The sequence below is a fragment of the Cupressus sempervirens genome, chromosome 10 (assembly GCF_028749045.1).
Source record: "Cupressus sempervirens isolate cs-2001-9-10 chromosome 10, ASM2874904v1, whole genome shotgun sequence".
Classification (NCBI taxonomy): domain Eukaryota; kingdom Viridiplantae; phylum Streptophyta; class Pinopsida; order Cupressales; family Cupressaceae; genus Cupressus; species Cupressus sempervirens.
The window spans coordinates 227,592,671-227,664,759 of NC_143127.1; the positions used below are offsets into that span (position 1 = coordinate 227,592,671).

A 72,089-nucleotide genomic window follows, 5' to 3' on the forward strand; every position below is an offset into this window, starting at 1 on the left:
CTGTGCTGACCCATTTCAAGGTCTACATCCCTGGGTTGACAATTCAAACGTAGTTCATGATGGAAAAGATAATTCTCAAAATAGACATAGTATCCTTGAGAGGAATAACAACATGATTATCTTTATCTATTGTGGAAACCCTGCAAGGGGGTGAATCAATATCTCTTGAAACTTTTACACCTTCTTTTACCCTCTACATTATTGAACTTGGTTTGCATGTGTTATCATAATAACATTAAGCAATATAAGAACTAAAACAATAATAACATCTCATGCGATCATCACACATTTAACACATTTGACACTCAGATTTGGTCATGTAGAAACCCTTGGTTAGAGGGAAAATTGTTGTGGGGATGACACCCACATATCCTTCACTATGGCAATAATAAGGTTGCATGTTAGGGCACACTAAAATATCACTTTTGTTGACTTACTCTACTAGGAGTAATACAATAGGATTTGTTAAAATCCACTTTGTTAAAGGATTTAGCAACACTCTTCAAGTGTGTACTCGGTCAGGAGATTTTACACAAAGATTGTTATATTTGCCCTGTTAAGAGATTTTCTGCTACAATGGTAAGAAAGTAATAGTAAAGTGATCTAACAATGTGCAACTTACTTTGCCTCATTTAGATATGATCTATGGTGTACTGATATCACCTTCTAGTGACTGATTTCAACTAATATGCCATTAATCATTGCTCAATAGCTCTATTCTACTACAATATTATCAGGTTGCCATTCTCTTAGCATAACTTCCTCTCTCATCAATTTTTATTTTGATTTCAATCCCTCTTTATGTAGAAAATATTTGGCTTCCATAATATGTGACCTAATTAGGGGTTATAAACTTTTGGAATACACGATTGATTAGATCGATGATCTACATTCATCCTTACCATCAAGAACATTTTGCCTCTTTATTTCATTGGTCAATACTTGCGTCTAGTGATCTAGTCATATTTCAATTCCAACAAATCTTACCTAATCTTTGCCTCGATTTGTGTAAACCATTTCCCATCTCGGTAGGATTCAACTACATGAAATTTTGTGCATTTGCAAATATTCATATGCTTCCTATGTTACTCGGTATATATAGGTTCAACCGCTTGGTAAACTTGTTGACTTTTAGTAATATCCATGCTCAGTCCTAACTGTACTCAATTACCATACAACGTGGTTATCACTGCGCTTGGTACTCATTCTGCTTGCTGACTTAAACTTCATTCGGTGTCCATAACTATTTGATGCTAGGATTTATCAGCCTCTCCATTGTCCATTAACCGACCTTCTTCTTCATCATAGATTTGCACTAATGACAACACACAAATGTAAATAAGAGTAATACATATTTCTATTATCCCATTACCATTTTGTTTTGACAATCAAAAACTTGTATAATTGGTCCAATACTTTTTTACAAATACCTTAATAGCCATACACTATTAGTACTAATAAACTTATTCAATTACTTAAATTACCTTTTTCCTTAAAAAAAAAACTAACTATTATAATATTAATATAACATATAATTTTTAATTAAATTCATTGAGCTATAATTCATAAATATGATAACTGTATATGATTTTCTGGTGAAAGCATAGACAGTATCCACTGCTCTTTTACCCGTAATATGCCGATGTAAATTTCTTCCTTCTAATTTGTTGGGAAATATTCCTGAAAACTCTAGGCTTTCTGGCTTTCAACATTTGCAGGCCTAGAATAGTTTGTACACTCCAATTTGAAGTCACCAGGTAAGAATTTCCCTCCTCTCGACGAATGTTCTTCAAACTATCTCCTGATCAATTTTACGCATTCTATTTACTATGTGTTTCTGCAACTAGGATGTATACATGGTTATCCCATTATTTTGGTTCGAGTTATTCGCTGTTGGTTAGGGTTAGGTGTGATTTTCTTGGGTTAGAGTCTAATGGAGATTGAACTGGTTCTTTGGTACTGCTTATAGTCAATAGGGAGCCCTGCTTACGCATTGGTTCAATTTATATTACAAATTCTACGGTGCTTGAACGTTTGATTAAATTCAGCCATGTTTTTTGTTGAATCAAGTGGAAACTTTCAGTAATTTTGGGTTGATTCACCATGAGGGAAGCGCGACCTTGGAATGCTATGGATCCTATCTCTTCCTTGTCCAGTGACGATTCTTCGAGTTCGGATTCAGAGGAGGATGAACAGACGTTGAAGAAGCACATTGATAAAAATACAAGCAAAAGATCAGCTCAAGGTGGAGATTGTACTGCTGGTATATTTCGTGCCATTTAGCACATCTCTGTAGACGTGAACAGATAATTAGATGGTAATTCTACTGTAATTGCCAGTCAATGACGAGTTATTAAATCAATAATGATTTTTTTCGAAATTTAGATTTCCTTTTCCCTGCATTTTAGATCTTTTAAGTGATCAAGCTCTCCTCAATACCTTCAGACTTGTAGAGATGTGTCATGGGGGAATGTACTCAGTTATCGGTACACGACAGCCTTGCACACTTTTAAGACAATTATGTGTGGTTTTATAGCATGAGGATATTTTGAACCTGGAACACTACACCCCATCTCTGTGGACCAAACAGTTAAAAAAATCACCTTGTGCTTGCTTTCTTGTCTTTTTTGCATCCCCTCTTTCCCCGATTTTGTCATACTAAGGCAATCTACTATCAGCATTGTTTTCCTGAGACCTTTCTTAATTGGCAGCTTTTGAAGCCTTGCTAACTGAATATCATTTACTACTTATGCAATATTCTGATGGAGGTGTAAGATTTCATTTATTTGGGGCAACTTAGTTGCTGCAGGAGATTCTCTTAAACATAAAGTTGGAATGAGTTAATGTGATTTGACATCAATCATATAAATCAACGAACTGATGCAAGTCCCTTCTGCAACTTATATGCAAGTTTGTCAGATTTGGGGGTATGCAAATTCAGAAAGCAGGCATTCATAATGTTTTTGAAGAACTTCTTGGAAATGACTATCCACAAAGCTGAAATGTAATAGAAGAGTCTTTTATCTTTCTATTGCCTCATTAGTTGCAAAAAGTTTGATTGCATTTAGGCAATAAATGCAGTAGCATAATCATATTTGTTGTTGAAGGCTATTGTGAGAATGTGTTAAATAAGTGTATCCAAATTTTGGTATTGTTAGTTTTTGAGTTGTCTGAAACTAGGAAGAATATTGTTTGACTTTTCAGGAAAAATTGAAGAAGAGAGAAGAAAACCAATAATAGATTATGAAGCTTTGAGCAGGCATGGATACAACGGGGGACCTTCAGTTCTTAAAGTTCCTCCTCCGAGGTCAAATGAACCTGTGGAACAAGACTGGTCTTGGTCTGGAGGAAAACGAAAGCTTGACAATGAAAAGTCCCAAGAAGATGAATCCTATGAAGAGCGGGAGCGAACAAGGCATGCTGTTACAGAAGGTGCAGCAATGGTATGTTCTATAGTTCTTTATTTTTTATAAAATTAATGAATTTGATGCGCAGATTTACCAAGGAGTTTCTATCCTTGTTTCCTTAGCTTATTTATATATCTTACTCATAAGTTAAAATGCACCTGGATATCTAAAAGAAGAGCACCGGCCTCTTAAAGAAGTACTCCTAAATTTGTTGGCCATTCAATATCTTCAACTGATCATTTTCTGCAGGTACCTTACCAACTTACTTGTTTTATGTTTTCACTCTAAGTTACCATATTTTACCATATTTGCTCCCAGACCCCTCCAAGTTGGGTTCGTATCTGGACAAATTCAGGTCCCTGTCAAATTTGTTACTAGCTCTGCCACAGTTGCCAAAATTTGCTGCAAATTCTGACAGAAGGACCCTGGAGGAATTTGGAAGAGTTTGCAGCGAATTTGATTTCCAGTGGATGAGCCTGGGCGGAATTTTTTGTTTTTGACTTTTTAATAACGTTTTTTATTGCCTAATTTGGTCTATTCAACCCTCCAACCCTAAAAAGGCCAAAAAGGTTGTTTTCTATGCAATTTGTGCATTTGTGAATGAAATAGAAAACTTCTTACCTCCATTGCTAGACTTTCTTGTTTGTTTGCCATTGCTCAAGGAGTGCTAATATTAGCATAGTGGTGTATTAACTTATTTGCTGCATACATGTTAAAAAAACATACATTTCTTTTGTAATTATATTTTTGCACAGACAAACCCAAAATGAATCCAAACCCAACCGAAAACGTTTTTGAACGAATTTCAAACCCGAATCTAGAACTTGAATTCGAACTGGCAACTTAGGTTTCACTCTATCATTGTGTTCTTGGTATTTTTAAACAAGTCTTGCATGTTTCAGTCTGTTTTCTGCTACAAATATTTCCCATGAATCTTCTAAAATAATTCACAAGAAGGGTAATCAGCATTATTTGTGTTGGTATTCAACACCTTTTGTAATGAAGCAGAGTATGTCACACCAATTGTTTGCAAGCCTTTGAAGAGTCTGGAACACCCACGTTGGCACTAGGAAGCACAGTGTCACTCGATCCCATAGAAGATCTGCAGCCTTACTTGTATAACATCCAAGCCAAGTGACAACTAAATCATAAGATGTATCAGAATTATATCCAGAACCACCAAAGCTGAAGAGAAAAGGACAGGAGGAAAGAGAGGCATGGGACTCTTGTTGTTGAGACATACCCAAATATGATATTGCGGAGTATGTCCCCATTTTGACAGAGTGGTCTGTCAGCATAGACGTAGCATTGATGGGTGTTGTAGCTTCTGTTAGATAGGTAGGAGTCAGGATTGAGGTGAGATTGGTGTGTTGTCACATTGGTAGGTCTGCAGTGGACTAGGATAAAGTGGTCAGTTAACTGTTTTGTTTCTACAGTGAGTGAGAATTGACTTTATCAGTTGACTGCCTAGAAACTACCATCAATTGGAGAAAACTGCTCAGTTGTATTGTGAAATCAAGTAAACAACTGCTCAATTAAGCACTGAAATTGAGGAAAGGATTGCTCTATTAAGCATGGGCTGACTTCTCGTGAATGAAGATCATTGAGAGATGGGTTCATAACACAGAGCACAAGGCAGAAGAGAAGTCACCTTTGCAAATTCAAGAAACATTTTAACTCTCACTTCAGTGTTTGTGACATTATTACAGCAGCTGGGTGTTTCGTGGATGAAACCCTTTAGGTGTGTAACTACCATCATGGGGATAGAAACCCTCAAGAGCAGTACATATCAATTAGCATGTAGTTTATTAGATGGGAATACCCAACAAGTTGTATAACTTGGTAGACTTCCATTTGAATGATTGTTGTTAGCAAGATATTATAAAAATGTAAAAAGAATAAAATTGTTGCTGCAGGGTTTTTTTTCCTGTTATTTGTGCAATTAGTACGGGCTTCTATAGTGGTATCGGAGCTAACAATCTGCCCGCCTGTGGAAAATGGAGAGAAGTAGAAGATCCATGGCAAACGGGGAAAGATCAATTTCTATCCAAGACAAAAGAATATGTTGCTATTAAGCATGGCAGTTGCCAAGAAAATGATCAAGTTGTTGGAAAGGGCTGCAATTCTGGAGTAGCATTGCAGAATTCAGTTCAAGCTAGAACATCACAAAGGGGAGAAAACTCAAACTTTTATTCCAAAACTTGTTAGGTCCATGTTTTTTTGGAAGGAAGAAAGATGAGACCTAGAACTACAATAAACTACAGGAACAGATCATCAATCATGAGGCAAAGAAATCAGCAGATGAGGGTGCAGACACTAGTAGCAGTTATCTTGCAACTTGTTTAAGAATAGAATTGGAACTTCAGAACTGAGCTTGAACCTATGCATTTGGTAAAGCATAATAGGTTGTATTTTTCTTCATCCAAAACATGTGGTAGACTTTATTTATGTGGAAATGAAGTCACATTAGCCACATCAGACGATTGTAAGGTTTTGCTTAATCACTTCAAGGAGCAAGAATGTATTGATTGTATATGTGAAATGCGGGCCTTAGATCCTCACACACACTTCAACATGGTCTTTACCTGTGGAATCATCCTGGAATAAACATGGAGTCGTTTATCCAAGACGCCCGACAGAGCGACCTGTTATCTTCTAACTAGGAGGATTTCGCCTATGTGCTCTCAGATTGAGAAGCAGGCAACTAGACCATCTAGTATGAAGGGTTTATGCAAAGTATGTAGTTATGCAGTTAATCTAAATGATATGCAATTTATTCTACTAAGCAATAAGAGAAATTAAGCTAAATGTATGCATTTTAATCTAAATGATGCTAAAATATCAAGTATGAAAGCTAAAATGAGTAATTAATTCAACAACAATTCTATATGGTTCCAATTTCCAGCCTTTGTAATGAGGGATTAGAAGTCTTTTAAATAGAGTTCCCAAAATCCATCAATGGTCAAGATTAATTGGGATGAACGGTCGAGATTAGAAATGACATTCAGTTAAAATGGAAAGTTTCCTTAAGAAAAGGAAGTTAACTGATTTCTTTTTAGTGGAATAAGGAATTAACTAATTTGTTTCCTTTTTCGATTTTAGTTAACTAAGAGTTTCTATTTTTGAACTGAAGAGAGAATATTGGAGAAGATATCTGATTTAAAGCAATTAAATATGACCTCATAATTGAGTATTATAAATTGAATAATTAAATTCAATAATTAGAATTGTAAGAATTTGGCTTAGGCCAGAATTCACCCAAGACCAAGAAACTCAAACACAAGCACATAGTAGACCAAAATAGAGTATGATTAGAATGATGATATTCATTCAATATGCCAGCTTGAGAGTACACTAGGAGTGCCTGTTTATAAAGGCCTCAAGAGAGCTTTTAGAATGCATAGAAGTCAGCAACATGATAAGTCATACAACCAGGCACATGTCCACTAGATATGGGTTATCCTCCATTAAACACGAAATTAAGTGCGATGATGTGAGGATAAGCCTACAATGGTGTAGCACGCAAATCAGTGGTGTAGACAACATGTGCCAAATGAGGAGTGCAGATAACTGTGTTGTCATTAGGACAACTCAGTGAATGATGCAAACTCTTGTGTTGTAGACACCATGTGTATAATTAGAGTTGCATATATCAATGAGAGTACACAAACTCCTAAGTGTCTCACCTAAATAAATAATAAAATAATGCAAAATAATTAAATAATGCATTAACCTAAGTAAACTTAAGTAAGTGTAATAAGTAAATACTTATTTACACCAACACCCCCTTTTAAGTGCAACTTAGGGGAATGCCCTTAAGCTTACGAAATCTAGGATGGAATGCAGAATGGGTTTCGACTATTAGGCCATGTTAGGTACCCATGTAATTAATAATATGCAATCTCTCATAAAGCAGAGAAAGAGGGAAAACCTCATGGGAAAAACCCTCCCCCAAAAAGAGAGATAAATAGAGATGCATGGATGGATGGAGTAATCAAGATCCCCCATTACGACATACATCCAGTATATACATAAGAGAATGATGAGAAGAGGAAGAGAGACAGGATAGCCACCCCCCCCCCCCCCCCCAAGAAGAATGCCAAATAGTGATTGCTTCGATGAAGAAGCTGATCCAAGCCAACAAAATGGTGTTTCTCCCCTTAGGAAGAAACAATGCCAAGGGTACAAATGAGACGCTTGCACTATGCATGGAAAGAATCCCATGGATAGATGATGTCTCTAAAACCTGCTCAACTGGCTGAAGAACCTGTCTCAAAGAACTATCTGTCTCTGCAACTGATGAAGAACCCTGTTGCAACTACTGATCGTAAGTATCCACAATCACTTCAACCTGTGAGGATCAATCATGTAGAGAATGAACAAGAGAGTCGGATGGAACCCTCATGACAACTAAAGAAGGTGTTTATGCGTCAAGAAGAAGAGGCAGATCATTAATATTGTCCCCCAAATCTGTCACTGAAGTTGTATCTGGAAGACTGGATGTACCCTACTGTTCTGAACCTATCACTGTGGCTATGTATGCATGCGGACTGAACTGATGTAGTGACCTCTTGCTGCAACTGTCGATAGAACCCCACGTGTTTAAATCTGTTGAAGCACTGTCGCTGGTGTCACTATCAGTTTCCACACGGAATGATGTGCGAAGAGGATGAGAGGACAAGCTTGGTGAACTTTCCTCAAGGTATACATCCTTCTCCACAAAAAGCTGATGTGTCGCTGGATCTAGAAGTTTGTATGCCTTCACACTGTCTTCATAACCAATGAAAGTACAAGGCCGAGATGACTGTGCCTTGCATCCCCTGGATGATCTGTTTGCCCATGCAGGACAACCGAAGACTCTGAAATGTGTCACAATAGGTTTTCTGCCGCACCATGCCTCAAAAGGAGTCTTGCCATCCAAAGTTGGATGAGGAGAACGATTAAGAATGTGAGTGGCACTAGAGATTGCTTCAACTTCTAATGGTGGATCTAGAGACTTGGCATTTATCATGCAACTTGCCATAGACTTAAGAGTTCGGATCCTCAAAGCTGCAACATCTGTCTTATGGGAACTGAATGCTGCCGGAGTCTGAAGATCAATGCCCTCATGTTTGCAAAAGTCCATAAGTCTTATGTTCACATGCATGCTTCCATTGTCCATTCGGAGTATTTTGATGGCTTTCGTGGATTTCCGTTCTACATGAGTCTTGAAGGCTAGAAACTTGTCCAACACTTCATTCTTATTATGAAGAAAATAGACCCAAGTGTATCTTGAAAAGTCATCTACAAAGGTCAGTATGTAGCGACCTTAGCTGACTGCAAAAGGACCTGTTAATACCATGTGAAACATCTGTAGAACACCTGGTGCTCTTGAAGACTTCCCTCTCTGTAGCTTTCCCTTTGGATGCATATCCACTAAATCTGTTGAACATTCACCCTTAGAAAAGTTGGTTTGAGGTAGACCTTTGACCATTCTGTATGTGCAAAGTTGCTGAAGGTAGCGGAAGTCAAGATGACCATACCGCTCATGCCATAATTGCATGTTTGAATTTGATTGTGATAAAAAGGCCTCTGAAAGAGACTTGGGTACAAAATGAGAGAAAGAGTACAACCTTTTGTTACGATTCATTTTCCCCACTGCAACCAAGGAATCATCTTTGAGACTGTGTACTTTTACTGAGTCAGGAAGGAACTCAACTCTATGTCCATCTCCGAGGTGAGTGATTTGGTAGATTGAAAGGAGATTTGAACTTAGGTTTGGAACATAGAGAACATCTTGAAACTCTTCATTTTCCATTTCCACGTTTCCTTTCCCTTCAACTTCTATTTTGCTATCATCTCCCATGAAGATGTGCGGTACCTTGGACTACTTCATTGAAGAAAAATCCTCCTTTGAAGAACCCATATGATATGAGGCACCTAAGTCAAATATCCATTCCTTTGAAGAGTTTGAATTTGCCATGAGTGCTTGCCCTTTGCCCTTTGAATCTGAAGAAGACCCTTTCTCCTTATAAGCATTAGACAATGGAACATTATGTTTCTTCATGATGTTGGTCAACTCATCAATCTTTTTAAGATAACACTAATGCTCTTCATGACTCGATTTCTTGCAATAAGCGCACTTCTTCTTCTCCTTATTGTTGTCCCCCTTCTTGTTCGAATTCGAGGACTTGCCTTGTTGATTGGATTGTGGTGTTGTCTTTTCTGCATCCTCAGATTTATTCTTCCACTTCTTCTTACCCTTTCCTTTATTTTAAGACTGTCCAGTTGAATTTTGAGAACCCTCATTGTTGGCCACCAATGCTTTAGACTAAGGTGATTCGAGAATGCTCATTGATTTCAACTTTTTTTCTTCATCATCCAACAATTTAGCATATTCATCAAAAGTGACTTTCTTGTAGGTAGACCCTAAGGTAGTCTTAGAGGTGTTAAAAGAAGATACAAATGTGGAATATTTCGATGGCAGCTTGTTATGTATGAGATAGATAAATCTGTCATCTTTGATAGAACTCCCACAATCAGTAAGCTTCGTCCTCAGTTCATTCACCTTGATGATGAAATCCTGTATTGAGTCATATGACTTAGGATCTAAGGAGACAAGCTCATTCTTCAATTTTGAAAACATCCTCTTCAGACACTTTACCATAAAGGTTTTCGAGGGTATCCCAAGCTTCCTTGGATGTAGAACACTTCTTGATTTGATACATGATCTTATCATCTACCCCCAAACATACATCACCTAGGGCTTTCCTATACATTGCTACCCAATCTGAAATATCACTTGCTGAAACATTATCACCTACTGGTTTAGGAAGAGTACCATCTACATATTGTGAAACTCCATTATGCATTAAGTGATACCACATTTTGATTGACCATGTAGCATAGTTATGAGGAGTTAATTTAGGAAACTTAAAGTTGCCCATAATGCAGAAAATGAAAGAAAAGTGCAGAAAAGGGAGAACACAACACCAAGAACACCCCTTCTTTTCACTAAATCAAGAAACCCCCCCAAAATAGATGCTTTGGGCACTTTATTAGTAGTGCGATTACAATGGCCACTTGCCAATTTTGGCCTTCGTGGACTTCTGATTTTGCTTGTTACAACCTCTTAATGGATTACAAATCTAAAACTTTACAATGTGCTACAATTCTGAAGCATTACAAAGCAAAGAAAGACCCTATTGCTGAAAGTTACACTTTTGTCCACACAACCTTATAATCTGATAGTAGATTTGGAAAGTAGACGAAAAATAATACACATTAAAAAAAAAGGGAACTTGTTTTCGACTCCAGATGTGCCCGTACGGAGCGTTTGAAGTTGCAAAATGTAGGATTATGTAGGTACAATTGCTAAAAAATGCAATTTCTGAACAATCCGTGCACCAAAACTAGAAAAGAACAGCACCACTGAAAAATTTAGGAAATTCTACCCAATTTCAAAAAAAATTGCACTTGATTTGGAGTTCGGATGTTCGAGTTATGGCCTCTCGAAGTCGGACTGCAAAATCCAAAATCAATCTGGAGAGGGGTTGCATCAGTGAATGACTGGGTTAAATTTGACGGTCATACGACCATTGCAACAGTTCAATTTTGCCTTGAAATGACATCCAAACGGCTGTCAAATTTAGACTAGTGATTTTGATGACGTCGACAACCTTATGGCCATTGATGACGTCGACGATGATGTCACAACCTTATGGCTAGTGATGACGTCAACTGTACGGAATTGTACGGATGCGTGATGTGGTAAAATCCATACTGTACAGTCAATGACTTGGCAAGAAATGTACGCGTACTGTGTAGGTGACTGGGATGTTGTACTGCTAATGTGTCGCTGACTTGGTGTACGGTCTGGTGACGCAGATGATGATGCAGGACCACGTGGAGAGCTGACCGAATGCAAGGTCTAGCGAATAAATAATCACTGCGTGTCCTCTGCTGTAGGTCACCTCGTGGCACAATTTTTGAGTGCCATGTGGCTTGTAACTGCGCAATATGGGTGGGAAATAGCGTTCACGTCGACGCAGTATTGGTCACTTGAAAATTGCGCCAGAATTGGATGCTGTCTCGCTGGGACGGAATCTACAAATTGCTTCTGGGATTCTCTTTTCGTGGCTGGTATATTCTAGCTCAGGTGCCGGTATTTACTGCTCATGCCGGATTTGCAATGTTAAATCCCACATTTGTGGGAAAACATTTGATGGAAGCTTTTAAATACAAAAGCCCACGACTTATGCAACGAAGAAGCCCGCTGCGTATGGATGGGTGCCGGTGAGGGGCTAGAATTGTCGAGTTTTTCAAGGAATATTCGCCGGTGAGTGTATTGTGCCGCTACTCGGATTTGATGCGTAGTACGACCAGTTGATTTAGGGTCAAGATAATATAGACTTGCCCACTTAGAAATATTCTTGCGAAATAACAATAAAATATTTTGCCAAATTTGCAGAGCCGGGATCTGACAGCCCGGTTCTGCAAAAAAATTCTCTGCCTTCCCGACTGGAAAAATAATTCCAAAAATAACAGAGAAATTGTAGAGATAAAAATAATTCAAATCCAAAAATCCAATTAAATAGATCCAAAAAAGATCATACCCGATCTGTAAATCGGGGCCTCTGGGTTTCGATTTGCAAAAAATTTTTGCCTCACGATCAACTTTCACCCAACATAGGCAAATTTATAGTTGATCTTTACCGAATCGACACTCCGGACGCAATGGTGAGATTTGGCTCTAGACGCTCCCAATTTTTGCAGATCCTCCGGATTCGTGTCGAGGTGTTGAAGCATGAACGTTCTCGAATAGCTATGTGATGAGAATCTCCTTCAGCTCTGATACCATGTAAGAATTTGGCTTAATCCAGAATTCACCCAAGACCAAGGAACTCAAACACAAGCAAATAGTAGACCAAAATAAAGAGTATGATCAAAATGACAATATTCATTCAATATGCCAGTTTGAGAGTACACTAGGAGTGCCTGTATATAAAGGCCTCAAGAGAGCTTCTAGAATGCATAGAAGTCAGCAACATGATAAGTCATACAACTAGGCACATGTCCACCAGATATGGGTTATCCTCCATTAAGCACGAAATTAAGTGCGATGATGTAAGGATAAGCCTACAATGGTGTAGCACGCAAATCAGTAGTGTAGACCAAAGAAACGTGAATCGGAATCGGATCGGAATCGGCAAGGTCGAATCGAATCGTGAATCGGCAATGAATCGGCAATGAATCGGCAAATTTGAAAAAACCCGTTAAATTTAAAGATTTTAACAATTTAAAACTTATTTCATGCACCCTTTATTGAATATAACTTAAGCACACTATAACATCATCAAATAGAAGTTAAAACTTAACATACATAAACATGAAACATAAAATCCATCACATACGTAACTATGTTATCTAAGATTCTAAAATGTAAATTGTAGGCTAGCTGAAGTAAATAGAAATCAAATGATCATAATGATTTAAATCATAGAATGTATGTAAGATGATCCATAAGACATCAAATCATAAATTTATGTAAGAATCTAAGATGAAGATCCATGAAAGTTTGAAACTTTGAAACATATGTCTATCAATGATTCAGTATCAATATCTGTAAACAAAATATAAAAACAAGGCTTCAGCTCAAGCCTCAGGCTCATAGTCATCATCATCCTCAACATCATCCTCAAGCTCGGCTACAGCCTCAGCCTCAGCCTCTGAGTATCCAGTCTGCCTAGTAGCAAGGCGTCTAATGTAGGTCCTAGAGGACTGTCGAGCCATATCTCCCGCATATAAGATGGGCTCACGAATGTCGCTAGGGCCTGTGTCTGTGCGTGCACGTGTGCGTCTACCAATGCCTGAAGAACGTGCTCTAGCTGCCTCAGCCTCTATATCCACCTGGTCAATCCACGCACGGTCTTCCTCAGTGAAGACTGGATCTACAACCTCTGTGAGCCACTCTGATTCTGGATCAATCTCCTCCAGAATGATCGGAGAGGAGTCAGTGCCCAAAATCTGTCTGATCCTAAGACGGAGGTTGTAATGAACGAAGACAAGATCATTCAACCTTTGCACTGTCAACCTGTTTCTCCTCTTCGAGTGGATGTGCTCGAACATGGACCAACTGCGCTCACATCCAGAAGCGCTGCTTGGCTGACTCAGAATACGAATGGCAATTTTTTGAAGTTTTGGGGTTGTGGCCCCAAACATTTGCCACCATCTATTTGAAATAAGGGAAAATAAAAATAATTAGTCTCATTTACAAATTACAAATTACAAGTTAACTCTAAAATTACATAATCAACTTTAAGTTTAGAATCTAGATTCATGAACATTGAATATATTATTTAATTTTTACCTGGCTGTATTGTTTCCCGAGCATCTATGGCTACCCTGCTAGAGAAAAGTGGCCCTTCTTTATTATTGAACTTATCAAGCTCAATAATTGCAGCACTGCTATCCTCATCAGTACTCAACCTCTGGATCACTGTATATAATCCGGTGAGAACCTCCTCATCCGCCTTGAAGTCAGGACGGAAACGAAATGCCGAATTCAAAAAGTAAGCTGCTGCATGGATGGGTCTGTGGAGCTGATTCTGCCATCTCCTATCAATGATGTCCCAAATAGGGGCATACTTCTCCTGCACTCCTGCATACTGAGCTTTAATGGCCTCCTTGGCCCTATCCATGCCCTCATATATGTAGCCCATAGAGGGCTTCTCCCCATCAGCAGTTCGTAGGAGAGATACAAGAGGCTCAGTGGCCTACATATAAAGTAAAACAAAAATTTGAGTCAAAACTTAAACATAGAATAATTCAATAATATAAGGTAAAACTAAATCATTAAACAATTAGCATAGTAAACTGTAAAATATTAAATGTTAAATTGCAATAAAATTACCTTAAGTATTTCTCTAGCAGGTTTCCAAAAACCATCATCATCAAATATGCAATCCACCACATCTATCCCTGCAGTGGTCGTAGCATAGGAAGATGAAATCCACTCCCGCCCAACAAACATGCTCCTCAAATCATCCCTTGATGTCAACAAGGACTGCAAGGTGATGAAATTCGAGGCAAACCTCGTGATCCCTGGACGAGCTAACTCTTTGTCTCCTGTGTACTTCCTCATTGTGCTAAGGACAAATGAATGATTATAAATAAACTTACATATGTTTTTTGCCCTTTCCACACATGACTTGACCCACTCAAGTTTGCCAATTTCCTCCAACATGAGGTCAAGGCAGTGTGCTGCACAAGGGGACCAAAATATGGTGGGGTGCCTCTCCATCAAAAGTTTGCCTACAACAATTTTAAGATAATTAGAAATTCAAATTTCAAACATGTTAGAACTTAGAACTTAGGAAACTTAGAAATTCTAAGTTAGAATTAGAAAAAGTTCAAAATTCAAATAAATTTAATTTCAAAACTTAAAAAGTTAAAAGTTTACCTGCAGCAACATAACTTGCTGCATTATCCGTCACCACTTGCACCACATGTTGTTCCCCCACCTCTACTATAACTTCCTCAATAACCTCACATAAGTATGTGGCGTTTTTTACATGAGCAGAAGCATCAATGGATTTGAGGAACATGGTATATACTACAAGTAACAAAACAACGAATTATAATTACTATTAGCAATCAACAAATCAAAATTTGAAATAGTCAATCACGATTCAAAATTATGTATGTAGGAAAGTAGAATGATCAATCACCTCCACAGGATACAAGAAAATTGAGGAGTGTTCTTCCCCTCCTATCTGTCCAACCATCAGTCATGATGGTGCAACCCTTTTCGATCCACTCCTTTCGGTTGTCCTCAAGTTCATGCCTCATATCCTCAACCATTTCCTCCAGGAGGTATCCACTCAACTCAGCCTCAGTTGGGGCTTTAAACCCCGGACCACAAATGGCAACTGCATCTATCATGTTCTGCCAATAAGGAGTCCTGTCACAAATAGATAATGATATTGATTAGAAATTTAGATGTCAAAAACTAAAATCATAAAACAAGTAGATATAATTAAAGTTTTACTTTTACTTTTAACTTTAACTTTGAAGATAACAAAGAAAAAAGAATCAATTACCTGGCTGCAATAAATGGAATGTTGCAAAAGTACCAGAATTTGCAAATCTCTTTTCTGGCAGCATCATGAATCTCCTTGTTCAAACCCATGCTCTCAAGCGTGGGTTGGGAGCCAGGAGTAGTGCGGGGCACAAAGTAACTATCCATTCTGCTTTTCCGCACTCTAGGCCGCAATAGGTTGGTGTTGGACTCTGTCTCAGTATGAGACCGACTACCACTAACACTCACATGAGCACTAGCACTAGGATGAAAAGGAGGCCTAGAAGAACCCTCCCCAACACAACCTACGGATGCGGAAGCTGATGCAGATGCACTTGCAGATGTAGATGCGGTTGCGGATGTGGGAGCACGGGAGCCAATACCTCTTAACCCTTCAAGTTGCATTTTCTTAGTCAACTTGTCTTGTTCAATTTTTTCTAATGCCACTAAACAAGAGCGTTTTGCCTCAGCGGTTTGTTGAGTGCAAACTGTGACATCATGGCCAGGTATGCCAGCAATGTGGTATTTCAATTTATAGATACCTCCCGAATTTATTTTTTCTTTGCAAAATATACATTTTGTTTGATATTTGGTTCTCCCAGGAAACTCTTCATTATATTTCCAGCATTCATCTTTTTTACCCATTGTGGAAATTGGAAAATGAAAGCAAAGGGCTGCTGCAATAAAAAAATTCATGTAAAAAATCAAAGTTTGCAACTAATAAACAAAAACTACAAAACAACAAACCCTAGTTTGCAATTTAGTAAAACTAAAAATAAAAAACATTCAAGATTTGCAAATGAACACTAAAAAAATTTAACAAAAAATGCATACTACACTAACATGCAAAAAAAAAACCAACACTTACCTCTTGCAAATGAGTTGAGGAGTGTTGATATTGACTCCTTAATGCTCCCAATGCAATTTATGGCCTCCCCAAATGGACTTCTGATCTCTTTGGTGCTCTTCCTTCTTGCCGGTTGGAAACCTATGGATTCTCTTTTCTCTTCTTCTCTCTCACTCTTCCTCTCTTCTACTCATACTAAGCAAATAGAAGGCTCTTTAGGGTTATAACAAAGAGGAAAGTCAACTTAGAAAGCAAATAAAACATGTGTTTTTTTTAAAAAATTGAACTTTCTATCCTTGCTGCCGCGGCCGATTTCTGGCGATACCCGATGGCGATTCTGGCGATTTTTTCCATGAATCGCCGATTTTGGCGATTCAGGCGATTCATGCGAAAAAATCGCCACCAGCGATTTCCGATTCCAAAAAAATCGGGAGCCATGAATCTTATCGCGATTTCGGCGATTTCAGCGATTTCATGGCGATTTTTGGAACTATGGTGTAGACAACATGTGCTAAACGAAAAGTGCGGATAATTGTGTTGTCATCAGGACAACTCAGTGAATGATGCAAACTCCTGTGTTGTAGACAACATGTGCATAATTAGAGTCGCGTACATTAATGAGAGTACACAAACTCCTAAGTGTCTCACCTAAATAAATAATAAAATAATGTAAAATAATTAAATAATGCATTAACCTAAGTAAACTTAAGTGTAATAAGTAAATACTTATTTACACCAACAAGAATAAAAATATTTAATTAAATCAAATATATTTAATTCCTCATGTATATTAGCTAAAGGGGTGAATTTAATTTAATTAAAGTACTAAGACTTATAATTAAATTAATTCAATTAAAAGGTTAATTTAGCCTATTCAATGAATATTCAGGAATTAATTAAAGTAAATATTAATATAGATTAATGATTTTCTACATTTGACACTTAGGTCGAGTAGAGATTATCAGAATCAGAATTGCCTAGTGACATGGGACTTTAGGGCAAATATATTTAATTCCTCATGTATATTAGCTAAAGGGGTGAATTTAATTTAATTAAAGTACTAAGACTTATAATTAAATTAATTAAATTAAAAGGTTAATTTAGCCAATTCAATGAATATTCAAGAATTAATTAAAGTAAAAATTAATATAGATTAATGATTTTCTACATTTGACACTTAGGTCGAGTAGAGATTATCAGAATCAAAATTGCCTAGTGACGTAGGACTTTAGGGTTGATCAAATAGACTAGAATTGGTTAACATGGCAATGAGCCAATTTTGGGGTATTACATTTTGCCCCTCTTTGAATGGATGTGCGAGCAACACGTTCAATTCAAAGAAAATTAGAAAGCATGATGCACAGATTAAGAAATGAGATTGATTTTGCAATTTGATGACGCAAAAACCAATTGATAAGCTTTTAAAGATTATCTCCAGAACAAAGCTTAATCTTAAGGGATCTAGATAGAACACCTAGATACCCAAATTGATAAGCATTTTAAAGATTATCTCCAGAACGGAGCTTAATCTTAAGGGATCCAGATAAAACATCTGAATACCAAGATTGATAACACAAGGATTGTCAAATTTCATAGAATTGTTCCCAGAACGAGACTCAATTCTCAGGGGTCAGGGTTTAGCCTGTCCCGATACCTGTCCATTGAACATATGACAAGATCGATCACAATTCATAGAATTATTCTCAGAATGAGGCTCAATTTTCAGGAGTTAGGGTTTCGACTGTCCCAATACCTATCTGTTGAATAGTGATCAACAGTAAGAGCCTAGAATTATCCCCAGAACGAGGCTTAATTCTTGACAAAAGTTAGGACCATCTCTAGAACGAAGCTTAATCCTTAGCAAGAATTGGAATTATCTCCAGGACGGAGCTTAATCCCCTAGAGTCCAGATAGAACATCTGAATACTGGTCTATAAAAGATAGCGTGATCCAATTATGAGTCGTAGAATCATCCTTAGAACTAGGCTTGATCCGTACGAGTTGGGGTTTAGCCTGTCTTGATACCTGTCCAGCGAACTCTAACCAGAAATGTTATAAGGTTGATCAACTGATCAAAAGATGAGATAGATGACAAAGATGCGAGATGGGGGGGAAGAAGATGCCCCAAGTGATGAAATGCCCCTAGTAATGAGGACATAAAATGGGAACAAGATGCCCCGAGCGATGAAGATTTAGATCAATTTGAAATTTAGATTCAATGATGTAATCATCTTGCCCCCTTGGGAGCGAAATCAAAAGATGACACACTAGAAATATGTGTGAAGCAAAATATTGAGAGATATAGAAGAAATTCAAGATTTAGCAGAATATAGAAGAGATTGGAATGATCAGAAGAAAATTCGGAGTCAATTCAGCATGATTTTGCAGTCCAGAATACCACGTTTGACCAAATTTGACCATAGTTGACTTTTTCCAGAATTTTTTTTGAAAATTTGAAGAATTTTGAGTGGAAAAGGTTCTGAGAGTCACAAAGTATCAAAAAAGTATGGACAAAATTTTAAAATGTGTTTTTTAGCTACTTAAGTGTGTCAAATTTTGAATTTGATCCCGGAAATGGATTCAGAGCAGTCGAATTAGTCAAGGGGTGATTTTTGTGCAAATCGGAGTACTTTGAAAAATTAGGTCAAGACTTATATAAGGGCCCAAAGGGTCATTTTCAAATCATTTGTGCATTTGTCTTTAGTGAAGAAGAGAGCTTTGAGGTGAGAATGGCAGTTTCCGTGCATACGCATCGTTTTGAGTGCTCCCGACAAAACGGCCTGCTGGCGAACTACGGACCTCCGGTGAGTAGTGGATAATTCCACTTCGCATTTAATTTCACACATTTCGAGTCATATTTAGCACATTTTTTTGCATTTTTCAATTTGGGTCTATCGGTTCTTGTGCGAGGGTTTCATTCCTCGCGTGGACCGAGTCTTCCTTTGTGCGAAGATACACCAGATCGGTGTTTCTTCGCGTTCGCTGGTGGGGAATCACACCCGGGAGATACCCACCTCTCATGCAAGAGCTACGGGATTTTGGGCGCATTTCGCCCATTGCTTAGTTGTTCCTCGCCCGAGGACTTGCTTTCTTGCGCGAAGATGTGAAATCTTGCATGAGAAAGTGCATTTCTGCGTGAAAATCTGGCATCCTTGGCAAAATTGAAAGTTGAATATTTGATATTTTGTGGCAAATTTGCATTTTGGTTTGTCGTCTTGTTGACTTGTCGAGTGGGTACTAACTTTTGCATGTTTTTGCTCGTGTGTACAGGTTGTCTTCGATGACATTGCATTCAGGTCCCACTATCTGCCCTATGGAGCTCTGTTGCGGAGTCTGGATGATGCTGACATGACACATATTGACAGATTGGGGTTATCATATCTATGTCGGATCCCAACATTGCTGGTGAATCATGGCTTGTTGACCGCATTGGTGGAGCGTTTCCATTTGGAGACGAACACTTTCCACCTACCCCAAGGAGAGATGACTATCACGCTAGAGGACATCTACCGGATCCTATGCATACCATTCCATGGGCCGCGAGTGGTCTATGACATAGTGTCGAGAGCAGGTACAGAGGCACTGTGAGCCATCTTCCAGAGAGAGTTGGCTATAGGGCGAGTCATCACATGGGACAAGCTTGTCCATATATATGGCTCGACACATAGATTAGCTTCAGTCTTGGCTATATTCATTAGTTGTTTCTTAGTGCCAGACAGAGGGCAGCATGGGTTGGAGTTTGGTTGGGGTGTGATGTTGTTGAGGATGCTAGATGCTCCTGAGAGATTTGGGTGGGGACAATGCATGCTCGCCCATATGTTTCATGAGATGCACGATATTGTTTACCATGAGAGGAGGAGCATGGTTGCTGGGGTATATGTTTTACAGATTTGGGCATGGGAGCACCTACCGGTTACTAGACCCATTTTTGAGGATGCACGGGAGCCCATGGAGTCATATATTTGCAGATATAGGGGCCAGCTTACCCAGATAGGTCCGGGGCAGACTAAGCACTGGAGGGCACGTCTCGATGTCCTAATATCTGTCGTATGGCGGCCCTAGAGAGAGACGGAGGACTGGGATGATGCTCCTCAGGAGTTGAGCTAGATGTTTGCATCGCGGCCATTGATAAGCCGAGCGACCTAGATTATTGAGAGATTTCCCATCACTCGCATATGGCGACAGTACGGGCGACCACAGGACATCTCTCAGGAGTATTGTTCATATGCTCGGTTAGCTAGAGATCTAGAGCGGGGGTGGTTGGCAAGGTTGGACCCAGGGAGGTCGATGATTGATGTGTATAACCTAGTTGCGACATAGTAGGACTATCTGCCGACTGTAGCAAATGACGGGATGATGCCTACCTACCAGGCATCTTTTGTTAGCCATCCCTTCCCACGGTTTACAAACCCATTAGGGATAGCAGCTCCCGGGCCACAGATACAACAGAGGGTACCACTGCAAGGACCAGCACAGTAGCCAGCACAACAACCACCACAGGGACCACCAGAGTAGGTGAGACACCGGGTGAGGCAGGTACAGATTCCCCCCCGAAAGATGGGGTTAGATCCAGGTGCTAGTGGCAGTGGGACAGAGCAGGGTCAGCGGCAGAGACTGCGCACGGAGGAGCAGGCGCCGATTGAGCAGCAAGTTGAGCAGTTAGACGAGGAGATGCAAGACCAACCTACTGTCGAGCCCCAGGATGCGCTGAGGAGGGCCAGAGAGCGAATTCGACAGGCTTCTCGATAGCTAGGGGATTTGCAAATATAGGTGGCCGTACGAGACACGAGGATAGCTGAGCGGGATTGCGAGATCCTTAGGCTACAGGAGCAATTACAGGCAGTTGAGTGGAGGGCAGAGTAGTTGCAGGAGGAGGTCTGATTATAGGCGGCTCGAGTGGCCTATTACTTTGCAGCTTACTCCATAGTGGTGCCCGATGAGGCTCAGCAGGTGCCCTGATTTTCACAGTATGCTCGGGATTCAAGAGGTGCGCGCCCACCAACCAGGCCAAATATGTCGTCCCCTCCTCCAGGAGGTGAGGGTGGTGGGGAGAGATAGACTTGAGTTTTTGTCTCTGAGTTTTTGATCTAGCTATGTATTGATTGGTGTGCCAACACCATTTTGTATCATTTTTGATCGATAGTGCTCGAGTAGCGCTCATTTTTGTACTGACATATTCTTTGATACCGATATATATATATATATATATATATATATATATATATATATATATATATATATATATATATATATATATATATATATATATATATATGAGATTTTGAGTCGAGTATCCTGTGTACATGTCATTGTCATTGTCTATCTTTTAATTTGATGTACATGAGATGTTTATGCTATGATTATGAGATGCAATCATTGATGCAATGTATGGATGCAGAGTTGATTTGGTTTAGAGATGTTGTATAGATGAAATGAATTATGAATTATGGATGAAATGCACATGTGAATGGACTGAGACCTCATGTAGTGTTTCATGTTTTTGCTTGACAATAACAGGTATCCCATCGAGGAGTGCGAGAGGACGAACCAAAGAACCGAACGCTTGTGCAACCATGAAGAATCATGATACTTTGAAAAGACCAACAATCCCTTGTCACAAAAGACGGAAGCAGATTTGCAATCGAATCATGTGCTTAGCCAAGTGAAGTATGCAATGCCAACTTATGCTAGATGCAACCTTAAGCTAGATGCAACCCTAGGTCTGGTTACCAAGCTTTGACAATTATCATCACTGAGCGTATAGCGAAACACTATATGTCATACAGTCCCCACTGACATTGCAATCATGGGAATATGAATAGGACATCTGTTCTAGTTTTGTCGAGATGAAATGTAAGCGTTCGAGGCATAAGAAGCCAAAATGACCAAAACATTTATCCTTTTTAATGTAGCAAGTTAACATAAGCATCAAAGCATAAATGCTAGGATGATTAGAATGTTGCTTGCGTGCAAACACACCAGACACACAAGAGATCTGTCTTATGCTAAGTATTCAGTAAGTATTCTGTCCGCAACGACCCTTATGTTCGTAACCTGAGACAGAAGTGTGCTAAGTATACTTGCAGTGACATGTACGTTCACTTAGCAGGACGAGTATTATTATGTACCATAGCATGAAGAGTTTACTCCAACAAGGAAGGAGAAGAACCAATGTGATTGATGTATCCATATAAGAGGAGTCGAGGTACACATGACCATCCAATACGAGATGGAGGCTCTTATAGTGGACACCCCTCTTATATGGATGCTTCAAATTATTGGAACTAAACCACAAATAGAAAGCAAAGAAAAGATTATGCCCCCAGTCATTGCTTCTTTAGTCAAAAATGACGTCATCGAGTTGCTCGAGGAGACATGATGAAGCGAAAGCGAAACAAACAAACAAAATGCTCAGCATATCCAAACAAGTATATCATTTTGAGTTTTGTGTTATAGGATTGATGTCAAGTGTCAATGTCCAGAACATGGATGAAAGAAATCTCTTTAGTAGGGTGACGATAGTAGACAGACAGAGTCAGGATGACTGGTGACTAAAGTCAAAGAGGAATCTTCAATGTGAAGAACCTGAGTATAACCGAGCAATAGTAGATAGACACAACTAGAACGACTGTTGATTGATGCAAGAGAGATCTTACATGAAAGGAATCTCAAAAGGTGACACGAGCGACAATAGGCAAACGCAGTTGAAACAACTGGTGACTGTCGCGAAAGAGATTCTATGAGAAGAATTTTGAAAAGGAGTAACCATAGCGACAATAGGCAGACATAGTTAGAACAACTGGTGATTGTCGCGAAAGAGATTCTATGAGGAGAATCTCGAAAAGGAGTGACCCTAGTGACAATATTCAATCCAATAGGCAGACGCAGTTAAAACAATTGGTGTCTGTCGCAAAAGAGATTCTATTACACTAAAGGGTGGTGCCCCTGAGTTGTGACAAGATTCAATCCATGGATACATGAGCGAAAAAGCAAGAAACTAAAGCAGGAAAGCAATTGTACAAGAAACCAAAAGATGCGCTGCAAGATGGAGCATTGGGAACAAAAGGTGCCTGTTTACTAGGTTTTCACCTTCTTGGCAGAAATTCTATTTTTGCTACCATGATGCCTGTTTCCAAATTTCCATCAATGACACTTTTTTTGTTTTTCCATTTTTTGGTATTTTTCTTTTTTAGATTTTTTTTTTTTTTTTTTTGTATTTTTGAGTTTTTTCAAATGTTTTTGGTATTACCAAAGTGCCTATTGCTAGGTTTTTGCCAAGATAATGATTTTTTCAGGACTTTTTGCAATTTTTAGATTTTTTCAAGATATTTTCAAATTTTTAGAACTTTTTTAGAGATTACTAGCTCTCAAGAAGGATTACCTTGATTTAGTTCCAGTGTCTAGCAAGGTGTAGGATGAGATGTAGTAGCAAGCTGATGGATAAGTGGAGATGGATAGGCAAGGAGTATGAAGCGGTGAATGTTAACCTCAAGGAAAGTCTTCACAAGATTACCCAAGCTAGGGAAAAAGATATAACAATATAAACTCATGATGAAATGAAGGGTGTTACGTAAGTAATCTAAGAAAATGACCATGTCAAGAGATTGCTAAGAATTGAGTTTTTCTTCTTTCTTTCGTTGATCAAGACCAAAGGGTTAACTGAATAGGATAGCAAAGTTTGTTATGGAGGTTATGAGTGAATGACTTTGGGAATGAGGACATCTGAAGGATAAGCAAGATCATGATAGGATGTAATGGATGGAAGAATTATGCACGACTCCTGTTTACTAGGTTTTCATCATGGTATTTATCCAAGGTGCCACAAGAAGTGGTTTTCACCATAGGATGGATTTATTTTTCTTTACTTTTGCTACCAAGGCGCCTGTTTCCAGGTTTTCACTGAGGCACTTTTTTTTTCAATTTTTTTTGTTCTCTTTTTAAATTTTTTTTTGGTAATTTTAGAGTTTTTGGAAATAATTGAAGCCTTTTTCAATTTGAATAGTTCTCCTATTGAAAGGAGAAATTGTGCTAAGCCAAGACCATAGAAAGGTATGTTCAAAGATGTTGATAGAGTAATGGAAGGGTGATAGTAGAAAAGATATATGGAGGATAAGGTTTTAGGCTATGGATGAGATAAATGGGATGGAAGGATAAAAAGTTGAGTGGATAGGGTATTGAAAGGGATGCGCAAGGGGAGAAGAAAAAGTGGGCAAGATCAACATTGACACACACTTTGAAGGGTAGTGGAATGATAGAGGAAATATGGATGAAATAGTTTGAGGTTTTGATGTATGAGGTGGTAGAATAATTTTGGAGGGAGATGGAGTGGAAGACGTCATAATCTTTTGAGGAAGATGACTGGAAGAAGATGAAGTGGAAGCCTTTGGAAGCTTGAATATCAACTTTGATTTTCTTTCAAAGTTCAAATCTTTCAAGAGATACTTGGGAATCCATATGGATTCATATTTTTCTTCAGTTTTGGATGCTTTAGAGCATATTTCTTCAATGATGGATTTAGGAACCCATATTTTTTTTGATTTTGTTCTTTTTCTAGTGGACCTTTGTGGGCTCTTGAATAGTTCTATTTTTGGATTCACATGTCGATTAGAGGAGACATGGTGATCATTTATAAATGGATTTTCGTGTTTATTTTTAAGTTGATCATCCAAATTGCTTCCAAAAGGCTTGGGACTTATGGATAAAGAAGGTTGATATGGAAGGTTTAGATGGAAAGCTTTATGTGAAGGACTCAAGGATTTGTGTCTTTGTTGATCTTGAGGTAGGGTAGGAGAAGTAGGTAATGAGTTAATAGTTGAATTAGGAGATGGAGGAACATAAGGTCCCAAAATAGATGGAAGGTTTGAAGGCTTTATCTTAGATGGATAAGGACCAAGAATAGATTTAGAAGATATAAATGGATAGTGGATATGGATATCAGCATCCTTAGAGTGAACAACATGACCTAGGCCATTAATAGACTCATGAACAACTTTAATAGGAGCAACACCTTTGACAGGAGAACTTAAAGCTTGAGTATAATTTTGAAGTGGATGTGGAGAAGTAGAACAAGAATGGATACTTTGATCTTGAAGCTTGAGTATAATTTTGAAGTGGATGTGGAGAAGTAGAACAAGAATGGATACTTTGATCTTGACAAGGATTTTCGGATAGCATAGGAAAATTATTTTTCTCATGATCTCCAATAATCTCATTAGGGATGGTGGAAGGAATAACATGATCTTGCCTAGTAGAGAGGCATGATATGGGAGATGGAGGACTATGTGGCTCTTGAGATGGAGGGATGACATCTTAAGGGATATGTGAGAGTTCTTGATCTTCATGTTTAGATTTTTTAAAATCCTCTTGACATGGATCCACTTCTAAGGACAAGGTAGAATGTGGAGTTTTCATGGTAGGCTCTTGAAGAGATAGTGAAAGGCTAGTTGAAGTGAGAATAATAAAAGTAGTAGCACATGAAGGTTTTGGATCTTTAGTTTGACTAGTATGGGAGAGGTTTGCAGCTAAGTCAAGATTAGCTTGGGTTTCTTTTAGAGACAACCCCTGAAGGTACACATAGTCAATAGCAAAAGAATTAGGTGCTTTGTTTGGTGGGGGTATGTTGGAAAGCTCAGACACTTTAGAAGGTGATGGCATGTTGGACGAAGTAGAAGTTGCATTTGAACCATTGCTAGACATGGTTTCATGATGTTGATCAAGCTTGAGAGTAGCATCTTTGATAGATAAGTTCTTAAGTTTTTAAATTATGCCAACATCAAATAGATCTTGGATTTTATTTTTCAACTCCATGCAATGTGAAGTTTCATGAAAATTATTGTCTATGATAGGCACAATAATTACTCATAAAGAAGACTCCGGCCAAAGTGACTTAGGCAAAACAATGAGTTTCTTTTGAAGAAGTTCTTCCAAAGTTGATTCATAAGATCTTCCCAAAGGGGTGAAATCACGCTTTGGTTTAGATTCCCAAGGTTTTTCTTCAAGAATATTTCTAAATTTCTTGGGTGTTTGTGGACGGTTTTGAGATGGCTTGGACTCAACATTATAGGAGGGTAAATAATCTCGCAAGGAGAATTTGTTCAATGATGTGTCATCTTCCTCCATTCTTTGAAGTTGAGCGCTCATTGATTGGATTTGTTTCTTCATGTTTGCAATAAGTATCTCTTCTTCCTCACTAGGAATATTGGATTTAGTGCATTTGTTGTTAGCCATTGCGATGTCCTAGGTTTATGTGAAGCCAAAAAAACTCTCTTCCACCCTTAGTTGCAATAGTCACAGGTAGAAAAAGTTTGACAGGTTTAGACTAAGACCACACTTAAAATGTCGTCTCGAAGTAGGTGTAAGTGATAGCAAGGGTGATGTTTTCTAAGGTACGAATGATTAGTGGCTAGAACAACCAAGAGATTGACTATCGTGATAACAATGGATAACAACACAGTAGAAGAAGTATAATAGTGGAGCAAAGAGACTAGTTCAAATGTGGTCCACAAGTGTTCAAGCAAGATAGTTTAGCTTCAGATAGTTGCAAGTGGAGTTGTGTAGGGAGTTTTCTTAACATAAACCAATGAAGATTCAAGAAGATAGTAGAGTTGTCATTTTCAAGCAGTTTCTCATCAAATGTTTAACTAACATTTCAACAGTTTTGACTTGTTTGATATTTATGCAGATTTTGGATTTTGAATACTCAAGCACACAAAACACATCAACAATCCTATCAAGGCTTTCAACTAGGATATACAAAGATCAACTAAAGGGTGTCCTCGATATACACAAGGTACGTGAGGTCCAAATCTGTAGATGAAAGAAAATAATGCCACAAAGTTGGGAGGAGACGGTAACCCAAATCTCCACCTTCACTTCTCAAAGGTATAAAGTTCTTTGGGGCTTAGCCAAGAGTGACAAGATTATACTTCCAAGAGAGGTGTCTTTCGATTCACCTCTCGATATTTATACTCCACCAGAACACGGGAGTTGAGGTCGTCCCAAGGGGTGATGAAATTCCCAAGCAGGCCTCCTAAAAATAAAACAAGTTCACTTATTTCTTGTGCACTCAAGATCATCCAAAGGCGCAAGAGGAGTGAATACGTAAGTGGCCTTGAGGTTTAAAAGACACTTGTTCTTTCCCAATGAATCTTTAGATTTTGTATTCTACTCTTGAAGACACTCATGTTTAACATGCACGATTCTTTCCAACTTACAGCATTCTCAACATAATAAATCGAGAATTTGTCAACAAAAGTAAATCGAGCGTCATCGACATAAGAAATTGATAGGGAAAAGAGCCAATTCCTTTATCCATTCAAGATTGAATGTATTCATTTTAAGCACAAAAATCAAAAAATATTTCATCGTAGTGGTTCTTTGATCCTTAAGCACTCAAGAGTGTGTTATTAACATGCATTCCAATGAAAATGTGTTCTCTTTAAGGCATTCAAGAGTGTGTTTTAGCATTCATTCCAATGAAAGACATGTAGATTTTAATCCATAACATTCAAGATTGAGTTTTTAGCGCATTCGTTTAATTGAAAGATTTGTCAATTTATTAAGACACTGAAGATTGAATTTCATTGTTTTAGATTTGAAGGCATTCAAGAGTGTGTTTGGATTTTAAATTTAATTGCAACATGCATTCAAAGACAAATGATTAATCATTCAAGTTCATTCCTTTCTAATTTAAAATCCTCCCATGTGCTTCCTTGCTCCTTTTTACAAACCTGCAATAATAATAATAATAACTTGATTAAAACTCACAGATTTGCATTATGAGTTAATTTTTTTTATGAAAATACATTAAAAATAGAATTTGGAACAAAAAAATCTAAATTTTTTACTGCGATCTCCTCATAGAGTCGCAAACCTACAATAAAATTTTCAGATTAAAATTCTGTGATTTGTGTTATAAATTAATTTATTTTATGAGAAGTCATAATTTTTTTATATTAAAAATAGACGTTTGATCTGACAATTTGGAAAATTTTACTGGAAGCTCCTGAAATTGTCCCAAATCTACAGTAAAATATCTAGATCAAAATTCCATTATTTGAGTGATAAATGATTTTTTTATGTAAAAAATCATTAAAAAATTATTTAAAATAGATTTTTGTTCAGAAAAATCTGAATTTTTTTCTGTGAGCTGCACATATCCATATCAACCTACAAAAAATATTTCATTATTCAGATCGATGATTTGTGCCAAAAATGATTTTTTTTATGAAAAATAAAATTAAAATTTTTAAAAATGGAAAATCAACCCAAAAAATCTGATTTTTTTTTCTTGAGCTGTGCATGTGCATATAATCTACAGAAAAAAAATCATTTCCCAATTCATTGATTTGAGCCCAAAATGATTTTTTTAATGAAAAAAATCATAAAAAACATAAAAAATCAAAAACCAGTCCAACAAAATCTAATTTTTTATTTTTATTTCTGAAAACATCAAGATAAACTTGCAAAACAAATTTCATTAATAATTTCCATGTCTTTTAGGAGATATAAAAAAAATCTTTAAAATCTTGCAGGGAAAATTAATTAGCATCTGAAAAGTGAGAATTTGAGGCTAAATATCATGTTTAGCCCCACGGTGGGCGCTAGAAATGTATATGTGAAATGCGGGCCTCAGATCCTCACACACACTTCAACATGGTCTTTACCTGTGGAATCATCCTGGAATAAACATGGAGTTGTTTATCCAAGACGCTCGACAGAGCGACTTCTTGCCTTCTAACTAGGAGGATTTTGTCTATGTGCTCTCAGATCGAGAAGCAGGCAACCAAACCATCTAGTATGAAGGGTTTATGCAAAGTATGTAGTTATGCAGTTAATCTAAATGATATGCAATTTATTCCACTAAGCAATAAGAGAAATTAAGCTAAATGTATGCATTTTAATCTAAATGATGCTAAAATATCAAGTAAGTATGAAAGCTAGAATGAGTAATTAATTCGACAACACTTCAATATGATTCCAATTTCCAACCTTTGTAATGAGGGATTAGAAGTCTCTTAAATAGAATTCCCAAAATCCATCAACGGTCAAGATTAATTGGGATGAACAGTCGAGATTAGAAATGACATTCAGTTAAAATGGAAAGTTTCCTTAAGAAAAGGAAGTTAACTGATTTCTTTTGAGTGGAATAAGGAATTAATTGACTTGTTTCCTTTTCCGATTTTAGTTAACTAAGAGTTTCCATTTCTGAACTGAAAAGAGAATATTGGAGAAAATATTTGATTTAAAGCAATTAAATATGACTTCATAATTGAGTATTCTAAATTGAATAATTAAATTCAACAATTAGAATAAGAATATTTAATTAAATCAAATATATTTAATTCCTCATGTATATTAGCTAAAAGGGGTGAATTTAATTAAAGTACTAAGGCTTATAATTAAATTAATTCAATTAAAAGGTTAATTTAGCCAATTCAATGAATATTCAGGAATTAATTAAAGTAAATGATTAATACAGATTAATGATTTTCTGCATTTGACACTTAGGTCGAGTAGAGATTATCAGAATCAAAATTGCCTAGTGACATAGGACTTTATGGTTGATCAAATAGACTAGAATTGGTTAACATGGCAATGAGCCAATTTTGGGGTACTACATTGATAACTGGATATTTATGTTGTCAACAACATCCTACATTCGTACCGATTGACCAAGTATGGTAGATTATTGAGAAGTTAACTCATTCAACATTTCTTTGTGTAAATTGTTTTTCGATAATGCACTTGAATGTGAATTTAAGTGTTAAAGCTCTTGACATCATGGGAAACATTCCAGTTGTAATGAAAAAATGATGGGTATGATGCATTGAAAATGGCACAGAGCTCCTTTTTTTGAAGTCCAAAATACTTGCCCTTGTATAATGATCTGGGATATTGATCCATTGGAGGAATCTATGTGCAAAGGATATACTCAGGAAAGACCAGAGGTATTGGGTCATCAAGGATTTCATTGCTTGCGAGTAAGCAATTTTGGTAAGGGTGGATTTGTTATGTCCTTATTTTGACAGAGTAAGCTGTTAACATTGGAGTAGCATAAATACACATACGTAGTTTCTGTCAGACGTAGTTTCTGTCAGATAGTCAGGATTGAAACTAAGATGAATGTGTCGTCAATTTGTTAACTCTGCAGTGGACTGGGATAATTTGGTCATTTAACTGGTTTCTGCATTGATTGAAGAGTGGCTTTGACATATGACTCTAGACACTACCATTGATTGAGGCGAACTGCTTGATTATGTGCTGAAATTGAGGAAACGGTTGCTCAGTTAAGTGCAGAGATTGAGGAAAGGACTGCTCACTTAAGTATGGACGGTTCTAGAAAACAAAGCATAAGGAAAAAGAGAAGGCACCTTTTGCAAATTAAGAAACATTCAACTGTCATTCAGTGTCCATGGCATTGCTACAGCTGTTGGCTGCTTTGGAGATGACCTTCCAGGTGTGAGTCTATCATCTTGTGGGCAGAAACCCTTAAAAGCAGTTCATGGCAGTATAAATTTGTAATGTGGGAGTACCCAACAAGTTGTGTTAGATTGGATGACTTCCCTTTGAATGTATATTATTATCAGAAACTTACAAATAATTGAAGTATAAGTGTTTATTATTGCTTGTCTTTTTGGTCTTTTATTTGTTCATTTAATAGAAGTTTTTACAGAAGCCCAATGAATCTTCTTAGTTTTGAGATTACATGTGGCTTTTAGATTTTTCATTATAACCAAGAAGATGAGCCTCCTACTTTTCGTCTTAATCCAATTCTGCTTTTATGTATAATGTAAGCTTAATCAGTACAGCCATAGGCTTGGACATGTCTCTGCCGACTTTCAACAATTCCATGCTTTTCAATGTAGACATTCCTAACAGTCTTAGGAGGGACTTCATTCACAATATGTGCCCAACGTAGAGGCTTTCAGGCTTTTAGCCCAAGCTTGCAATTTATATTTCTAGAATGCAAAATTTTAGGTAGGAATTTAGGCTTGTGCCATATTTTTTATTTCAGCTTGCCTCATTTTGTTAAGGTGTATAAGGGATGCTAAACCTTCCTTGAACACTTATTGGGCTTACATAAAGTGTGAAATTATTTTTAACATACACTCTATCTTAAGCATCTTAATATGTTGTCATTTTTTTAATATTGAAGATCGTTTACAAACCTTGTGCTTATTCAAGCAACAATATGAGACTTACAAGCTTATTCGAGCTCCTTACGCACAACCACACTTGCTCCTTATGAGCAAACAAACTAGAAACAATAATTAGAAGACCAAGAATCATGACGTAGAGTTCACCTTTTACAATGAGACAAATACAACCAATGGAAGACCTAGAGTCACAACTTAGAATTTCACAAAGATGTCCCTCTTGGGATTTTAACCAGGGTCTCCACAATGAGAACTCATTGCTTCAACCAACTAAGCTAACCCCTTGGACTTATGTTTTCATTTTCTATTTCAACATGTGGCTTAAGTATTTTGCAATCTAACAATCCATTGTTGTAGCTTAGGAAATGACTGAGAATTCTTCTTTGCAGCGAATATAATCAACAGAAGCCAAGAATTACCTTTCATCATGAAGTGGTATTTTATCAATTAGACTTCTCAAAGCATTGTGCAAGAATTAGGGCAATCAGTTGTCCAAGCTCTTCACGAGGTTTTCTGAATTGATATTAATTCTATACACATCCTTACACTGTTTTAACCACAAATAAGAAGAAGCTTATGAACTGTAGTCAATTTGGCAATAAAATATTAATGGGTGACGAATGTACACGTTCCAAGAGGACTAGAATTATCAAACTTGTGTAATCCATTGGTAAGGAACTGCTAGTGAATTGTCATCCATGTCTATGATTAAACACCTAAATGGGATCCACAAAACTATCAACAATGTAAACCTTATCATGGATTGACTTGTAAAATGTATCAATTGAAGCAAACTTTATTATCTGCAGGATATGATAAATAAGGTTGAAGTTTCACTTAAAAGCCTTGATAGATCTTTATTGAACTATTGTTTGTGTCAGTCCACGTCTATATAATAATTTTAAAGTCTGTGCTATACTCACATATTCTCAGCCCATAGGATGGATGATGATGAGAATCCATGTAATGTGCCCAAGTTACAGTTTCTGTACTTATTTTATTTTATTGTAGTTTTTGATTTTTACACAAAATACGATACTGATTACAAAATGTAGACGACTGAAGATACTTGAATTAAACCCTCTAGTTCACTATGCACCCCAAGGAAACCCTTTAAGTATTCGATATGAATTGATTTTTGTGAATAGAAATGGATTTATTCTGCTGGTAGCAACATCATATAAATCCAGATGTGATATTTATTCAATAAGAATAAGCAGAAAAGCTTTTATTGATCAAAATTGAGAATTACATAATCAAATTCAGTCACAGGCTGTTCAAAAGTAATAGTACAGAAGTTGTACATACTGTAGGCTACTATTGTTGGTGAAATCAGACTTGCATGGTCACCTTTAAACTGAAATACACTTGTATGGAAGGCTGTACAGACTGGCAGGGCATTAATATAGCAGATTTGGAACTCAAAATGTCTGGAAAAAACAATGGAGTGGTATGGAATTTGCCTGCTTCCCAAACTGCTCAAAATGGTACAACAAACCTCTCTTAGGATGCTGATCAATATTAGATGACAATTAATAGCTGCCAAGGTGTGATAACCTGTATAGCTGATGTACCTTCTAGCTTGAAGCCATACTTTTCCCACAACTTTGAATTATTGACATAAGTAGTATAATGCAATTTAAGATGATAACTAAATAGTTAGAGCCAGAGTGAATTTACTCATTTTATGCTGGTGGGTCATATTGAGCCATCAACTTGCCAACATGGGTACATGTAAGGGTATGTGTACGAGAATCAGGTATGTGGGTATGGTCAAATTTGTTCTGGCCCTTGGGCACATGGGTTTGGGTATGTATATATATATACATATACAGGCACACAAAAGCTTTTAAAGAAATATATATAATTATAAAATTAAATACATTTGATTTAATGATACTCTATCATCGATCAATGCCAAATGCCAAAATGGTAGTGATATAGATAAATATTAAATGCCAATTGATAAATATTTGAAGTTTATCTTTATCAATTTACATTTAATAGCAATAATTTTGATTGTCTAAGTTTTTGTCATTTTGATTCTAGCCTCGACTTCTAGGACCCCTTATTTTAATCAAATTAGTTATATGCAAGGTTGCACGGGTACGTGGGTACGGGAACGGGGACGGGTACGGGAACGGGTACGGGTACGCATATTTTTCAAAATAGGGGACGGGGGTACGTGTGTATGTCTATTTTTTCTATATTATTAATATTTTATAGAAAATATAAAAATCAAAATATATGTCATGAGTCATGACATTGAGCATTCAAAACAAGAAATTTGAAATATATATATATATATATATATATATATATATATGCTATTGCTGAATGTTTAATGTTTAAAGTATTTTTCATAATAGGGGACGGAGGTACTTGGGTATGTCAAACTTATTTAAAAATTATACCTTTATATTTATAAAAAATCTGAAATTATGAGTCATGACAATGGTTTTTCAAAACAAGAACAGTGATAAAGTTTGCAAATGTAATGTATTGTTTTCAGTTTCAGATTTGCTATATGTTTGAAATAATAATACATGATAAATGCTTAGATGCATAACAAAGAAGGCAGACTTTAAACATGAACAAGAGGATCCTAAATCATATAACAATGACATATTGCAAATGATAAACTTATGAGTTGAACAGTGATAAAGTTTATTGTTAATGAGTATCAAAGTTTCAAACTGATTTGGTATTGAATTAAGTTTGATAAACAACAAGGTAATACAAAAATAAAAAACCAAAATCAGAATCTTAATCAAGGTCCTTAGCTATGATGCTCTCCACCGAGTACCCGGTACGTGGGATACGTGTACCCGGTACTTGGGTACGTGGGTACTCGGTGGGTACGAGTACCAGGGGTGTGGGTACGAGTACCCATGCAACCTTGGTTATATGACAAAAAATCCCACTAACTAGTGGGGATTTTGGAGTGGAAACCCCAGTGGGTTTAAGGAGCAACAATGTTAAGCTGTACAAGGTATTAGTTGTAAGAAAACCTAATGATATAAGGTTTGTGAGGAAACATATTTTTTTTGAGAAATGAGAAAAAAGAGTGTGAAGTGAGCAAAATGATCTTTGTATTGGGCGAAAAGATTGTTTTAGTAGTGTCTTAGGGTTATTGGATGCAAAAAAAAATGCATAGTATTACTATTTACACTATTATGTATCTAAGAGGTAAATAATGATTTACATAGTATCACTATATTGGATTTCTATTAGGGATAGGGAATCCTTATATATATATATACCTCATATACATAAATATATACAGACTCAAGTCTTATTACTGTTTGGCTAACAAGGGAAGACTGAAGTGTTGCCAAAGGAGGGGTTTGTCTAAATCTAAGCAATCAGATCTTTTGTCCAAAGATAGGGTGGGGGTCAGCATTTTGTAAGCCTTTGCGATACAGACTTGGACCTGTAAACTTTGAGGTAATCAATTGCAAATTTGGTATCCAGGAAACTTGGATAACATCCACTTCTTCCTTCATCGAGTTGAAATAGTAATAAGGTTGGATATGAGTGTTAATGAATGTACAGATAACTTAAATTCAATAAAATAAATAACTAATCCTACTAGGGAATATTACAATCCAAACCCTAATTGAGAAATATAGGATGAATTAAGTAAAGTCCCAACAGGGGACATTACAGAAACAAACAATTCAAAAGAAGACTAGACAAAAGAAACATAACAATTTTAATTTACAAGTGGGGGGAAAGGAAGTGAAGTTCATATGAAACCATTTATAGGTTGAGAGAAACAACACCCTTTACTCCGCAACATGGAAGAGGGAGGTGAAATTGGTAACCTTTAGAATCAAGAGAGCGATTTCTTATGGACAATGGCTTAGGATGCACAAGATGGATTTATTAGGAGGAAACAAAAAGGATATATGGATGCCATCTTTCTTCTCAAAACATATAGAAGGGTCAACTTGAGTGGGATACAAAATATTCTTGTTTTGTGCATCAGTAGCAAGGACATGATCCTAGTTCACCTAAAAAGTGAAGACCTCATAATTGGGTTCGCCATCACTAATACAATAATCTTTCGCTTCAATGATGAAAGTCTGGAAGTCAATTAAATGATAGCTTTAATACCTTTTAGAATTTTGAAGGACATCTTTGATCTCATAACTAGTATATTTGCTTCAGTAGTGCAACAGAAGCAAGTACAAATTCCATGTTGGGTTCAGTTCTAAAAGTGATTTCTGAAGGTGTTTCGATGTTTTGGCCAAGGGTGTACGATCAATTGTGAGCATCATTATGCTTGTCACAAAGAGTGGAAATATTTATTCAAACAATAAAGGGCAGGAACAAAGTCCTTTTCATGAAAAGTTGCAGCTAGAGTAAAATGGTATGCGCTGCAGAGAAGAGGAATATATTCTTGAAAAACCTATCTGTTTAAGTCTATGGTGAAATGTGCCATACTAAAAGATGAAATATCAGCTGGTTTTTCAAAGTCAAAATTCTGCAAAGACATTTAAAGATATGCATCTCATCACTTTCAATAAAAAATTACAACACCATTAAGTGGCACATGACATACAATAGGAGTTGTAGAATTTATTAAAGATGACAATTTGCTTTTGCATGCTCAAGCATGCACCCCTGAATGGATGAACACATTTCTGGAAATCATAGTTGCAGGCAGAATTAAGAGGCGGATGCCATTGAAGGTTTTAGTAAGTGTTTAGATCAAAAGCTAGCAATCTAGTGTGCTGGCATACATAGAATACAATGCTAGGAAAATGAAATTCTGCAATCCCAATGTGAGGTACATTTTTAAAACAACTTTTTAGGCTTGGAGAGCATTGTTTTGTCAAAAGTTGCACCTACAGTATCAGGATGTGTGCCCTTATGAAGACAAACAAGGGACTCAAAAACAAAAATATGCAGACCTATTCAGGCATGCTAAGTCACAAGGTTTGAATTCGAATTTGAGTTCGTCGAGCTTATATTTTGGCTAAGGTAAAAATTGACATGAAATTTTTACTTATATAAATTTATTTATTTTTAAATATAAGTAATATATCCACAAAACTGTCAAAATAGTTTGGCATTGCTAAATTATTAAACTAAATAAGTCAACTTTATTTTAATAATAATATCATATTTTCATAAAATTCGGAAGAAGTTGAGAAAGGGTAAAAATTCGCTGAAATTTGAACTTCATGGATGAAATTCGGCGAATCTTGTGACTTAGCAGGCATGTGCTGTATAGTGTAATCACCAGATTTGAAGATGTTAGACAAAATGCGGATACTATTCATCAGAGCATGCCATTTTAAGTCTGACCTGATTTTCCAAAGGTTCGAATGCAAATGTTGAAGCTCATATAGGTGGTGCCTAGGATTTTGGAAGTCTTTTTCATTAAATGGACTGCTGTTGATTTTGGAAGTCATCTTCATTAAATGGACTGCTGTTGATTTTGGAAGATCATTCTTGTGAGTTTGAGAAATTTGGAGTAATTCACATTCCCTCTGTAGTCTTGAACTTTGTCAAAACCATTGTTTTGTAGGCTGCTCAAATCTACTGTGCATGCAGTATTTTTTTGTTGAAACTATATAGTAAAAGAACCAACCAGTATTTCAACAAAAGTCCTTACAATTACATTTTCATTAGCAATCCCAAGGTTCCCAGCTACAGTAGTGAAGGCTTGAGTATGTCCATCAGTACACTGTGAGCCATCTTCTGCAAACACTGGAAAAAAATTTCAGGCAATCACTGCCATAGTAAATTTCAGAGAAAACAAGGACAAAAATGCTTTCCTCCAATAAAGCGGCCAAAAAGTGTTAACATTCTAATTTAATGCCTCAAGTCATTGCAAAAATATGAGTGACTGTTAAGCCATAGTAGCTGCGGTCAGATATTATGGTGATGAATACAAACCCTTAAAGATAAATCTATCACCCTTATATCCAAATCAAAACTCTATGCAAGATCAAGTATACAGTAATGTGTATTATCAGATTCCAAACATAATTATTCTCTTTTGGTAACGATCAAGAAATGATCTGATGTTATGCACAGCAGTACATTGTATAATGATCGAATGTAATGTAGCAGATCGACAGCTTTCATTTGGTTATTTTGTTAACTAAACCGATTAGTAATTGGGCCTTTTGGAAGCGACCTTTGGTGATTGATTGTGTTGGTTGGCAAAGGACCATGCCATGAATGGACATGGCTCCACATTGTGGAGACATGTCCACCAATCACACACACACACACACACACACACATATGTATATGAATGGATTTCATGAAGAGAGATATAGAAATTGATAAATACTCTCTCCTGTGGATCCGTGATTTTCAAGACTTGAATAAAAGAAGTGTTTCAGCATCATACCAATATTATATGTTCATTGGCATTCATAATTGTTAAGGATTTAATATTGAATTTATTCTGCAAGCAAGGAAGAAGAAAGTTAGTACATTGTAATCTGCATATTGAAAGAATTGAATAAGTCTGATATAAATTTAATAAATCTTAACATGGTATCAGAACCTTGGTAAAGAAGATCCAATTAAATTGAGATATCAGACTATTGTCTATTGATATTGCAGTCATATTTCATTCTTCACAATGTCAAAGATGATTAGATTTGAAGATCGACCTGTGAAAGACTTCGGAAATTATCATTGCAAATCAAATATTTGTCAAAATGCTCATAAGCATAGAGTGTGAAGTATAGACAAAACGGGATTGATTTTTGTGTTGATAAGGGATCAAAATATTTTACCATCTCTATAGTAAAAACAAAGATGTAAAGGAGAGTAAGGATTTTCTGGCTCTGAAAATGTTATCCCCATCTTCCCTTTGGTTACATTCAAAGACTGCTAAGAGCAAGGTTCAGGAAGACCAAAACTTCAAATAGCTTGAATCAGAGTGATGTTGATGCGAGTTTTGTACCACTTACATAACATATTAGCAATTGAACATTTGACACGGAGTATCAAACATACAATTCCTCTCTTGAAAAGTTAATGCTCATGAGACATGAGTATAACTCCAATGTTCCTTACATCGTTGGATACTCGCTCAGTTTTATCGATATGATTTGCTGATAATCATGTAGGTGGCCTTACACAAATTGTTGAGGATGACTTGGACTTTGGTGGGATGAAGGTGATGGTGGCTTGGTTTGTGAAATGTGCGGAGGCAGATAATGTTGATGATGGTGGTGATGGAGGATGTGTCTGCCAGTGATGATGTTGATGGGAAAGCGATGGTCGTGGAAGGTGATGTGTTCTAATATTCGACCTACTCTAACTTTCTTCTCTCTAAACTTCAACTGCCCAGCTACTTACTTTTCTACTCCTACTCCTATGAATGGAAGGTTAGCAAACGGACAGGGATTGAACCTAATGAGAGCTGACCAGCGGCCTCACTTCCATAGGTGCAATGATTCGAAGGAATAATAAACTAGTTTACCACACAAAGCTTCTTAACCAGCCGCTAGGATGCTAGTGGCCTAGTATTTATCCCTATCAAACATTTACCAATGCTACCATACAACTATCCATCTACTTTAACTTCACTTAAACAACCTCAAATGCAACCAACTTTAACAACTTGAAAGGAAATCTAACTAAGTGGAAGTAGAAAACATGCAATAATACCCAATGTTCTTAATCAACATGCAAATCGCAACAATGAAAAAGAGAGCAATTTTGGTATTATCTTCGCAACAATTTCTCCAACCGTTTTACAAATGAGAGCAAATGGCCTTTTATAGGGGCTAGAAATACAACGGACGGTGGAGATCAAAACAAGATCAACGATCCAGATTGGATCCTCAAAACCCTAATTAGGGTTGCCACCCCATCGGCCAATGAGAAGTTGCCACCTCATCAATGGACCAATGAAAAAAGTGCAAAAAGTGGCAACCAATGAGAAGGCACCAAAATGGTTGCCAATCAGAAATAGACACTTGTCCTATTCTAGAAGAAAAGGAAATTGCCACTTGGGCTTACATCAAATGATCTTCTAATATAAATCTTCCCTTTACTTTCATTTTCTTAGCTAAGGCAATGAACTTAGCTAGCCTTTCGTTAACTTCTTCCATAGGAGGACAAGGTGTGTGCTTTTCCCTGAGTTCCATTGACTTCGCCACGCTGCTCGTTGCTTGAAGTATCTTTTCGTGATCCTTTTCATATTCCTTCGGAAATCCAATAAAAGCACTGAGAGAGGAAAGGGTGCCCAAATGCTTTTTCCTGATGGCAACCTTTCCCAACTCATCCAATCTCGATCCAAAATCTGTCTCATTGATATTCTCTTCTCTGATATCCTCAAAATCAAGTGCCACCCCAACGTCGCGCATCATGGTTGAAATAGAAGTGTCGACGCTTGGACTGTGTCGTGCAACCTCATTATGTATTTCCTCAAGTTTTCTAAATCTGGTAGTTAATGCAATAAACCAAGATTCAACTATACTCAATCCTCTTTCATCAACCAACCTGGCCCTTTGAAAATATGCCTCTGGTAGCCCAATGAACGCTTGTAGCCTAGGAATTGCCAAATCTCTGATGGGAAGGAAACCTTTCCACTCTTCTTCGAATAATCTGAACTTGTCTCTAACGGCCACTAATGATTGGAATGTCGAGATGAAGGAAAGCAAGAAATTTCGCCCATCTTGGATTGTATCATGGATCCAATCCCTGACTTGATGTAGCTGAGCTGATATCTCTCCTGAATTGCTCTCGCTGTCTTGAGGAAGGGCTAGTTGGTGCAGCTGTTGGATGGGCTGGCTATCTCTCCAATATTTGTTCTCGGCCTCCAACTTTACTATCCTTTCATTTGCCTTCCTTAACCTTTCTTTGATTGATGCCATACCTTCCTGAACCTCTTCACACTCCATATCATTTGTATTCCTTCCCAAGTTATGTTCCACTATCTCATATTCTTGGGCCACAATCTCATTCACTGCCTTGTTGACTTTTGGGATAGCAATCTGAACCTTTCGGTGATCATCATTGTTGCTCCTGATTACCCTTGCCACCGTTCTTGCCATTTGTTTTTGGTTCTCGCTATCACCCTTTTCCATTAACCCTTGGATGTCCTCAGCTGTATGGGCCGTTATCACCTCACCTCTTGGCATAAGCATTTGTCTTAACCATAGTGGTGCAGTGCATCTCCCCAAATCTGGATTTGGTTCGACCAACAAAGCATCACCAATAGCATCGGGTTCCTGACTTATTGCCTTGATGTCGATTGGTCCATCTTCTTCTCTACTAGTTTCTTCCATATCATTTCCTTGCTGGTTCTCCGAGAGAGGGGAGTACTCGGTGCTTTCACTATAGCCACTTGACTTTCACTATAGCCACTTGATTCTGAATCAGAGCTCACCTCCACCGCGGCCCCTTTATCATTTGAATTGACCTCTTGGCTTCTAGCCTCAATTATACTCTCTCTTGATGGCGTTGCATACTGTCTCTTGGTTGGAGGCTCTGGATGTTCTTTGCCCTTCTCTACCTCCAAAACTTTCTTCTTGCTTTTTCTAATCATTTCCGGTTGCCAGCTATTTCCTTCATTCCTTTGTCCGACTGATTCTGCTTGTCTCTCTTTTGGTTTCATCATCTCATAGGTAAGGGGAGTCCTTTGTCTTTGTAACTTCCTTAGTCCCTCATTATACCACGACTCGGTATGTAAATCCACTACCCTTGTGACTGCTTCCAAGGAAGGATCCTGATGGTCATTCCAATCCATTGGATTCAATTCTATTCCTTCTACTATATCATAGTCTTCTCTCAACACATTTCCATCATCCTCTAGTTGATTCGGAATATCGAGGCCTCTCCATCTAATAGCCCTCATCATGTTCACCGACAGCCTTGGGAAAGCTAGCTTTCTCACATGAAAGTCATCTTTGGCGTTGGCCCAAAAGTCTTCTATGGTGGGAACATGCTTGAATTCATTTCCATGAGATACCTTGATAAGACCATTAGGATCGAATCCTTGCCTTACTTTGTACCATCCTAGATGATACCATTCCAATTCCTTCTCTGCGGCTTCAAAGGAGGCTCGATTTGGGCAACTATCATTGCCAATTACGATTGAGAATGAAATGCCTGTTTTCTCTTCGTTTCTCATTATTCTATCATAGTGCTCAAGTTGCCTAGCCAATTCTAACAAAACTACCTTGTCGGGTGAGTACCTTGGAAGCCTCTTGGGACAAACTGTACTTCCTGCCACTCTAATGTATGTAAACTGCGGAAATTGGATGAACCAACTTCCATATTTCTTTATCTTTGTTTCTGCGTCTGATGAAAGTCTCTTAGCAGGTGTTCCTTGTAGTACCCTTACTGTCTTCATAGCGAAGGCATCACAAAATATCTTGTAATCTTTGTTGTTGTTCAAATGGAGCGGCGGATAGCATTCATGTACCAAATACTGTCCCAGTCTGCTACCAACTTCTCCTAAGGCCTTAAGTCCCGGACTCTTGTACAATCTAGCAATTAGGTAGAACAGATAGGAGCCCATGTAGAATTGCCTTTGGTTTTGCACGGTTCTAAGTTGCAATTCTAAGTTCTCGCTTATGATCTTGGCCCAATCAAACCTTCTTTTCCCTTTCTCGATCTCATCAATGAAGAAGTACATCCAGTTTTCAAATTGCATCCCTTGAGCCAGGCCCATGATCCGGCTGAGTAGAACAACGAGATCACCATATTCTGGTTTGAAATTTTCCATTGTGAGCCTTGATGATCTGTTAACTCCTTTCCTTCCCTCGCGTATCCAATTCTGCTTTAGATGCGTGTAATAGGCCTCTTGGTTATCTTGAAATGATTTAGTTGCTTGGTCCATCATCACAACCGTCATGCCCTTGTATTGGGGAATGTTGAATGTTTCTTCGATTGCTTGTTCGCCAATGCTGGCCAACACTCTCTTACCTTCATCCAAAATGATGGATTTACTGTTTAGATCAAATCTGGATGCACATTCCATAATCAATTTTGGACAAGGCAATTTGGGAGGAAAAGTCGCTGCATGTACAATTCCGCTCTTGTCTATCCTTTTTGCCAAGGGGGATTGTCCTTCCTTTAGTTTGTCCCTCATCCGTATCATGTCCACTGTACCGATATTGGTGTCGGTTATTCTCTTCATTTTCGAGAAGAAGGAAGTTTTGGGCATCATATCCTCTTTGTCTTTCTTAGTGTTTGCCCGCTTGGGATTCTTAATTGCACTACCATCCTCCATGCTCGTCGCCCTATTACAGGATGGTAGAGTGGTGGACCAGAAGGCAAGAAGAACCAAGCGGAGCAATCCTTAGACTAGAACGAAAGATGGATGTCATCTTAAGCACCCCTTGCAACTCTAGATGATGAAAATTCACCTTAACCAATAATTTTACAGTGACTTTTCGGAACCTAGGATATGACTTTCAAGAATTTCAAATCCCTTTGCAAATTAGAAATTTAAACTTCTAAAACTATCCAACACTTGCTCAACAAACAAAATTCAGACTTCCATATGCATCCCCTGTCTCAACAAAATCGCCAAGTCTGATATAAAAAAATGCAGTCCTAAATAGGAAAAATCAGACCTTCACCATGAATTGCCCATGTCACCAAATTAGATCTGCCTCAAGAAAATGTCAAGAGTGAAAGTTCTGCCCTTGCCTTAATTCGCCCAAGCATGGAAGTCTTCAATTTGCCCAAAAATGTCACCTAGGGCACAAATCGCAGCACATAGAAGGAGAACAAATCACCAAAAGTCTGCAAAAATCTGCTCACAAGGAAAATCGCCAAGGCCTGAAATCTGCTCTTCTAGAGAAATTCGCTCAACAATGGAGAGGAAATCTGCCTTAGAACAAAACCGCCAAGTATGGAAATCTGCTCCCAAGGAAATTCGCCCAACAAATGCAAGAAAACTGCCTTCTAAAAACTCGCTAAGTCTGGAAAAATCTGCTCCCAAGGAAATTCGCCCAAGGATAGAGAGGAAGGAAAGAATTGTGAGGAAGAAATGGGAGTTGGGGTCTCTTTTATACCCAATTTCCTTTCTCTCTAAGCTGGCCGACCTGGTCCTGGAGGAGGGAAAAACAAAAATTAAATCCAAGTTAAGGCCCACAATTAAACACTTAGCTCAAAAATTTTAATTTTGCCCAAAAGAAAATTGCACTTTTAAATTTGCCAATTAGCTCCAAATTGCAAAATGAAATTAAATGGCCTTGAGGGTGTTAAATATTCCCATTTAATGAGGGTTTAGTAATTAATACGTCATTAAATTTGGATTTTGGCTAACCAAAAGCCATTTTTTCGATATTAAATTACCAAATTCATTAAAAACTAAAAGCTTTCAAGGCAATTTTAATCTATTAAAGCCAATTTTTTGCAACTTTCTACCTAAATCGATTTTGCTATGGCAAAAAATAAAATAAAATTGCATTTAGAACCAACAATCATTTTTTTGCAATTTAGCCCTATTTCAACAAAATTAAAATTTTCACCAAAGAATTTTTTTTTGAGATTTTCCAAAACTTAAGTCTAATCAAAATTTCCCTTTTGAAAATCATCCAAATTTACACAATTAAAATCAAATTTTCAAAAGAAATCGTCTAAGTACAAAATTCACAATTTTATCCTGCCAAGTTGAAATTAACTAAGAGAATTATTCGGCCTAGGGATAGAATTGATAGCTCTGGAAAATCAAGCTAAAAAAAAAACGGGTGAAAATAAGCTAAGTCTTTCCCACATTTGTCTTGAAGGTGCCAAGGCGTGAAATTTTCAAAACTCAAAAATTTTGGACAATCCAAAAATTTGCCGAGGCGATTAAAAAAAAAGGGGGTCCCCAAGATTTGGGGCGATGTGTGAAAACCTCACAACAAGTGATATCTCTGATGCCAATCTGAAAGAGCATTGGCAAAGAGATGAATCCATTGATAAGAAAGATTGGAGGCGAACAACTTCCGTCGGAAATGATTGCGGACATCATTAGCTTGAAGAGGACGGATAAATTAGTGTAGTGGCCAGAAGAGATTGTAGAAATGATAGTGATAGAGAACTGGAATATGGAGAAATGATTATTGATCTGAAATTTCTTCGCTGGCAAGATGATGGCAGTTGTGACAAGAAATGGTCTAGAGTGTGAGGACCTGAAGATGCTGCAATTTTGTTGAGATATGATGAAAATTGCCTTGAATGTGAAGATGGGCAATCAAAATTAAACATGGCAATAGAAATGCCTTGTGCGATATTGGGAACACTTGCAGAGTTATAGTTTGAATAGGAATAACATTCATATCTAGAAGAAATGGGATATTAATTTAGAATACTTTCCATTTTCAGATTAATAGCTGGCAACAATTTTTGATTGCACAATTTATGGTTGGCTGAAATGGAAAATTATATCTGCACAATTTTTTACAATTATATTAGAGATATACATCCTTCTCTCCTTTATTTTAATTCAAATATACTGAGTTCATCAAGGTACATTCATGGATAAAGGAAGGAACTAGGGATTATTACAAAGTGAGTATACAAATCATGCAACACGATGTTCTGCATAGTTTTCCAAACTATCATCTTTGTGACAGAAAGCAAATATTGTGGATACATTTGACTGCAGTTTTGGACAAGCATTTCAATATTCCTCAATCAACTCATTATGGTGATGGGAAATGTCCCATTTCAAATTGAAATCTGTGATTTGTCATCTCTCTCTCTCTCTCTCTCTCTCTCTCGGTTCAGCAATTCCAGATTTGAAGCAAAAGAAAATACTCAGTTAAGGTTTAGCATCCACCACTATAAAGAATGGCTTCATCTTCATATGCCCCACAGACAATAGAGGGCAACGTGGAAGTACGCACAATGAAGTGCTGTAGAGAATCTTCAGTTGCTTACATATTTTCTCTTAAATATCATTGTGTATGCTACATGGTTGAGTCATATGGGAATCGGCTATAGAAACATACATGTTGAAATATTTGGTGCAGTTAAGATCTTCTGTGGTTTGTTATGTGTCTCCTGGTGAAATAGTGAAATGAGCCATGGCATAAGAGCTGATAAAGAATGGTGGATCTAATGGTGACATTGGCAGTGAGACCACTTGTATCAATGGAAATACATGCACATTGTTCAAAATCTCATCCATTATCCAACATTATATTTGTTTATGTTCAAGCCATTTTTTGAAGCATTGTTTTGTTGGTGGACTTTGGCTCTCACTATTGTTGTGAGCTTGCATCTAATCCCTTGATTGGACAACTCATTGGATATATCTTCAACTTGCACTCAGCTTAATGACTTCAGGTACGTATTCAACACAATTGGCATGGAGGATCCACTGTTTGTTGTCTAGTTTGATCTTTGTGGTTTGAGCCTGTACTTTATGACAAAGTTCTCCATGTACATGCAGTGGCGCCTCTCTTTAGCTTACTTCTTATGGAGGACAAAATTCAATAGTTAGACAATTAACTAATACCCATAAGGAGTGGTTCAACGAGTATGAAATGAGGATTAAGGATATTGTAAGAAGTGATGAAACACTAAAATCAAAGAAAGGATCTAGAGGATCTGTTGTCTTCATTCCTCACAATCAAGTTGTGATAAAGAACCCCATAAATGGAGATGTAATCTTTTATGCATGGGACCATAACGATGTATTTTACACAACCTTGAATCACATGAAAACGTAGATAGTGGTATCATAAGAACATCAGATACATCAATATGAATAACTGCAACTTCTGAGAGTTTTGTTAGTTACTTGGATTGGGATGGAAAGAACAATGTTATATAGATTGATGCCACAAAGTATATGTCAAACTAGCACTAATTAAGTTTAATTTTGCCAAAGAATATGTTCTTGGTCCTTGAATAGAGGTCTAGAGAAAATATTTCAGATCTAATTGCATTCTTGGATCATGATATCTTCCATGAGTGGGACCTTGTGAGGAGGGTATGCTTCTGTGTCAGAGGGAGCAGCTAAAGGATTTGGTTCAGATTAACTTTTGAGGATCTTGATTCTTGATCATATTGGTTTAGAGAGAGCAGACCATGTTGAAGGAACTGTAGCAGTCATAGGACTAGGATTCATGAGATGGAGTCCCATGTACGGAGACTGGAAAGATACAGAAGTCTAGGATGTGATATTCGTAGATAGACTGATACTTGTTGGATTGAGGAGCATTTAAGAGAAGAGTTAAATGCATCTTGTGTGAAATTCATGTAGATTGATAACATGACACAACTTGTTTCCATAAGACTGAGTTGATGGCACATATCTAAATCAGTTTTTCAAAAGAGGAATAATTAACATTCAAAGGGAGTCTGAAAATCCATCACAGGCAACTTCGAGCGATGAAGTTAGAAGGATTTAGAGGGAGTTTGATATTTCATTACAAGTAACTTTGGACAAGGGGGTCAAAAAATTAGTGTTTGTTTCATGAGTTCTCCTTCGTGAAGGAAGAGTTGAAGGTGAAATTTCTCATAATACATTCTTCTGTATGAGAGAGAGGTCTGAAGTGAAAGTTCTCATTCCACCCTCTGGGAGTAGCTATGGTGTAGCCACCCTTTGATATGGTTCATGGTGAATGTCATGACAACACCATGTGAGAGAATTTGTGGTGACTTCAGGTAAATATTGGATGTCATGTGTGTGTCTCCATGACTTTAATGGGCCTGCCCCTTTGTGTACATTATGGAAAGGTGAAGATCTTATAAATAATGAGCACTTGTATCTAACATTGTAACTTGATGACTCTACAATGATTAATGTGCTATCATGACGAATATCATGTGAGTTGATATTTGTATGCACATCATGATAATTAGTATCTCTTGGACATTTTGATAGATATCATGAGACATGAAATCTGTTGTATATCATTATGTTATTTATGAGATAATGATGGTAGATATTATGTGACCGAATATTTGTGGACATGCCATGATATGTTATGGTAGACATCACGACATCACGAGACATGATGTCAGTGCACATACCATAACTAGGATATAAGAATGTCACGTAACTTGATGTTTTCTATCTTCCTTGATATCACAAGTTAGGCAATATCTTAATTGATTTATGTTTAGTTTTCATCCCTAGCTAAGAGGGAGTGTTAAGACATAGTAGCTTTGGTCAGATATTAGGGTGATGAATTATATACAAACCCTAAAAGATAAATTTATCACCCTTATATCCAAATCAAAACTCTATGCAAGATCAAGTATACAGTAATCTGTATTATCAGATTCCAAACATTATTATTCTCTCTTGGTAAAGATCGAGAAATGATCTGATGTTATGCACAGCAGTACATTGTTTAATGATCAAATATAGTGTAGCAGATCAATGACTTTCATTTGGTTATTGTGTTAATAAACCAATTATTAAATCGGGCCTTTTGGAAGCAACCTTTGGTGATTGATTGTGTTGGTTGGCATAGGACCATGTCATGAATGGACATGGCTTCACATTGTGGAGACGTGTCCCTTCACGGCATGTCCCCCAGTCACAGACACACACAGATATATATATATATATATATATATATATATATATGAGCCGATTTCATGAAGAGAGATATAGAAATTGATTAGTACTCTCTTTGGATCGGTGATTTTTCAGACTTGAATAAAAGAAGTGTTTCAGCATCATACCAATACTATATGTTCATTGGCATTCATAATTGTTAAAGATTTAATTCTTAATTTATTCTGCTAGCAAAGAAGAAGAAAGTTAGAACATTGTAATCTGTATATTGAAAGAATTGAATAAGTCTGATATAAATTTAATAAATCTTTCCTATTCATTTACGATGAAAAATTCAATAGCAGCATGTATTTTTATCACTATGATGAAGATGAATTCTTTTTTGTGTTGGAAAGGGACAGCTCCCTTGTAAAATGATGGTTTTGTATTTTGGGTACCATTCACCCATAAGCATAAAAAGAACAGGAAAATAAAACGAAAATGGGAGAGAAGAAAAAGAGAAGCCTTAGGTGGAATAATTATGCAGATGGCACTTTGAATGATTAAAAAAACAAAAAAACAAATCAGATCACGAGCTACTCCCTCATTGCTAATGGTGATGGGTGATTAATTTACACAATGGAACAGCTGAGATCCCAGATGCACAGTATTCACCAGGTCCAGCACTATGTAGGTCTAGCATAACAAAGTATGAGAGCAAGGATACATGACATGCAGTTGAAAATGGCTTACTGGGTGTAATTTAGTTCTTTCTTACAATCTGATAATTTGTTAAGAAAGGGCAACACATTTATTTATTAGCATAACATGATTTAATTTTGTTCAAATTGCATTCCATTGACACTGTTAAGAATGTTACAAACACAATCACATAATCTAAGAGGAAAAGGATATTTTGGTTTTTGACAAAAAACTTCAAAACCTAGCAGCTCCTGGAGAGAGCTTCCACTTCTAAAATCTTATGACTTCTTTGGATTAAATTCATGGCTAAAAACAATTAGTCTCCCTGACCCAAAATGCTTCTCACTTCTGCATTGTACTGCAAGGTGGAAATTATTGCTCATGACTTTTCCACATTTTCCTCAATCATCTCAATTACAAACTACAAATTTTTGTGTGTTTTGAGGCATACCAAAAATATCTTTGAACAAATTTATTAATTTCATTAAATTTTATTATGTGACAAATATAACTTATAGTGGACACCTTTCAAAGTCTTTAAAGTATATAATAAGACATTCTTAGAAACAATTGACTGGCATATCATGATGACAAGACCACTAGGTCACTTGACAGTGCATGGTCAGCTAGTGAAGTAGAATGCCAGGCTAGGGTCTTATCCATTAGGCTAGAAATTTGACAAAGATTGTGCACTATGAAGTTTCGATGTTGTTGTCATGAGTGTATGAAGCATCATATGCCTTCTTCTAAAATGACTGGAGGACAATTTTGACCATGATGATGAATTAAAGGTGATTCTGTACTGGAGGCTCATACATGGTCGAATCGGCATGTTTCAAAAGATGCAGTTGGAGGTTTTATCTCCTTTTGCCGAAATATGGGGTAACACTATTGGTATCCTTAAACTAGCAATGTGATATATGTTAGTATATAGGAATATAACTTGTGACCCTTATTACTTGTTATTGCTTATGGATTTCTAGATCATCTTCTCTGTGATTGGCTTTGAAGTATTGAATAAGTCTTCATAGTGCTATAAGCCCATTAAATTTTCATACAGATAATGCTGTTGGTTTTTAATGTGTCATTTTGTTGATCTTCACGGCAATAATTATCATCTACTATAAATCAGCATGCCTTGTGGCAGACGTGTTTGTGAGTAAAATGCATATTGCACAGATGTATCTTCTGATATTAATATTCTTATAGACTAACCAAGATTTTTTTTCATCTAACTTGAAATTCTTTAATCCTTTTACTATAATTTTCAGTCTGCTGTTCAAGGAGTAGATGAATACAATTATTTGAAGAAACAGAAAAGAGAGCTTGTAAATGAGCACAAATCTCTTTCTTTCTCACAGAAAGAGAAAAGAAAAAGGGATCTTGGCCAGGCGAGTCGAGGAAAGAGCTATGTAGAAGAGGAGAAGAGGCTTTTGAGAGATCAGGGGGTCTATTCTGGTTTTGATAAATAGAGTACATTTTGTACAGTGACTGAGACGATTAGTTGCATTACCTACCACTGCATTCCACGAGAGTAATATGAGTTACTTGTATCAACACTCAACTTCCAAAAGATGTTGGGTTTGATACCTAGATGCCCTTCAATAAGACACAAGTTGTTTAACTTTTCTAGAATGTATGTTAAGTGAAAAACATTCCTTTGTACTATTTAACTGCTGTATGGGGTCACCAAATTTACTTTTGGCCTTTGCATATCTAATTTCTATCCCAGGATCTTACTAATTTTGACCAATTTCATTTTCGCAAGGCATTTGGTATTATACCTGTATTGTACATCCATTAGTCCAGAAAAATTCACAAATATATGCTAAGGCAACATTCTGGTGCTACCTGTTATCATAATATTCTAATTTATAAGGACTAGCTGAGACATAATAGTGTAACTACGATTAACTAAATACAATGATCATTAAATCGGTGGTGGTTTAAGGAATTTGATTGGCACATTAATGGTGGAAGTTTTTGGATGCATAATCAAATGTTACAGATGGCAAAAGTTACCAAATGATGAAGTGAAAAAATAGTTTTAAATCATTTTCATTAGCAACAGCTACGAGCTTCTAGATCTTCTGTAGAATTCAAGCTAAAATAATGGAAGATCAAGAATTAACAGAACAGAAAATTATTTGATTGATTTATTCATTAATAAATTACAAATTTATAACTTCCAAAGACTCAAAGGCCTTCCAGTAAAACAGCAAATTCATTTGATAAAACACTTGACCAATTGACAGCGAAGTGTAAAGTACTGACAGCTAACTGGAGATGCTCAATAACAAACTAGATACCTAATGGCAGCTATTTATGTTGGAACATATATTTAAACACCACCTCTTAGCACTACAACATTAAATTGACTGATAACATAAAACAAAACAATAGAAAATAGATTGTGCAGAAACTGTTCTATAGAAAACAATTCTTGGACTAATAAGATATCTTCAAGCCATTTGCAACTTCAGTCACCTAGCTATAATCCTAGTTCCAACATCATTGGACACCATTTGCATAGGAAATGTCTTCTCACCATTGTAAAAATAAAATGCCGAACTTCCAGATTCATATTTGTCTCATTATCCCAATGAGGTTAGCTTCTTTGAGCCAAGAGCACCTTGGACTATAGAGTTACATACTATTTTCTGTTGCATTGTTCACTGTCTTCAAAATGTTAGCCTCTTCAAAATAGGACAATAGCTTCATATTCTAAATGAAGTAATCATTGCCATCAATATCTGATTTTTTTTTTCTGCAGGCCTCATACCATAGTGATATTGTTTTGTGATTGTATCAGACATTGACAGGTTGATCGTTTGGTGCAATGACAACCCTAGCAGTTAACAATAACTTCTTCTTCCCACCATTACTATGATATGAACAACAGTGGGGAAGTAAGTCACTGCATAAGTTTGGTCCACTGTAGGCAGCTAAGGAAGATGATTTTTCTTCTGAACATCAGCTAACAACCCTTGTCATTTGGCTACAGTTCAGCACAAAATATAACATATGCAGCACTTAATAATGTTCAAATAGAAAATAGAAACAGAGGAGCACAATGGCTCTAATAGCAAATTGAAAAATAAAGAATAAACTTAACATCAAATTATTTGATTGATTTATTCATCAATAGATTACAAATTTATAATTGCTGAAGATTCAACAATCTTCCTATAAAACAGCCAGTTCATTTCACGACACTCTAAAACAATTGACAACAAACTTTAAATTAATGACATCTAACTAGAGTTACTAAAAACTGCTTGGAGATGTTTGACAACAAATTGAATTCCTAATGCCAGCAGTTTATGTTGGAGCATATATTCCAACAAAATAATCTTTGAAGGTTGACATCTAAGGTTCTATATAAGAATATTACTATATTATTTTAAACAGTCATCTTTCATATTTTATGTAAATTAGGTAAATAAGATTGATTCTACGATCCTTAGAAAATTTCTATATTTGAATATTTCTTATACTGACCATTTTTTTTTTTTTTTTTTAAAGGGGTAAACGTTTTGACTTTGAGCTATGAACCAGTGAGGTCACAAAGGGGGGACCTCATCCCCATTAGGTTTGGACCTTGATGACAAGGATAGCAACTCAACAACTCAACCATCACAACATGCCACTATTGGCTGTTCTACTGACCATCTTGATCATTTGTTAATATATCAAATAATTTACCAATTACCTCTCATATAGTATCAAGGCAATCTTGATTCAAAAAAAATATTATTTTCTCTTTTGAAATTCTTTGATTAAAATTTTCAAAAATTTTCAGGAGTTGTTTGTTAGCGTGTTTTTAGAGTCATTTAGAACCTGATTAGGGTTTTAGATATCTTGGTAGAGCCATTCTTCTCTGTAACTTCAAATCACATGGGTTATTTTTTACTGGGCAGAGCTGTTTTCTGCAAATTAGCACTTGTTTGTGGACTGTTTTCACAGTTGCCTACCCCATTTTGCTGCTTGACGAGTTCTTAAACCCTTTGCAACTCCAAACATGACCTATGTTTTGGTCATTTTTTCTTTGATCGACCATTTTTTGTCTGTGTTTCTGCATGCGTGGCTTGTCTTTAACAGATTTCTTCTATCTTCGATGATGTTTTTTGGTTTTTTATGCAGTAGTTTCAAGTAGTGCGGCCTGTAGATGCCATTTGGAAGCCCTAGTTCTTATTTTCGATCATTTTGGGTCATTTATATTTTGCAACTAAAGCTTGTTTGCCATTTTTATTTTCTTCCATAGTCGGCTAGAGTTCCTTTCAAAACTCTCACATTCTTTGCCGAATTGAAAATATGATTTTAGATTCTTAGTTTTTTTCAAAATCTCAACAAAGTTAGAATTTTGTGGGTGCTTCAATTTTCGTACCAATTGGAATTTTGTCTCATTCCAAATTTCTTCTAGGTTTTTTGAGATCTTTTCTAGGTCTTGTTGAATTTCTTTAGGTCAATCAATATTATTTTCTCGAAATCAATGCTAGTCATACTTCATTATTTATTGAAGTTTGTACCTGCACTTGTTTCTATTTTCTACATTAGGATTTATGTTTCAAGATTTTGTGCTATCACCTTTTTTTCCCATTTTCTGTGCCTTGGGAAATGAGCAAAATGGCATCATTGACTAACTTGATGTCGGAAGGTGATCAGAGATAATGACAAAAATTATAGCACTTGGATGTAATGCATGTGGAAATCTTTGAATATCACCTTCTTGATACAATTGTTTTGAGAACAGAGACTCGTTGAAACACAATCCAAGCAGGCAGGGACAAGCTTGATGACTGAAATCAAGAAGTTGTTATGCTTCTCGAGCTCTCTTTCACAAATGATCAATTGCCTCAAACTCCTGGCAAATCAACATCTAACAACACTTAAAGGAGTTGTATGAGACATCTGACAGGAGTTGAACATTCTTTTTGAAGAATTGGTTATTTTCCATTATGATTGTTGAACGCATTCCTTATAGGAGCATTCACGAAGATAAAGGACATTCGAGGGCAGCTAGAAGTTATTGGTCAGAAAATAGAGGAAGAAGATATGGTAGTCATCACCTTGAAGAGTATACCTAAATCTTATGAGCACTCTATAGAGACTCAATATTACTTTTACTAATGTTGATCTAATTTTTCTAGAGTGGTGCACCAAACTTCTGCAGTAGGATTGTTGGAAACAATAATTTGGTAGTAGTGCCAACTCTTCCTCCTTAGAGCATGCAACTAAATCCTTTCACAAGGATAAAGGAAATCTCAATAATCTCAATTATCTCAACAAAAGGGCCCCAATTAGTCTTAAGATGCTTTGAAAGAGGTTCAATGCAACTACTGTCGCAAATATGGCCATTTCCTCAAGGATTGTCACAACCGTTTGACTTTTGAACAACGAAAGCAGGGAAGGTTTCAGCCTAAAACCAATGTTGCTGAGCACATAGAGGACAAAAAATCTTCCTTTTATGCCTTCATGGCTAAAAGACTTGTAGACCATGTAAAATCTTCTATCTGGTATATAGAATTTGGTGCTCCTCAAAACTTCACTCACAAGTGTGATTGGTTTACAAATTTCTCTCAATCTAGTGGGAGGAATGCCATTTTCCTCAATGTATACCATGTTCATGGCATGAAACTAAACCTACTCTCAATGAGTCAGATCATGCAACTTTCTCCTCAGCCTGATGTGGTTTCAATACACACAAGTGTTATATTGTTGATCATGTGACATGTACTATTGTAGCTATTGGCATTGAGGATCATGGTTTATATAGACTTGTGGGTACAAGTGATTCTCTTGAGCATGCCTTTGTACCCAAATCGTCTTCTATCGTCAGTCAATGATATGGTCACTTGAACACTTACTATCTTGCTCAATTTTTTGGGGATGATTCAGAATTTGGTCTATCTAGAATTCAAACATAGAATTAACGAGTTTGTAGAGCTTGTCAAGCCGAGAAGAAGCACCAGACACCGTTCAAGGATGGTTACTTGGGGCGAGCCTCTAAGGTACTACAGTTGTTCCATGTTGATGTATGTGGTCCAATGAATACTCCTTCAATTACCAGGTGTAGGCATTTCTTACTTTTTGTTGAATTTAAGTCATAAAATGTGGCTATACTTTCTTAGACAAAAATCATATATGTTTACTATATCTCAAAAATTTAAGGCCTTAGTAGAAAAAGACTGGTTGTTCTATTATATCTCTTAGGTGTGATAATGGAATGAGTTTTTCTCTACTACTTTCTCCACTTTTTATGATACAAAATCAAACGCCAGTCAACCAAACCATACAACCCTAAAAAAAATGGCGACATAGAACTACGATGTGCTCTTCTTGTTAAATGCCTTTTCACTATCGTGGGATTGATCTTTTTATCATGGCTACAAGTTCTAATCATTTCGATATTATGTTTTGTGTGTTTTCAAATCCATGCCTAATTGCAATGGCACATTTTTTAAGAAATAAATTTTTATTACCTCATAATAATGATAGGCTTCCCTTACAGTTCCATTTTTCATTGTTGTTTTTACTTATATTATCAAAACATCTATCATATAATATTTTTTAGCTACAAGGGAATGTATAATTGTAGGTGGCATTAAGTTTGGGCAAATCTCAACAATGTATATATAGCTCTTTTTCCCTTAATCATCAATAGCAATTGACGATATTGCAAAACCTCAACAAATGTCCAAGAAACAAATAAGAATCAATTGAGGTCATGAATTCAGAAAAGAAAAGTCATTGTTCTAAAAATTCAATTTTGTAAGTCGTTGCAGTTGAAATTATGATAGCTTGAGAAAGTTGACTGCATTTCCTTTTACTTGAAAATTAATGTATAAGCCACCAATCATTTCTACTATATTTGTATTTTTTTAATTAATTTAACGAATACACATTTTGACTTACCAACAAGAACAAAAGTCAATCAATCCTTTATGGTTGGATGCGATGTTAAATAACAACTTTTTAATTTATGAAATGTAGATCTCCAAATTAATATTAGAAACATTACTTCTTCCTTTTTTCTTCTTCGATAGTTCAAAGTTTCTTGAAACAATGATTTTATTTTTTGAAATGTAAGTCTTGTTGGAAATATAGATGGAGTAACTGAGAGGGGGGGTGAATCAGTTACCAAAAAAACAAATCCACAGATCCCTTAGATGTCTTAAATAACTAGTTACTGCTGTCACTCGGTAGCCACATAGAAAAGTGTTGTAACTCGGTAGATGAATTGTGTATTAACTTATTACTTATCTTTAAGCATTCACAATTATTAACATGCATGCAAAAAGAAATAACATGAACACAACAGACACCGGATTTAACGTGGAAACCCAATATGGAAAAAACCACCAAATAATTAGCTACCAATTTTCACTCTTCTGAAGTGAGCCCTGTTATGAGCCAACCTTGTTAAAGGTTACAAAACACATTGTTAGGTGTGACCTTGTTAGATGATTTAATCACCTTGCTAGGAATGACTTTGCTAGAGAACTTTAGAACAATTCAGTAAAACTATCCACCTTGTTAGAGGATTTACAAAATGGCTGTTAAACCAACTCTGTTAAGAGATTTACAAATCACTGCTACAATGATGAAAAAGTAACAATGAAGTGACTTGAATGTGATGCAACTGAAATTTGCTGTTATAGATCTTTGTTCTGCTTCACTAGATCCTCACTGATTGAATACACCTTTGCTGCTCCTCAAGGATATCTGATGCTTCATCAAAATTCGCTCACACTTCCTCTTCACACAATCAACTCACTTGCATGCTCGCTCATTCATACATCCATTCATACTTTAGAATTCACAACTTGACCTTTTATTTATACCTTACAAATTGTCAAGTCAGCTCATTTACAAGTTAAATTTACTAATAAACAATACATCAGTCGACTACAATCATAACATGAAATAATTGAACATTATTTCTCAAAACAACGAAATCCTTCATTGGCTGACCTTGCTCGGTAAACACTGCTCTAGAAGTGATCTCCAGTGTTAACCAAGTGAAGCTCGGTAAACACTGCAAACTCTGCAAAATCCTTTGGAGACTGAGTGAAGTCGGTAAGAACTAATTTTCCTTCGTTGACCTTGAGAGCTCGGTAGGAACTGACTTCTACCATGGAATCCTTTAGCGCCCAAGTGAGCTCGGTAGAAGTTGTCTTCATAGTGTAACTTCCAAAAATGCTCAGTAGACTCTGTAAATTGCTTTGCTGACCAACTAAGCTCGGTAGACTCTGTCTTTTTCTTTGTTGACCAACTGAGCTTGGTAGGCTCTGTCTGATAATTGATATGACATTTGTGTAACATCAAAGACAACACACAATTGAACAATTGTATCCAATAATCTCCCTCTTTGGCATTGATGGCAACACAACATGTCATAACAGAATGAAATTTGAAAACAAGTCTTTTTCTAACAGAATGTTTCCCCCTCTTAGATTTCATTCCACAAACTTTTCAAATACATTAATCTCCCTCTGTGAAGGAATTACATAACTTCTTTTCAAACATCAAACTCTTCACAAACAAATTCAAATTTCAGAAAGATATGACAGTATACTCTCTCCCTCTTTGACAACACATGCCAAAAAAAACACAAACCAAATGAACAACAATGTACCTTATGTACTGATTTATATGCAATGTTCTTATGATTATTCTACATCAACTAAAAGATCTTCAACTTGATACCTGTTGATGCATCACTAAAACTTCATTTTAGTGAGCTTCAGATAGGGGAATGACCCTAGCTTACCTCTTAGATATAAGAATGCATCCTTACGTAAAGGCTTGGTGAATATGTCAGCAATTTGTTTCTTTGTATGGACATATTCCAATATGATCTCCTTATCATTCACCAATTCTTTGACAAAGTGATAATTTATTACAATGTGCTTGGTTTTTGAGTGCATCAATGGATTTTTAGATATGTTGATTGTACTTGTATTGTCACAAAACATAACAACAGGTTCTTTGATTTCCACCTACATGCCTTCCAATAATTGTTTGAACCAAATAATATTAGAACAGTTTACAGCTGCTGCAACATACTCTGCTTCTGCAGTGGATTGAGATGTACAATTTTTCTTTTTACTTGTCTAAGAAACCAACCTCTTTCCAAGAAAGAATGCACCTCCACTTGTACTTTTTCTATCATCAATTTTTCCTGCCCAATTTGCATCAATAAACACTTTCAAATACATATTGCCTCCATAATTAAAATCATAATCCATAATCTTCAGTGCCTTTCAAATATCTCATGATCCTTTTGATTGCCATCATGTGATTTTCTCTTAGTTTTGCTGAAAATCTTGCTACAATACCAACTGCAATGTAAGAACCCTCCTCGTATGTAATTATAAATATGAATTCTCTGTCAAAACCGTTATAGGAGATTGAAATGGTTATGAAGTAATGCTTATATTGTGAATTTCCTAATGGAATCTAGAGTAGTTGATATATCCATGTTTTAATACTTAGTGATTCAAGAACTACTACATTATCTCGATTGTTAAAACATTAAAATTTCACTAACGATGATACAAAGCATTTTCACATGATGATAAAGGTGTTGATTTAATACCTCGATGATTAAGTTTTATGCTTCAGATAGTTTAAGTATTCTTTAATTGGTGTTGTTATGATGAGTAGGCGTATGCATGCCTAATGATGATTATTTTGGTACTTTAATCTGAATTAATGAATAAGTTATGTTATATTGATTATGTGATTTCAGATGATTAAATATGGGTAGAAATGAATTAAATAGTTGATTTTATGAAAGATTCATGTTCTAATGTATGTAACTATCCAGATAGGTTTTTAATATATATGCATGTGATTTTTTTGAGCTACTGATGTGTGCAGGATATTTTTAGGCGAAAAATCTAACAGAGAAACAAAACTAAACCCTATGTATCAATTGTGGAAACTAAGGTTAAATCTAATGAAAGATGCAAACCTTGTTGTTTGTATTTTATTTGTGTCGTGGATTGGGTGAATGTATCATTCTGTATTAAGTAAATGTTAATCCTTCGTAATAGTGTTTTTATAATGTCACTTGACACTTGTGAATTGTGTATGCATTCCAACATGATAGTTAGAGTGAACCGAGTAACCTAAAGATTTAAGCTGGATTTGGTTAGTTAACTTTTTGTTAATCAGTTTGTATTGACATTTATTACCCCTAATTAGGATTAGTGAGTTATCTACATTTGAAAGTTGTTAGTAAATCCTAAATTATTCCTAGCTTTTGATAGGTCTCTAATTAATCCTAAAAGCCTAAAATTATTAAATCTAAGTACCTAATGGGGTATGAGTATGGGTTGGAGACATTTTTCACCTCCATTAGCCCCTTTGGTTGACTTTTATGGTCACTCAAAAACTCCATTTTTGCTTTAGTGCAAAAATTGATTGTCCCATCATGTGTTGGATAACTTTAACTCCACCTTGAGGCCTACCTTATGTCTAGTTGAGTTAGAAGTCTCTAGGGCTTTAGGCAAGTGGGTGGGAGTTATTGTTTTTGGGGTAGGTGGTTGAGTTTTGGGGGGGATCTTTTTAGAGGCTTTTTTGAGAGGGTTTTGGGTTGTTACCCAATCTCTAGTTTTAGAGAGAGGTTTGGAAGATTGAAGGAAGGAAGGAAGAGCTCATCTCAAACTTGTTCATGTTACCATAACCTTATTGTGAAGGTAGGAGTTCTTCATCCTTTTTGTTCATGTTGTTCATGATGTTCATACTTTGTTCATGCATAAGTCATTGATGTGTTTTTATTGGTATGTTTGTATGTGTGTTGGGTATGCTTGGGAGAGATTGAAACATGTTTTCTTGAATGTTTTTCCTTCATGTTTTTGCTTGAATTTCAAAGAGATTTTGTGAGTTGTTTTGGCATTACTCACCCTTGGATAGGGAAGAAGTGGCCATGTTCGAAGGAAGGGCTTTAGTTGGACCCCAATAGTGTAGAGTCTCTTCTCATGGCGAGAAGAGGGAAAAAGGGTAAGGTGTTATGGGCCCCTACTTTGCATCACATACCATGTTTGAAAATGTTAAATTTTTGGAAGAAATGAGAGAATGAAAATCTTGGTAATATTGGCCTTGAAAGGGCATTTGTGGAAGAATGAAAGTTCTTGAATTTTTAGCCTCGAAAGGGCTATGTTGTGGTATAGTGATCGACATCTCCTATTGGAAAAATCTACCTTCTCCCTAGTCTGGTTCAATGATTGAACCTATTGTGCAAAGCAGGATGGGAATGCATTCTTGATTTGTTCATGATATGTTTGATTTGTCTCTGCATCAGTTTTCGTCTTCTCCATGTTCACCGTGATTTATTGAAGATATTGAAAAGGATCCCTTGTTAAGGGCCAAAAAGAGAATTCATATTGTATTGTAATATTATGTAAAAATGTATTTAAACTCTTGTTGAAGTGGCAAGGATGTCGAGTTTTCTTACTAGTTCTTTCCCGATAGAGCCTTGAACTAGGTTGATTAATAGAAGAGAAAAGATTGAGTAATATTCTTGCATTGAGCCTTTTAGTATTTCAGTTCTTTACATATGTTTATTTGAAAATAGATAAAATGATGATGTTTCACTCTTCCTACGGCATTTGTATGTTTTGTAATCTTATTCATTTGATTAAAGTTAATTAGATAACATAGTGATATATATCAATTTATGCAATTTAAGATTAAAATATGTTAAGAAAATTCGCATTTGATTTGTACTTAAATTTCGTAATTATACATAAGTGTGAGGAAGTTAAGTAATTCTATTCGAATACTCATGTATTACATGTAATCCAATTATCACTTTAAAAAATAAAAATAAATAAAAAATTGTCGGTGTATTTTTGCCTTGTATTCTGGGCATGACATTTTGGTATGAGAGCTCGGTTTCGTAACACTTGGGCAATAATGTGTCCATATAAAGTGTGGAAGTTTAAAACTATATGAATTAAACCTACTCTCACATTTTCGTATTTGATTGGAAGGGAAAATAATTCTATCTTATTGTATTAGCAAGACATTTAAACTCTATACTATAATTCAGATTTTAAAAATAAAATAAAAATATCCCCTTAGCTATATAAATAAACTTGAAAATTCCACCCTTTGAGAAAATATAGGACTTGTGAAAATTTTACATCCTTGGAGCAAAAAGCTCACTGCCTTTTGTATGAAGAAAGTTTTTTTTTTTTTATAATTCATTTGGAATAGAATATATTTTACAAGATTCCTTCTCAAGAAACCCCTCAATATCGAAATAATTAGATAGAAATTGTAAATTGATATGAAAGCATAAATAATAGTAAATAGATAAAATAAATCCACCTTTATAAGTTATCTAAAAATAAATAAATAAAATACATAAACTATCAAAAGAAACAAGAGAAAGATTTCAAGAGACAGGTTTAAAAAAAAATGTATACTCAAAATAAACATCTATAGGATTCTATATTTTGTATGAGGAAAAGTTCAATCTCCTTTTTACAACAGAGCATATGCCTAAGAGATTTTCTTAAATATTTTTAATGTTCCTTGGAATCATGGGTTATATAAATATTAAAAGAAAATAATATCAAAATTAAAAAAAAGGACTATCCTATCCTAAAAGTTGAACCACTAAACTTTTGAGTTTAATTCCATCCCCTATCTCACCATCCTAGGCGCAGACTTTGGGAACCAAGGGCAAACGCATTTAATTTTTTGACTTTACCTCACCCATTAATAGCATTCAAACATTATTACCATTCAACTTGGAAATAAGTCAGGGTAATGTGTTTCGTACTAGGGTTATGACTTTGAATCATCCTCCTCCTCTGTCACGCGATCTTACAATCTCACCTTTTTTTTTTGGGATTTAATTGATGGCATTGATGAGAAATTGAGAGCGCAAATGGTTAGGCGGGTTTCAATCTGGTTGAATTGTTGAAGTGCCTTTGTAAATACCGAAATGTTGCATTCGCCTTTCAATTCTGAAAGGCGAATTTCAAATGCAGTTTTTTCAATTGAATATTTTTAGGTTGTATAGATAGCGAAATGGAGTACAATCTATCTTGTATCTGTTCGGAGATTACATTTTCTTGTATACCCACTAAAGATGTCACCATCATTGCAATGAGTTTACCTAGTCAATTTGGCAATTCGTCATGAAACCCTGATTGATAGGGATTACATAGTGCATGTCACTATTTTCTTACGATGACAGAGTTTGGTGAAAATTCAAAAGTGTTTTCTTTCTTCAAAGAAGTATTTATATATTTATTTTATTTGGATTGAACTTTTTAGGTTAGACTTGAATAAATGAATCAATTAGCAAATACTACTGTATTGAGACATGCAAATATAATAAATGTATAAAAATAAAATGCAAGTGGTAAGAGTATCTAGTCTGTAAAAATTAATGATGGAAGAATGCTACACTATACACATTTCTAGTACTTCTCATAAATTGATTTTCTTATTGTTTGATTATATATATATATATATATATATATATATATATATATATATATATATATATATATATATATATATATATATATATATATATATATATATATATATATATATATATATATATATATATATGGAGAAGATTATGATTCACACTCGAATATGGTGAATTGAAAATACAGTGTTGAGAGAAATTAAATGCTGCTTGGCGAAGCTGCTTTGTTCCACTAAAGCGTGTCGAACCCACATTCTTCTCTTTGTTGGTTGGTGATGTCCTTGCTTGTTGTGTGAAAAGACTATTCTTGAAGTGCAACCACATGAATCTGTATAGATTTCCATGGTTGTGCTATGCAACATTTCCAAGGTTTCTTGCTTCATCTCAGATTTGCATTCTAGAAGAATTCTATTCTGACACATAATGTAATCAGCAATTGGCACATTTGTTTCACTATGCATATTTGCTTGCGACTAGTTAGCAACTGATTTATCCCATTTCAGTTTTGCAAACTGATAACTCTCTATTCTTAGTCGAAGTGATGTAGCCAACTTTTGTTGTGGTACACTGAGTTTAACACAATCTAAGAACATTAGACTTGAAGATGTCCCTATGTGCATATTAAAGAGGGGTTATTAGTAATCCAGTGGAAACTAGAAAGATATTGACAATCCACGACACTAGTTGGCCCGCGTGTACTGATGACACTATAGAGTCCATGATTGCGGGCGTGATGTGGGGGAGGGCAAGCTTGGAGCCATGCGCCCAAGTTTGAGAAATGGTATCCCACGTGGCAGGGAGAGGGGGAGTTTAACACTAAAGTCTTTATATTCAATGTAAAGACAACCTGCACACCCCAACCTTTTTTAGCGTACCCTCTCGCATCACCTTGGGCCGCGTGAGAAGGAAATCGGATGGATGTGGGCGGCGGGGAGTGGGAAGAAGTTTATTTAGTTTTGTTTTTAAACCCTCCATTTTAGTCGATTTAACAGCTTCTTGGGATGACCTTAAGGACAACATGTACCCCCATTGAGGCTTGTCGTGTCAGTGAACCTTGCAACTAAGAGTTGGGGAAAAATTAGTTTGGGCAGGTTGTGTTGTTTAAAGCTTTCTTACCTTAACTTTAATCCCCATCGACCAAGTCTAGGGGGAGCTTTTATGACTAACTTTCCCTTCACCCCTTTTTCCAATTCTTCCCACGTCCTTGTCTTGGTGGACTCTGTCATGGGTCAGATCTTGGTTCACGTGAGATGACAAGGTGCCCTCAGATTGTGTGGGGAGCAAGTGGAGTGGGCCACTTGGAGGGTAGTTCTTGGTAAGGTATAGTTGGGTAGTATAGGGTTGGTAGGATTGTTTGATTTAGATTTTGTTAGTTATTTTATTATTTTATTATTATTATTTAAGTAGTTTTGTATTAAATTTAATGTATGAAGTTTAAATTTTAGTTAGTAATTGTTAATTTTTGAGATTAGTATTAATTAAAGTGTAATTAGTATTAGTTTAAATTTTAATATTGTGTTAGTTAGGATTAGTTGTATTTAGTGATGTTAGTTTAGAATTTTAGTATTAGTAAAGTTGCGAGTTAGTTTCATTAAATTAGAATTTAGAATAATTAAAGTTATAGTTAGTGGTTATTTTATAATTCAAATTTTGGTTAGTAGCTAGATTAGTATTGTTAAAGGTCGAGTTAGCGTTTGTTAGTAGAAATGAAAGTTAGTTGATTGGATGTTAGTATTTAATCAAGTTAATGGTAACTAGTTAGTAGCTACGATGGTTAGTAGGAGTATGAAATTAGTAAAAACTTGTTTTGCTATTTTATTATTTGTTTTAAAGTCCCAGGTTGTGGTCAATATTAAAACATTAACCGTTCATGTGTTAAAAGATGAGTAGACTATTGAGTTATTGAATTAAATGGTTAGTTGGTAAGTAATACTTAAGAGATTATATTTTTTTTTAGGATTGATATTTTATGATTGTAATTAAATTTAGAAGTCTAATAAGAGTTGTTGGTCTTTAGCTATTTTAGTAAGATGGTAGAGTTAAATAGGGTTAGAAGAGAAGGGGAATAACTTGTGTATATAATGTATACATGGTAGGAATTTATTTTATTTATTTTCATTATAGTATTTTTATTAAATAATTTTTGAATTTCTTATTGTACTAAAGTGTCGGTTAAATAGTACCATTGAGTTAGCAACTACTCCTATAATAAACAAAGGTCTTATAGGTTAGAGCTCGACTAGCCTCTTGTTTAGTTGTGTTAGGAAAAAGTTAGATGTCTTAATGTAAGACATAGTCAGGCTTGTGATTGATACTTAAAGTTTTTGTATAGTTCTAATCAGGTTATGATCATATATGAGGTTCAATATTAGTATGTTATGATAAATTAACTCTTAAATGTAGAATTAGATTCTCCTGAAAGATTGATCTAGTATAGTGTAATAAGCGGATTATAAGCGGCAAGGCATGTTAAGAAACGATGATGATGACCTATATCAACAGCAATGAGATAGTTGTAAGAGTGAATAAGTAAACTTTGACATTGGATAAGTAAACATTGACAACATCCTAATAATGGTTTTACGACTGAGTAGTTGCAAACCTACAACCTAAGGATGAATTCATTAGTCATTTATGGCTAGGAGACATGAGATATGGAATTATTGATAAGAAACAATAACATTCAGGGTATTCTTGGATGATAATTAGAACTTGTGTAAACAATGAAAGAAACAAAACATTGATATATATGTGTATACAGGATCATACCAATTTGGTAATTTTGATAACACAACTTTAGCTAGTATATTGTGGTAAAATTTGACCTAAGAAAGATTATGGGGATGTGTGCTATCATGCAATTATAGTAAACCGAGGGTAAGAGATTTGATATTCTAATCACAACTTTGAGTACAACTCTACTGATGCTAAAAGTTTCCCACATGTTTAGATTCTTTGAAAGGAAACCAATATAACAACAAGAGGATTGAAGGGGGACTTATATTAATATCCTCGCATTTTCACTTTTGAGTGAGTTCGGATCAAGCCAAACCCCTTTGTGCAGTAAACCCTAATTATAGGGCAATGTCAATGAAGATAAGTATGTAGTTAGTATGTGGGATCAATCAGAGTTTGAGCGACATGGTCATTAGACCACCATCTAAAATCAATTCAAGATCTCTGCAATGTATTTGGAAGACCTAAGATCCCTCATGATCCTCAGTAACCGTGGTATGGCCGCATTTTGTTAGTAATGTAAATTTTGTAAGTAATTGGATTTATGTCTTTATTTGGTTGGTTTCAGATTTTGGTACTCTTAATGTTCTTCCTTTTTTCCATTAGTGTGATGTGGGGCTATTTAGCCAACTGTATTATTGATGATTCTATTCTACCTGTTGGTTATGTCTTTATTTCTTGATTAAAATTTTTCTATAAGTGGCCACTCTTTATTTCTTTGCTTTCGAACTTTTGTGTTGGATGTTTCATCCTTGATATTGAATTTAAATTGTGAGGCACTTTCTTTTAAATTTTGTTGGCAAAGTGATATATGATGGGCCTACCAAAAGGAATTCCTAATGATTAAGTGGATGTTTAACATTAGGGTTTGGGGTTATTAGTGAGAGTATTCATGCTCCATCCTCTCCCAAGACTTCGAGAATAGGATCAGAGAATATTCATTAACTGTTATGAGTAATGAAATTGCACCCCAACATAAATTTTAGTTAAGATTACGAGTTGACCGAATGATCTTCTAGATAAAAAGGTGCATGTGCAATGATGGACTTGTTTTGTGACCTATTAAAGAATCAATACATCGTGGAAACTCTAAAGTAAAAGTGTTTAACTTTAATAAAGAGCCAAGTTGCTTATTATGAAAACTTATTTGAGGGAGACTCGTATGACTATTACCCTGATGAGTGGGTATGTGTGATTCAGAACATCTTATGATATTGTTATGGCTAGAGACTCTATAGGTATATTTATATTAGATTAGAAAGTTGTTTTTATGTGACCTATATGTTTTAAGAAGTGTTTGACCCTAGAAAAATGTAACCATGTCAAAGTTATGGAGTAAACTTGATCTTTAGTAATGGTAATCAGTCCAAAATGTTATCTCCCCTGAGTATGTATGTGAATTATTAATCATTCTTTTTACAAAAGTAAATTTTGGAACAAGTTTAAGAAAAGTTCTAGCATAAGATGAACATTTTAGTTGTGTGACTTCTAGGAGTAAGTCAAAGGCTAGTGGGGGAGGATGTAAGGACCCTCCTCGTATGTAATTATAAATATGAATTCTCTGTCAAAACTGTTATAGGAGATTGAAATGGTTATGAAGTAATGCTTATATTGTGAATGTCCTAATGAAATATAGAGTAGTTGATATATCCATGTTTTAATACTTAGTGATTCAAGAACTACTACATTATCTCGACTGTTAAAACATTAAAATTTCACTAACGATGATACAAAGCATTTTCACTTGATGACAAGGGTGTTGATTTAATACCTCAATGATTAAGTTTTATGCTTCAGATAGTTTAAGTATTCTTTAATTGGTGTTGTTATGATGATTAGGCGTATGCATGCCTAACAATGATTATTTTGGTACTTTAATCTGAATTAACGAATAAGTTATGTTATATTGATTATGTGATTTCAGATGATTAAATATGGGTAGAAATGAATTAAATAGTTGATTTTATGAAAGATTCATGTTCTGATTTATGTAACTATCCAGATAGGTTTTTAATATATATGAATGTGATTTTCTTGAGCTACTGATGTGTGCAATGAGTGTGCAGGATATTTTTAGGCAAAAAATTTAACGGAGAAACAAAACTAAACCCTATGTATCAATTGTGGAAACCAAGGTTAAATCTGATGAAAGATGCAAACCTCGTTGTTCGTATTTTATTTGTTTCGTGGATTGGGTGAATGTATCATTCTGTATTCAGTAAATGTTAATCCTTCGTAATAGTGTTTTTATAATGTCACTTCACACTTGTGAATTGTGTATGCATTCTAGCATGATAGTTAGAGGGAACTGAGTAACCTAAAGATTTAAGCTGGATTTGGTTAGTTAAATTTTTGTTAATCAGTTTGTATTGACATTTATTACCCCTAATTAGGATTAGTGAGTTATCTACATTTGGAAGGTTGTTAGTAAATCTTAAATTATTCCTACCTTTTGATAGGTCTCTAATTAATCTTAAAAGTCTAAAATCATTAAATCTAAGTACCTAAGGGGTATGGGTATGGGTTGGGGACATTTTCCACCCCCTTACCCCCTTTGGTTGACTTTTATGGTCACTCAAAAAAACCCATTTTTTCTTTAGTGCGAAAATTGATTGTCCCATCATATGTTGGATAACTTTAACTCCACCTTGAGGCCTACCTTATGTCTAGTTGAGTTAGAAGTCTCTAGGGCTTTAGGCAAGTGGGTGGGAGTTATTGTTTTTGGGGTAGGTGGTTGAGTTTTGGGGGGGATCTTTTTAGAGGCTTTTCTGAGAGGGTTTTGGGTTGTTACCTAATCTCTAGTTTTAGAGAGAAGTTTGGAAGATTGAAGGAAGGAAGGAAGAGCTCATCTCAAACTTTTTCATGTTACCATAACCTTATTGAGAAGGTAGGAGTTCTTCATCCCTTTTGTTCATGTTGTTCATGCTTTGTTCATGCATAAGTCATTGATGTGTTTTCATTGGTATGTTTGTATGTGTGTTGGGTATGCTTGGGAGGGATTGAAACATGTTTTCTTGAATGCTTTTCCTTCATGTTTTTGCTTGAATTTCAAAGAGATTTTGTGGGTTGTTTTGGCATTACTCACCCTTGGATAGGAAAGAAGTGGCCATGTTCGGAGGAAGGGCTTAGTTGGACCCCAATAGTGTAGAGTCTCTTCTCATGGTGAGAAGAGGGAAAGAGGGTAGGGTGTTATGGGCCCCTACTTGTCATCACATACCATGTTTGAAAATGTTAAATTTTTGAAAAAAATGAGAGAATAAAAATTCCGGTAATATTGGCCTCAAAAGGGCATTTGTGGAAGAACAGAAGTTCTTGAATTTTTAGCCTCAAAAGGGCCATGTTGTGGTATAGTGATTGATGTCTCCTATTGGAAAAATCCACCTTCTCCCTAGTTTGGTTCAATGATTGAACCTATTGTGCAAACCGGGATGGGAATGCATGCTTGATTTTTTCTTCATGATATGTTTGATTTGTCTCTGGGTCAGTTTTCGTCTTCTCCATGTTCACCGTGATGTATTGAAGATATTGAAAAATATCCCTTGTTAAGGGCCAAGAAGAGAATTCAGATTGTATTGTAATATTATGTAAAAATATATTTAAACTCTTGTTGAAGTGGCAAGGATGTTGGGTTTTCTTACTGGTTCTTTCCCGATGGAGCCTTGAACTAGGTTGATTAATAGAAGAGAAAAGATTGAGTAATATTCTTGCATTGAGCCTTTTAGTATTTTAGTTGTTTACATATGTTTATTTGAAAATAGATAAAATGATGATGTTTCACTCTTCCTACGACATTTGTATGTTTTGTAATCTTATTCATTTGATTAAAGTTAATTAGATAACATAGTGATATATATCAACTTATCCAATTTAAGATTAAAATATGTTAAGAAAATTTGCATTTGATTTGTACTTCAATTTCTTAATTATACATAAGTGTGAGGAAGTTAAGTAATTCTATTCGAATGCTCATGTATTACATGTAATCCAATTATCACTTTTAAAAATAAAAAAATAAAAAAATTGTCACTGTATTTTTGCCTTGTATTTTTGGCATGGCATGCAAGGGCAATATCTGGCCTTGTATGAACTACATACTGCAATTTTGCAATCATAGATCTATACAATGTCTGATCTATCTCCTTTGATTCATCATCCTTTGTAAGCTTTAGATCAGTGCACATAGGAGACCCAACTGGTTTATAGTCTTCCATACCAAACTTTTTCAATATCTCCTTGATGTATTTTGATTGAGTGATGTAGATGGCATTCTTACTTTGTTGAATTTGAAGACCAATGAAGAATTTGATCTCACCAAATATAGACATCTCAAATTCCTTGTTCATTTTCTCTAGAAATTCTTTGCAAAGATTATCATTCCGTGTGAAGAAAGTATCATCCACAAATATTTCTGCCAAAACAGTCTTATTATCTGGTCCTTCTTTGATATACAAGCTACTGTTATTATTAGTTCTCTGAAAACCAATTTGAATAAGATAGTTATGCAATCTTTCATACCATGCTCTAGGAGCTTGTTTCAGACCATACAATGCTTTGTGTAATTTGCAGACCATGTCCTCCTTGTCTAGATCAACAAAACCTTTAGGCTGTTCAATGTAGACTTCTTCATCTAGTATACCATTGAGAAATGTTAACTTAACATCCATCTGATAAACCTTAAAATCTTTGTATGCAACATATACAAGTAAGGTCCTGACACCTTCCAATCTTGCAACATGAGTAAAAGTCTCTCCATAGTCTATTCCTTCTTCTTGAGAGTATCCTTTGCATACCAGTCTAGCTTTGTTCCTTGACACCTTACCATCTTCATTCAACTTATTTATGAATACCCACTTAGTTCCAATCACATTTTTATCTTTAGGCCTAGGTACAAGAGTCCATGTTTTATTTTTGTCTATCTACTCTATCTCTTCATTCATAGCCCCAATCCAACTTTTATTTTCTAATGCATCTTTGACACTTCTAGGTTCAAAATCAGTAAGTAAACAAGTACCTTTCAACTTACTTCTTGTCATAGTTCTTTCAGATTTGTCTCCAATGATCTGCTCTAGTGCATGATGTCTCCTGACATACTTAGCTAAAATAGGTTCCTTGCCTTTTGAATGTATTGCACTATCATCCTCTTGCACTTAAACTTTAGGTTCTGGCTATTTTTTCTTATGCTCGAGTCCTTTAGACTCGGTAGGCATTGGCTCGGTAGTGTCTGATTGACTCGGTTTCTTACAACTCAGTTTGAACTCCCTGCAACTCAGTTACTGAAGACTCTGAAGTAGAAGATTCCTGATTGACAGATGTATCTAGCATTGTATCAGGTTCAATGAAAACAAATCTCCTGTAATCTTTTGGTTCCTTTTTTCTCTCTTCTCTAGTCCTTTTTGCAAACTCATCAACTTTCACATGTGCACTTTCTATGACTTTGTGAGTAGACAAATTCAAGCATCTATATGCTTTACTCTTGCAAGAATATCCCAAAAATATTCCTTCATCACCCTTCACATCAAATTTACCTTTTCTAGATTCTTTCAAAATGTAACATTTACTTCCAAATACTTTTAGGTAACTTACATTAGGTTTATAGCCATACCATAACTCATAGGAGGTTTTGAATGAGTCCTTCTTCAGCTATACTCAGTTCAAGGTATGAACTGCAGTGCTGATAGCTTCCTTCCAGTATTTGATAGCAATGTTCTTTTCAATCATTAAAGTTCTTGCATAGTCCATGATAGATCTATTCCTTCTTTCAACTATTCCATTTTGCTCAGGAGTTCCAGGGGCTGATACCTATCTTTTGATTCCCCTTTCAATATAAAAGTTATTGAACTCATGGGAGTTGAATTCACCACCTCTGTCTGACCTCAAACATTTCAGTCTTTTGCTTGTTTCTTTTTCTACTTTAGCCAAATACCAGTTGAAATTTTCAAATTCTTTTGATTTCTCTCTTAGATACATGACAATCATCATTCTAGAGTAATCATCAACAAAAAGAATAATTTTTTTTTCTCCAATATAGCTTTCAATTCCAATAGGTCCACACAAATCAGTATGCACAATTTCTAAAACTTCTTCAGACTGATAGTTCTTACTTTTAAAGTTAGTCTTTCCCATCTTACTAATCTGACAATTCTTGCATAGATCAACTTCCGATTTCGTTATACTAGGAATGCCTCTAACTTTCTTGAATTTGCTTATTTTCACTAGATTATCAAAGTTCACATGACACAAACTTCTATGCCATAACCAACTTTCTTCACCTTGAGTAATAAAACATGAACATTCACCAAGTTCAAGATAGAACAAATTACCTTTTGTTTGAATGCCTGATCCAATCAACTTTCCTTTGTCATCCAACAGTCTTTCTTTTCCATGCATGAATTCCACTTTGAATCCATTATTGAGTAGCTGTGCCACACTTAACAGATTGTGTTTTAGTCCTTCTACCCAATATGCATTATCACATATAAGATCTTTGGTTAGTGAGATTCTTCCTCTTCCTTTTATACAACAAGGTTCATTCTTACCAAACCTTACATTACCACCATCATAGTCTTCAAATTGTTCAAACTTAGTTTTATCACCAGTCATATGATGAGAGCAACCACTATCTATGATCCATGTATCAATCTTGCTGACATGAGAGATAAGTGACATTTTCTCATCATTATCATATTCATCTTTTACAACAATGTAAACAATTTCATCATCAGAATCATTAGAATCCTTAGCCATGAAACATGTTTTCTTACCTTTGTCCTTGAATGATTTGAAGTCTTTCTTGCCAATGCACTTGTGACCTTTCTTCTCATCCTTGTTTTTCTTGTTTGGGCACCCAACAACAATACGTCCAATTTATTCACATGAAAAACAAATTAGAGGAACCTTACCTTTGTATTTCCCTCTACTTGTAGAATATTTCCTTGCTAGTAGAGCTTTAACTACCTCAAGATCATTGTCAGAACTTTGTTTTGATTCTTCTTCACTTTCTGACTGACAATCCTTTATCTTCTTTCCTTTCTCCTTGAGTGAAAGCTTGGCTTCAAATGCTGACTCAATGTTCTTGGAAGCTGGAACATAGTTATCATAGTTATCTAGCTCAAATGTAGTCAATCTTCCTACTATGGCCTCTAAATCTATTTTATGATTTGCTTCGCATCTTCTTTCTTGAATTGCCGAAACTCTAATTGCATAAATGAGAAATAATGTTCTAAGAACTTTACTTACAATTGTTTCCTCCTCAATATCTCCTTCAGAAGCCTTGATAGC

General features: G+C 35.9%; 3 protein-coding genes across 4 annotated transcripts; 1 reads left to right on the forward strand and 2 right to left on the reverse strand.

Moving 5' to 3' along the window:
• The first annotated feature begins 1,597 nt into the window (after positions 1–1,597).
• On the forward strand, positions 1,598–50,366 carry LOC149533454 (uncharacterized). Its single transcript, XM_089803807.1, has 4 exons — positions 1,598–1,757; positions 2,071–2,263; positions 3,205–3,443; positions 49,885–50,366. Exons 2-4 carry the CDS (start codon positions 2,104–2,106, stop codon positions 50,083–50,085), a joined length of 600 nt encoding a protein of 199 aa, XP_089659933.1. The 5' UTR covers positions 1,598–1,757; positions 2,071–2,103; the 3' UTR covers positions 50,086–50,366.
• Positions 13,626–15,007, reverse strand: LOC149533455 (uncharacterized). The gene is made up of 3 exons (XM_089803804.1): positions 14,848–15,007; positions 14,299–14,699; positions 13,626–14,161 (listed from the first exon to the last, which is right to left on the reverse strand). The coding sequence occupies exons 1-3, from the start codon at positions 14,990–14,992 to the stop codon at positions 13,745–13,747; spliced, it is 963 nt and encodes a 320-aa protein (XP_089659930.1). The 5' UTR covers positions 14,993–15,007; the 3' UTR covers positions 13,626–13,744.
• LOC149533456 (uncharacterized) lies at positions 15,037–17,343 on the reverse strand. 2 transcript variants are annotated; one of them, XM_089803806.1, is made up of 3 exons: positions 16,334–17,343; positions 15,488–16,142; positions 15,038–15,348 (listed from the first exon to the last, which is right to left on the reverse strand). In XM_089803806.1, exons 2-3 carry the CDS (start codon positions 16,108–16,110, stop codon positions 15,108–15,110), a joined length of 864 nt encoding a protein of 287 aa, XP_089659932.1. In that variant the 5' UTR covers positions 16,111–16,142; positions 16,334–17,343; the 3' UTR covers positions 15,038–15,107. The 2 variants fall into 2 exon arrangements, with proteins under 2 accessions (XP_089659931.1, XP_089659932.1); XM_089803805.1 differs by having other exon boundaries at positions 15,037–15,348; positions 15,488–17,343.
• Positions 50,367–72,089: the final 21,723 nt, after the last annotated feature.

Bases quoted from the DNA above. Each gene is read 5' to 3' on its own strand.
- LOC149533456 (XM_089803805.1), bottom strand. From the start codon at position 16,161: ATGAATTTTTTTATTGCAGCAGCCCTTTGCTTTCATTTTCCAATTTCC. The intron at 15,349-15,487 runs GTAATTGATTCT...TATTTGTGACAG, and splicing joins ATTCCATTTATTGCAGCCAG to GACTCCTTATTGGCAGAACA.
- LOC149533454 (XM_089803807.1), top strand. From the start codon at position 2,104: ATGAGGGAAGCGCGACCTTGGAATGCTATGGATCCTATCTCTTCCTTG. The intron at 2,264-3,204 runs GTATATTTCGTG...TTGACTTTTCAG, and splicing joins AGGTGGAGATTGTACTGCTG to GAAAAATTGAAGAAGAGAGA. The intron at 3,444-49,884 runs GTATGTTCTATA...TATAATTTTCAG, and splicing joins TTACAGAAGGTGCAGCAATG to TCTGCTGTTCAAGGAGTAGA.
- LOC149533455 (XM_089803804.1), bottom strand. From the start codon at position 14,992: ATGTTCCTCAAATCCATTGATGCTTCTGCTCATGTAAAAAACGCCACA. The intron at 14,700-14,847 runs GTAAACTTTTAA...AAATTGTTGTAG, and splicing joins AGCAAGTTATGTTGCTGCAG to GCAAACTTTTGATGGAGAGG. The intron at 14,162-14,298 runs GTAATTTTATTG...CTTTATATGTAG, and splicing joins CTGCTAGAGAAATACTTAAG to GCCACTGAGCCTCTTGTATC.